This window comes from Astatotilapia calliptera, chromosome 4 (assembly GCF_900246225.1).
Source record: "Astatotilapia calliptera chromosome 4, fAstCal1.2, whole genome shotgun sequence".
Lineage (NCBI taxonomy): Eukaryota > Metazoa > Chordata > Actinopteri > Cichliformes > Cichlidae > Astatotilapia > Astatotilapia calliptera.
In genome coordinates, this window is record NC_039305.1 from 3,370,280 (window position 1) to 3,442,368 (window position 72,089).

At 40.7% G+C, this 72,089-nt stretch overlaps 3 protein-coding genes across 3 annotated transcripts; 1 reads left to right on the forward strand and 2 right to left on the reverse strand.

Moving 5' to 3' along the window:
• Positions 1-1,623: 1,623 nt before the first annotated feature.
• Positions 1,624-44,379, reverse strand: nog1 (noggin 1). Its single transcript, XM_026164011.1, has 2 exons — positions 44,324-44,379; positions 1,624-3,219 (listed from the first exon to the last, which is right to left on the reverse strand). Exon 2 carries the CDS (start codon positions 2,676-2,678, stop codon positions 2,004-2,006), a length of 675 nt encoding a protein of 224 aa, XP_026019796.1. The 5' UTR covers positions 2,679-3,219; positions 44,324-44,379; the 3' UTR covers positions 1,624-2,003.
• Positions 44,380-49,905: 5,526 nt separating this feature from the next.
• Positions 49,906-54,564, reverse strand: pctp (phosphatidylcholine transfer protein). The gene is made up of 6 exons (XM_026164012.1): positions 54,191-54,564; positions 53,113-53,230; positions 52,133-52,212; positions 51,858-52,029; positions 51,273-51,340; positions 49,906-50,721 (listed from the first exon to the last, which is right to left on the reverse strand). The coding sequence occupies exons 1-6, from the start codon at positions 54,317-54,319 to the stop codon at positions 50,647-50,649; spliced, it is 642 nt and encodes a 213-aa protein (XP_026019797.1). The 5' UTR covers positions 54,320-54,564; the 3' UTR covers positions 49,906-50,646.
• A 586-nt stretch (positions 54,565-55,150) lies between these two features.
• Positions 55,151-58,658, forward strand: tmem100a (transmembrane protein 100a). The gene is made up of 2 exons (XM_026164013.1): positions 55,151-55,680; positions 57,487-58,658. Exons 1-2 carry the CDS (start codon positions 55,644-55,646, stop codon positions 57,972-57,974), a joined length of 525 nt encoding a protein of 174 aa, XP_026019798.1. The 5' UTR covers positions 55,151-55,643; the 3' UTR covers positions 57,975-58,658.
• Positions 58,659-72,089: the final 13,431 nt, after the last annotated feature.

Sequence of the window (72,089 nt, forward strand, 5' to 3'; positions counted from 1 at the left end):
CCACTGTCTACCCGACTGAGGCTCTGGAACAACTGAGGGGTGGGGGGGGGTTGTCTCAGTCAGTGTGAGACAGAAGACGCTCCACAAAACGATTAGAAACGCTACATTAAAACTATTCATATTATAAACCCTACAGCTGTGATCAAACACACAGAGCATCCCTTGGATTTTAGCGGCGGTGCCAAAGTTAAAAAAAAAAAAAGATATAAAGATGTCAGCTTGAATAACAATGAACAAGACCGCCACAATATTTCTTTTTAATGCAATGCTGTTAAAATCTAACACCGTGTAGCTTTGAAAAGGCCCATTATGCTTTGATAGGCCATTACAGAATATACAGATTATTTAATACAGCTGTAAACTGTATAAGTCTTTTCCCACTAAATTCAAAATAATTCACACAAAGTTCACACACAGATGCCTTTACTGATTCAGAGCGACTGGGATAAAATCACTATGTTTGTAAGAAGATGCATTACTGTGTGTTACACAGCAAAGGGAAGAAAACCCAGCTCTGTCATTTACAGTAAAACTGCAGTACCACAATGTCGAGTAAAGCCTTAGATTGAAATTATGTATTGGAAGTGTTATGAAGTAATGACAAGTATATGCAATCTTTGAATTATACCGTGATTCTTCACATCATTCATCTATTGCCTAAAAAGTATTTTCATTTTTGAGTAAAGCACGTAACCTGTCATCACTACTGCCTTATATACCTATGCAATATAAAGCTAATGAACGCAAGACTGTAATGCAATATTTTATGCCACGTTCTTCCCTGATTTAAATAAATTGAGCATGTTTATAATGACTCACGTTGATATTTGCAACTGAATGTGTGCAAGGCTGCAAAATTATGCTCAAATTGAGCGCTTCCCATCATCTACAGGAAAATATTCCCCATCATTGTGTTTAATCTTAATTTTTAATCAGATTGTTTCTGTGCATATTTACTGACTGTAATCTCTTTCCTAACTGTAAAGAAAGTTGAGCTTTTTTGTATGTTTAGCTCTTTTGCACGCTCAGTATTTACCCAGGAGACATCAGACCTTTAATGAACAAACTGCACTATGAAGAAAATACTTTATCCAGATTTTAATGGTGTCAGCTTATTAACAGTCATGTAGTATCAGCCTCTGATTCTCCAGCAAATCTCCTGCTGGGCTGAAAATGAGGAGGAGGGCTTGTGCAGATGAAAGAAAGTGAGACATGTGAGACTTCTTCTATAATCAGCTTGTAAAGGACCCGATGTGTGACTGACAGCCTTAGCACTGATAAGATAGTTCTGGCTAACTGAAGAGAACCAGTGACCTGTTGTATATAAATCAGAAAGTGATAATTGACTACTGATAAGACCAATATGATACCATGAGAAACGTTTCCCCCCAATAATGAGTAGTTTTATAGCCAAATCTCCGTCTGGTTCTATAATTATGTACTGTTATGAAATAAGCTGTAAGACAGGGAAGGCCAGCCACCATAACTGTAATAAGAACACGATGCGTAAAATGGTTTTAGCGTGGGAACTACAGGCTGTGCGTAATGTGGCAGGTGACTTAATGTGTAATCGCTCAGATTGGGTATAAAAGTGATAAGAAGTAAAGGAAAATCATGTTTAAATCATTTCAGTGTCGTTTTATTGTACGAATATAAAGAATAAATAGCACATTTCCTTAAATTTACAGGATAACAACAAGTCACTGACACAAAACTGTATCAATAATCCACGTTTAACTCTGAGGTCGATTCGCTGCGTCCGCGTTTTGAAAACAGCAAGTCCTTACGTGGCTCTATCGCTCCATAAATACAAAATATATAACCAATATTCTCCACAAATAAAGTAGACTCTGGTTACAAATAATACTGATTTTGTACATGGAGTTATATAACTGCGTGGCACCGCATATACAGAAAATACATTCCTACACTCGGTAGTGCACGTGAAAGAGATTTGGAAAAAAAAATACTGAGCTTATAATTTATCTTCAGAGTCTTGTGTTTTAACTCGAACAGGAGCATTTGCAGTCTGTAATGATCGGGTACTGCACCGGTATCCAGGCGCACTTTAGCCCCCCCTTCCTCTGCACGCATCTCCATCTCAGTATCGTCAGGTGGGTAGAGTTCGCAGGTTTGCACACCATCCCCTCCGGAACAGAACAAGACCGTTTGCTCAGGCAGCTGCCCACTCGCACAAACCGCGGCCAGAATCTGTTCCCCAGGTCGGTCCAGGTGTACACGACCGGGCAGAATGAGTAGGCCCACAGCCACTGCTGCAGGCGCCGCTTCAGTTTCTTGCTGGGCTTGTGCTTCTTGCCGAACTGGATGTCAAAATCCACCGCTCGGATTTCTTTCGGGAGTACTCCCCCCGGCTTTTGGATCTCGAAGTCGTCGAGCTCATCGTTCCCGGTGAATTTGTCCTCCGTGGGCTGTAACACGGACAAAAAACGAGTGTCAAAGTCTCCCAGGATGCTCTTTAATTCAGTCTCGTTAAGATCTCGCTCCTTGGGGTCAAAGACAGGATCCGGGTCCTCTTTTAATTCCACCAGCGGCAGACTGTCACTCGGGATGGGACGGAGAAGGTAGTAGTGCTGACAAATCCCTCTATCCATCACAAGTCCGAGAGACAGCACCAGCAGATACATGGCAATACACTGGTGAGACTGATCCATGTTCATCGATGAGATCCTCACGCACACGGAGCTGCTTATTGTCCACTTGTGCGCAATTACGCGTGAGCCGTATCCAAACGTGGGCCTCTAGAGTCCCTTAATATTCAGATTCCCATGATAAAAATCCGCGATAGAAATAAAAGATTGTTCCACGAAGCATTAGTGGAAACGACTTCTAAAGGCAAAGATCAGATCATGCGTCCTCGAGCTTCGCGCGCCTCTGCTCGGCATGATGCTCCACTTGTGTCCTCTGCAGAAAAGCGCTGAGCGTAACTCGCAACCTCCGTTATATCCTCCGCACGGAGCGTGATGTAATTCGTGTGCCCCTCTTTGAATGTGGGTTTGTTGTCTAGGAGGAGATCCCCAATACCTCCTTCTTCCACCACACTGGAGGAGGGTGCCGGAGGGGGAGGCGGGGGACGGAGGGAGAGGAGACGCCCCCTGTCGGTTTTCCAGACTTTCTTAAACCAGGCTTTCATTCATCAGGGGTGTTGGTCATCTGGTGAATCCTTCTGCTGCGAGCCTCTGCAGCAGGCTCCCAGAACACCTCATGAAAAAATACAAACTAGTAACGACAACTTTACTTAAACACCTCAGAGAAAGTTTTATTACACAAACAGTTTTGTTAATGTTTATTATTTACACCATGAAGTTAAAAGCTATATTTGTATTGCTTATTAACAGCAGTAATACAAAGAAAGAAAAAATATAATACAAAGCATTTTGACATGTCATTTATTAGATCAACTTTAATTTGTAACAGCAAGTAATACAGACATACATACATGTTAATGCATCAAAAATCAGTCAAATGTAACAAACTACATCAACATTTATTTAGCTGGAGGATGTGAACACTATTTTTTTTACACTGCTGGCTGGATTAGAAATATAAAATATTTCACACTGTAAAGTTTCAGGACACACAAAGAAAATTTAGATTCCACCATTAGAAATGCATATTATAGGATCCCAAAACTGATCTGTTTTCACCTAGTGCGAGTTTTAGCCAATCAATATTAATGACAATAACAATTAAAAAAAAGCCGGTTATGTGCCGTCAGAATGATTTGTTTTATTTAGGGCGTGTAATACACTTACTGGCACAGCTTAAATGAACCGAACCTCAAACCAAATGTTAGACTTCTCAGTTCCTAATAAATTTACAATAAGCAACACTGTGGCTATTCATTAAAGACTTGTTGCTGTGCAAACATATTGGAACACACAAATTCAACAATAAAATGATGATTTTATGAAAATGTCTTGAATATTTCCATCTGATGGACTCGTGCGAATAAGAAAGACCACCTTAAGTTTAATAGTGATGTGTGCACATATCTGATGAAGGACTGGCAAAATGCTGTCAAGATTATTTTAACAATCTTAAATCGCAGGAAAAAAATATACACACACATTCAGTTGAATGACAGATTGTATGAAACACACTGCACAGGAAACAAACAAAATCACATCAAATCCAGCTCAACCTTTTGCTTGCTTGAAGAAAAGCGTGATTTACAGCCTGAATATCAGATGAAATGGCCTGTTAACTACACTTTTTGCAGTGTATTTACTGCATGTGTCCAGCTCAAGTGGGACAATATTTCTGCCTGTACCAGCGCCACAGCGAGCCTCTCAATAAAGCCAGCCAAATTAGCTCCCAAATAAACAACGCTCGCTAAGCGGCAGCCATGGAAAGTATCACAATTTGTGAACCTGTCTAAACTCATGCTCAGAGAATCATTCTTTGAAAAATAATTTAATGGAAGAACTTAGCCAGCTGCTACATCAGCCATAAACCATCCGCTTAAGATAAATGCATCTCTGTTTCAATTTGAATGAGCTAATTCACACAAGCACTTGAGCACACGACTCATTTAGTTTATGGTCAAATGATGGTGAAAAGTCTGGAAAATGTCACCCCTTATATTTTTCATCTGACCAGCACGTATCATAAACCATCGCTCCTAAACACACTTGACAGATCTGCTCAATCCAGCGCATTCACATGCGGGACAGTGCAGACTAAACTCTGCACGCATGCAAACAGCACCAAGCATCAGATATCAAGAAATCGCAGAATTTAACGTGCAGTCTAATAAAAAATAGAAAATAGAAATGCTCAATTGCACATTTTCTTTTGGAGAATTAAAGCAATGCGTTCAAACTCACTCGCAATACTTTTTTACACACTTAGGGAAATGTTAAATTGGAATTGACATGTTCATTCTTTTAAGGAATAATATTTGACACACACTGGAATATTCTGTTTGTAATGGGGCCGCTCGAGTGAAGTGCAAATATGGTTCTCATTAAGTGTCATGTGGATTGCCAGGCTCATTTAACGCAGAGTTGTTTTGGTTTCTTCTAATCCCTTCCTACTGTTTTACCACAGGGACATTTTGATAGTGAATTATTCCTCCTTATAAAGTCAGCCTACATGAGACAGACGCCTGCTTAACTGACTTTTTTTCTATCCCTAAGTTAACCAAACACTTTTTACTCCCCGGCTAATAAACTGGCCCATCTAATTACCTGTATTTTTATTTTTTAAATGCAGGGTCTGGTCCTTGACTTTTAAACCTGCGCTTAAGGATTTACATTAAAAATGAATCTCCACGTTTGAGCTGATCACAGGTCACTGTACCATTCCCTGCTGATTTCTCATTTAGTGAGGAAAAGCAGACTTCTGTGTTCTGGCAGCCACATTCAGCAGTGCTACCAAGAAAAGTCATGCTCGGGTAGAAACACAACAGAAGGGACTTGAAGATTAAGATTCAGCTTTCATCCCTGCAAAAGCAGAGCAGAAAAAAAATCTGACATATTTGGAAAAGTCTACTTTGGAAAAATATCAGCCAGGCAAGCGGGCGTTCGAGGCTCCTCGTCCTGTCTTCAGGTAAAGCTTACAGTGTCACACAGACAACACAAAGCACCTTTCACACACTTTATCTCCCTCAGCACGTTGTTTCACACCTTGTGCTGATTGAGGCTGCATTGCCAAGCTGAATACACACAGACACGGAGTGGGTGCTATTCTGTTTGCTCTGGCACTTGGGAGGTGTGCAAATTGCTTGTTTGTTTAGCACTTTTTCCATTCCTCTGCAATCCAACAGCACCTAGTTGCCATAATCACTCCTGCTGTGAGCTTAATTTAAATTAATTGCTCCTTCAGACCACTGATCATCAGTCTGATGGCACACTGCATTTTTTCATGCCACACTATTAATGTTCCATTAAAGAATTTTACAGCTCGAGTTACCCGGCTATTCACAGCAGTGTTAAAACCCACATTCAGACCAGTTCAGCCCTGTGCCTGATGGAAGAGATAGTGGCTGATAGCTGCCGTTCAGCAGCCTGATAACATTTTTGTCGCGACGTTCAGCTTAACAGAGTGTCTTTAAAAAAAATCCACGGTGAAAATTTCATTTTAGTCTGTTAATAAAATAAGAGGATATTCGTTAACAATCACAGTTTGACACGAGGTGGAATTATTGACTCTACAACCGAGAATATCATTATCCAAATCAAACAACACGTTATTCAAATGAATCATCTTCAGGCTGTGGAGAATGCGCTCACGCTGTGAAACATCTGTGGATTTAAACAAGCGGTATAATTACCCAATTAGCATTTAGCTAATTTTTCCCACAGGTTGAAGGCTGGTGAGAGTGTGTTCACTCCAGTCCTCAATAAAGTTTTCACAGACAGAAAACTCTGCGTGCGAACAAAGTCGTTAAAACAAAACTCTGAACAAAGTGCTGAGTAATTACTCAGACGACTGATTGTGTATTCAGGCGTATGGAGGACCGAGAGTCGAGTTAATCGGTGCCATTAAGATGAAAAACAACATCTCAGCTCAGCAGCAAAGGGACAGCTGACAGGTATTACTCTGACGGGTCGGCCTGTGGCGCTGTAACAAGTATTTTTACGTTTTTGCTCGTAAATCTTGAACTATGGCTTATTTTAACTTTTTTCCCCCAGAATCGTTGGCTTACTTTGCACATCCATTTGTCCTGCAGCTTTTATAATTTTTTACAGTATTCTGAATTGTCATTTGGGAAAAGAAACATTTGTCGAGGTCTGAATTTAAATATTAAATATAGTCTTATCATATCAGAAACCTACATTATGACGCATAAGCACGCAGGACAAACAGGAAATGTTTTCTCAGGCCGAGATTAGCTCGGCTTGTGCCATAAAGCAACAAGCTGTCGTCCAGCGTGGTGCCGCAGTGGTCGGTCCCATGTGAGCGAGCACAAATACCTCTCTAGTGTAAATGTGAATGCCGTATTTGTGCAGTTTATCTGGTGCTTGTAGCAACTAGACAGAAAATAATGGCTCTTGTGACAGTTTTCCAGAGCTGAGTGTTATAAACTTTGGTGCAGCCGTCTGATAACGTTCATCCAAACACGTGCATCTGTTCCTCTGGAATCACCACATCTCAGCAGCACTAGGAGGAAAGCATCTGCTCCACTTTATAACTCTGAGAACAATCTTTCTTGCAGTCAAACCATTTTCCTGCAGATGTAGACATAAATAATGGTTCCTGCTCTTACAATAAAAGCCGGATCTCTTCGGTCTTGGACTGGTCAGAAGACGACGGATGACCATAAAATCAAGTTTATTTAATAATGCGAGAAGAACTGCAGCTTTGCCTCATTAAATGATGCTCAAAGCACCCAAACAACAAGTATCTGAAAAACTGAGCAGCGATGTCGTCATTGAGCAGTCGTGACCAACAAAAAATATATTATAAAAACAAAACAAAAATACTGTGAACAGCTTCACTGGAACTGTTATTATAACCTTCCACTCAATTACATCTGCCACCCAAAGGAAGCGTGCAGCTAGCTGACTTTAAAGTTGAAGAGGATATCACTGATATGTATGGAAGCCCATTTCCGCCACTAAAAAACAAACAAACAAACAAAAAAATGTATCCATAACTCGAAATTTAGAGTTATTTTCTCGAAATTTTGACTTAATTTCTTGAAATTTTGAGTTAGCACTGCCAATCAGTAATCTACGTGAATGATGTCATTTCCTTGTTACCCGGAAGCTGAAGCCCTCAGCTACAAATGCTACAGCTAAACTACAGCTAGCTTCACAAATGATGAAATCCTTGAGCTATTAGCTGAATCACATGGCGTTACTATCAGCAAACGTACTCTCGAAAGCGCCGGTTTGTTGCGATCCGGTTTTGAGTGCGCATTCCTCCGCACTGTATCCTTCCGGGTAACAAGAAAATGACATCAATCACGTAGATTACCGATTGGCAGAGCCAACTCGAAATTTCGAGTTGTTAACTCAAAATTTCAAGAAAATAACTCAAAATTTCAAGTTATGGATACTTTTTGTTTTTAGTGGCGAAATGGGCTTCCATAGATGTGCCGTGAGCTTGTAGACTTCCTTCTGCACATACATTTGGCATTTTTGAATGCTTTTTCTTTCAGTCACTTTAAACATCACCAGAAGGGAGACACATTTCCAGCACAGTGTCGCCAAAACTGGGGAAGTCACACCAAAGCGAATCAAGATGGATAAAAAGCATGCAGACCATGCAGATTTTAGAGTGAACTGTCCCTTTAAGGAAGCACCAGTGCCAGCAGTTTTAGATCAGCCTTTATTTTTCTGGAATCAAAGTAAATACTCGCGCTCTTGATGGATGATACAGTACTCCATCAACCTGCCGAGTGATATAAATGAAGCCTGACGACAGGCGCAGAGACACAGCAGGCGTCCTCTGCAGCCAGAAGGACATTTAGTTTATTTCAGCACCCAGGCGGAGTCGGTGCGCCGATCTCCACGTGGCGATCTGGACACATTTCTGCAGATCATTTTAAGCCAAGGCTGAGGCCATTTCTTCTTTGAAAGAGCAAACAGGCCAAGAGTCAGACTGTAGTAGTAGTAGTAGTAGTAGTAGTAATAGTAGTGGTAGTGGTGGTGGGGAGAAGAGGGGTTGTGGTGTCTCCAGCCTCTACAACACAGACGGCTGTTTGTACCATGCAGCCCCCTTGCGCCCCCCAACAACCCCACCTCGGTCTCAAACTCTCAGCTCCTAATTCACACTTCATAAATCAAGATGACCTGTCCTCCAGTGAATTCATCCCTCTCTGTGCTGGATAATAGTGGCGCTATTGTTCCCACCGCGAGGATTCATTTCAGAGACGTAAACTATCCTGGAGGCCGACGCACAGGCCCGATAGCTAAAGCAGCTCCTGGACGTCCGCGTGGAGACGGAGGACGAGCGGCACTGCAGTCGTCCGTGTCAGGCCACGTCTGGTTGGTTATATTTTCAACTCCTCTGGCAGCTAATACAGGTCCAAAAATAAGAACACTAATTGGCCAGTGTTTATTTCTGTATGGGAGAAATAAGTGTTTTTAGCAGGTTGTTTGTGGCACGATGGTTTAACAGTCGGGACTCTCTGGGAGGTACGGCTCAGTCCACTGCATGGAAAAAGAGCCGACTCTCCCCTTTTTTTAATAAATAAGGCCTTTTATACGAAAATTGGTAATACAGTATAGTTGTGTGTGAGACTGGCACGGCAGCGTGTGACATCATGAGTGTTGACTCATGAGCAGATGAGTGATGCACACTGAGCTTTTGCCTCCTCTCAAACTCGTATTTAGTGCCACAGAAACAGCAGTAAAGCCTCACTCTGCCCTCGTCCGTCTCCCAGTCGCGCTCCCTCTACACTTAGGAGAGGGGGGAGGGTCTGGTAATGAAGCAAGTGTTTCTATGCGTTGTGAGGGGGCTGTCAGCTCTACACACAGCAGACCTCTGTCACCTGTTGCCACCAGCAGGAGGCTCAGGCGACGGGCGCGGAGCCAAGCCTGGCGGCCAGTCGCAGGACCCTGGCTCCACCTATAGACAGCTCAGCATGGTGATTTACTCGGCCTCCGTGCAGAGGTGTCTATACACACTTGTGCATACAGAGTTATAGCAGGAGCAGTACTCGGGCAACGGCTAACGGCTTGGGCAACCATTAAATAAATTATCTCATGTGCAAATGAAACAAACTACAGTGCTTTTTTTAATGACTGGACATTGCTACAATCAAACTGATCCTTAACAAAAATCCTATATTGGGGTTTACTGGGGATTCACGCTTCAGTGGGGCATCTATGTCGTGGATTCCCCGGGAAATGTGTTGATACAGCTCGCAACTTTGCTGACCGACCTGGTCAGTACCCATTATCCCTCCTGTGCATTTTTCCACAGCAGTTTTTGGGGATTTATCAGTGAGAAAATATAACAATTGTCCTCTCAACACAGTATCACATACAATCCTCACAAACATCAGCAAATTCCAGGAGGGACATTGCTGAACCGGAATAGATGTGAAGGGAAAAGCTTGTGGGACAAATATGCTCGTCCCTGAAAATGAAACTGATCACAGCAAAAAGCTGTGGAAAAAAAGCCAGGAAAGAAAACACTCCTGGCATTTTTTGTTGCTCCTTTTTGTTGTAATCACATATTTTTAAATGGTTATTAACACATAATCACCAGCACAAGCAAAAATGCCAGCAACGACACGGGCCGCTTATGTAGGCGACATCGTTCACTCTACAAAACTCTAAGTTGGGTCTTAATCTCAGTTCAGTGCATTGAACAAGTAACAATGACTGAAATGTTCGACGGCCATCGCAACCTTTGTTTCTCTTTGGCCAGAAATGAGCAAATTCTGACAAAAGGGCTGGAATACCAAGACATCAGCTACTGTAACATTAGCAAGCGGCATCCAGAGACCGTATAGGTCACAACACAGATGCTTAGTGCTAAGTAACATACAAAACATAAAACTAATCACAATTTAAATTTTCTTCATGGGTAATCGGTTCTAATAATTAACTGTGCAGCAGGATTAAAAATGCTCCAAACACCACAAACATGATCCACAGATCTACACCTGCCAGACAAACCAGCCATGCCACACACCTTAAAATCTTTCAGCCACAGTGCAGTTAAAAATGGTGTGTAACATGAAGCTCTTTACACCCTTGCAGTTTTTATGAAACCATAAATGCTTTTGCACCAGGCCCTAAACATATTTATTTTGGCTCTAGTGTTAGACATTGTAACCAGTGAGGCTGGAATGGAGTCGTTTCTGAAACCAGCCCCTAGAGGCCATCGGAGAAACTGCAGCTATGGGAACTTCAGGTTCCAACCACAGTTGGTCACTTAAGTAACACACGATGCAAAATGGGTAGGATGGTAACTGTGTAAACAAATGCTTTGACTTGTGAGGGTTTCTTTGACAGTAAAGTCTTGCAGAGTCCAGTTTTAATGGAAATAGGCTGCAGCAGAGTTCATTGTTAGTACTGCAGAGCATCATCACAGCTATAGTGGTTTTTTTGTGCAGTATAAAATGCATATCTATACATTTACATCTAAAAGCATGTACCTAAAATTTTGTAAAAATCGAATGCAAATTCTTCTGAAAAACTGGAGGGAAAACTGGTGCTAGCACACAGCGTTTCAGGTGAGGGAGACGGCTTTGTGTGAAGCTGAAAAAGGAAACTGCAGCTGTAGATGAGACAGAGAAACGAAGACTGACAGCAAGAGCAATGGGTCTTTAGTTGGAGTGGGGGGTTTGGGGCTGAGCCCAGAAGCAGCGCTGTAGAAAGGGTTAACATGAGACAGTAAAGTGAATCCAGATGTGCTGTTATTATTAATATCTCTGGCTGATGAATGGGAAGGTAAAATTACAGGCGCCAGCCAGGGAGGCCCCGCGCGTTGCCCTGCCACCCAGGAGCTTCCCAACTCACCTCCACAGCTCGCACAGCAGCGGCAGCAGATCCGGGCCAGAGGGTCAGCGTTCCTCCATGTGGCTTCAACGTGTCAAACAACCGAGAGGCAAAGCAGGCGAGTAGACAGGCAGTCACTTTCGCTGGCCGGCGGTCCAGCGCCGCAGAGCGATGGGCGTCAAACACATGACTTCATAGCTCAATTTCATCTCAGTAGCTGCTCTGTGTCACTTTGTGTCAGTCATGAAGGCTGTAATGATTTCATTCTAGCATTAAAAAACTAAACCTAGGCATTAAAATTATTGTTATTAACTGAATTTCAAGAGTTTTCCCAGTACTGTGCAAGGACTACTCTAGGTTTCCTGAAGGTCTTTCAGTTTTCCACGGACATCAGCTGCTTTTTCACTCATTCTCAGTCCGGTCCTTGTACCTGATCATTTTCAGAGGAATTTTTGTCATTTAACACGGAGCTGTAAAAAGCAGCCAACGCAAAGACTGAGCTAGTGTTGTATTCACACATAACAGAAGGCTTGAAGAACATATTTTAAACTGTATTTTTAAGCACGGTGTTAGCAGCCTGTTGCAAAAACACATAATTGAATCCCCTTCATTAGTTAAATATACAAAAACTGCCAAATATATCACAGTTTGACAGCATGAAACACTATTTCTGCACAAACAGCGTGATGCTGAAAGAGCAAAGAAATCTTGTCAACAAACCAAAAAACTCTCAGTTATCTCACATATCTAAAGTATCTCAGAGCCATAGTCCAGCAAAGATCTAATGCAGAACCTGAAAGACGCACTTGGAGCTTCATTTACTCCCATCTGTTCACTGAAGCATCATCAAAACTGGTCTCAGTGGATGGATGGGTGTAAAGAAGCCAAAGTTATGCAAAATTACACAAGAACACGCCTGAAAATCAGTGACTGGGTCTGATGCAGTGATGGGTTTGACCTGTAAAACACGGTGGAGGCTCGGTCACGGTTTGGTGCTGGATTTCAGTGTTGGAGATGTTCTCAAAATCGATGAAATATGAACGGACAACATCTTTGTTTTTAACGAAACATTACTCAAAGAAGCTTAGGAGCGTTCAGGCTGTGTTGCAGAATAAAGGCGCTCATTTGAGCTGTGCACATACTGTACATATTGTATACCGTTTCATATACATTTCATTTTTGTTTGCACATTTTAATAAATCGTTGCACCCGTTTTCAAAGTAAAGTCGAATAATAATAACCTAGAAATAGCCCAGGTATTATTTGGGGGCTCAGTTATTTTAGAATCTTTGAATTAGAATATCAAACTAAATAAAGAAACAAGTATTTAATGGAAAGTACTTCATGGTCTGTTTATGCTGCTGCTGAACTGAACCGTCAGGCAGATCTGTGGGCTTTATAGGAAGAGACCTGTAATCACTTTACTGCCTGCGGCAGCTCCTCACACCACCTCCTATTCACACCCCCAGACGTCCACTCAGTTCCACAAAAGTGACAGTATTGTTGCCTTCATCTGAGACGTGGACATCAAGGAGTGAGAGTCACTTTTTGTCCTCCTTTTCAGGGCTGACTTTCATTATTGAGCAGGGTTGGAATGAGCTTGGTCTTACCCAGAAGGCTATTTTCAGACTAGTTCACGATCCTCTTTCAGGCTTTGTTAACAGTTTAAATCATCCCAAGTAGTCAAACTACACAGAGCAAGGCAAAAAAAGAACGAAAGATGTTTTACAGCCTGTGCTGAATGTGTTTTATGATGATTGGTTTATGGTTTTACGACAGAGGTTGTTTGCTTTGTCACTTCAGTCGTTCACGACACAAGCAGCTTTCTCCTGCAGGTGAAAGTTTGTATCAAACTCTGGAGTTACAACACCATCGACTTCAAACTGGCCTACCTTGAAAACTTTAATGGAATACATTTAGAGGTGACCTATTCTGACATCAATGAAAGCCAAGAGAAGAAAAAAACCTCTCTGAAACTCAGTGTTTGGCTCAAACACAGTTATAAGTGACAGTTGAATGAAATTTTAGGATACGCTTAATTTCTTTTTATTCGGAGATTACATCCATCTCCCATCCATCCATACATGTATTTATGGGAATCACTGTAGAGGTTCACTGCAGTAGGCGCTTAACATTTTCTGACCCACCAACGATTTAAGACCACTCCTACCAAAAAATGTTGGTGCATCTATGAAAACACTTCCTGCACTCTCTTATCCCGTTCAGGCCCACAGCAGGATGGAGCCCATCTCTGCACGCAGTAGGCGAGAGGCCAGGAAAGCGCCGTCACACGATAGTTACATGTCAACGGAAGCGAGGAAGGAGAGAGACGTTTGTGTTAGCCTCACAGCTGTTTCCAAATGCATCTACCTTTTCAGAAATGCAAATTCATTTCAGTCCAAACGGTTCTGCTCCAGAAAGTCCAACTGTTGGCATTTGAGCTTTACTTTATGCTGTGGTCTTTTGTCTTTCATCCTGTTTGTACCTGTGATTTTCTCTCTGCCTTTCTTCTCTGTTTATCGATTTTTATGTTACACTATCACAGGTAAATCCCGAAGCTTACTGCAGTTTAATGTCCTCCATTTTTAGGCCAATTTAAGAGCTGCTGATTACGTGGCTACATGCTGTTATAAGTTTCATTTCACTGGGAGTTACTGGTGCTTCATGCACGTTTGATAAATCCAAAGTAGACTTACATTTAGACCAATCACAGCACACAAAAATGCTTTTGTTAAGAAGCAGTGGGGCTAAAAATGAAGATTGAATAAGTCTTCTCACAATGATTACTGCTATTCAGAAATGGGAAAAAAGGGATACTAACTCTGAATGTTAGAACTATGAAGCACCTGTAGTTCCTGCAGTGATCTTCAACCATACTGTCCTTTCATGTTGCACAGGAACATTGGAGAATATTTCTGGCATTTCAATTCAAATAGCAAAGAAGTGCTTCTGACAACAGTTTTTCTTGTCAGCAGAAGCCCTTTTTTCTAGAACAGCAGAAGAGCCCTGACTACAGAAGGAAGTGCAGAAGGAATATAATTCCTGGGTACAAGGGGATGGAGCCGAAGCATTAGACGGGTAAGAAAAGGGAGGTGGGAAATATGCGTAAATCCAGTAGGAGATATGGAGCTTGGCTGACCACAGGGGCTGTTGTTTTAACCGTCAGATGCACGGCTGCAGGGAGGGGGTGGTGGTGCAGTGACTGTAGGTGGGATTTGGAGGGAAAGGTGGGGGGCATCCCTCTCGGGTTGCCTCTGTCCCCAAGCGGTCCTGTGGGAGCTCGGCCAGCCTCTCTGTCGCTGTCTGCCCTGCATGGGGCCCTCACCACCTTCCACATGACAGCTCAGAAGACAACCTCATGCTGGCTTTACTCACCCTCTTTTGTGCATTTTGAACACAGGGATACCAGACAAATTATGCTTAATGACCGGCGGAGGTTGCCACAGCAATGGCTGCTTTGTTGCCAAAGCCAAGTGTGTAAATGTTAGGGTGCAACCCTACACAGCTTCCCAGTCGTACTAAGCAGATGCTCTTTCTGTAGCTGGAATAAACAGGCTGGACCGGGCTTGTGTTTGTGGGCTACACACCGAAGCCACTTCGAAAACCTGAAGTCTCTCTCTCAAAACTTTTAATTAAAAGTCAATTAACTGTTTTTTTGAGAAGGATTTTCTAAAGATCAGGTTATGAGATCAGCCTCAATGTTGTTACTTAAGTAAATCTGGTCCACAAATGATGAACTGATGCTGTATCCTATTCCTACATGTCCCAGTCGTCAGTACGGGAGTATAAAAGTGTAAAACACAAATCAATTCCATGGCATAATCACCGCACCAGTGATTCTCCAAGTGGGCTTTAGGTGGGGTTAGGAGAAGCACAGCTAATAGCAAAGTAAATCTCTATAAACAGCAGACCTGTTCTTCATCAATAAAAAGCGGGGGGCTATTTATACCAAGAAATCAAGAAAAGTGGGTCTAGCATTCCCTCCGATGTTATCTTTGGGCCGGTAGAAAATCGGATGCAGACGTGAGCATTAATATCAGGTCTGAGGCTTTAGCAGCACAACAATCCAACTTTCTCCTGATGGAGTTTGGTGTTTTGGCTCTCTGGCAGGCCACCAGGACAGCCTAGCTACTTACTGATACTGCAGGGCCGTGCTTGGTTTCCACGGTTTCCGCTGTAGTGGATGAAGTTCTTACATTATTACATCTTCCAAGAAATAATGGGATTTTGTTACAAACTACCTGGAAAGGTGAGAAAGAAATTAAAAATAGAATCTCAGCAGGCTCGCTGTTTTGCGGATTTTTTTGTGCAATTTTGAGTGCTTTTTTTTTTTAATACAGCGCATTTTCTCCTGCGTCCTGATTGGTTGCAGACCATTGTCAAAATCTCGCGCCGTGTCTCCTGTACAGTACAGAATGAGTTCAGCTCATCAAATTTACATAAATCTTCGATCGCTAACAGCGTGACTCTGAAGTGCTGCACTGTATGTTTGTTTTCTCCCCAACAAACAACACTGTCGACGAAACGTTTGCACCGTCAAAAGCAGCTGCGGTAGCTCCCAGAAGGCAGAGGAAGATGCTAACCATCGCACAAAAAGTTGGACTTCCTGACATGCTAATGGAAGGTAGAAGTTACCGTGTTTTCCGGATTATAAGGCGCATTAAGCGAAACAAAACAGTCAGATAAGTCAAACTTTACTCAGCTCCTTCTTCTTGCTTCCTCTACTTCCGTACCAGTGATTCATTAATGTTGCATTCTCTGGCAGCTGCTCGGTTCACATGTTCTGGACCTGAAAACAGGGTTTGATCTTTGGTTTCTTTCTATAATACTGGACTTATTTTTCTACCAAGGTTTGAACTTTTTAGAGTGTTTAAACAAGAGAGAAAAGTGTGAAAATGTTCATCAACTGTAACATCTGTACATCTGTAATAACTGTAAAAAATAAACCTGGTTACTTCGCGGATTTCACCTATAGCGGGTTACTTTTAGAACGTAACTCCTGCAGTGAACGAGGGACCGCTGTATATTGCATTTACAGAGTTTACAAACAATTAATTTTTGTTTTGCCGATCAACATATTTCATTCGGCCAGTGGTTTCATTTCTCCATTTACTGTTTTTAACCATTAAAGAAAGCCCGAAAGGCATAGCCGAGCCCGTGTGAGGCGCAAACAGCGGTCCACAGTCTGATTTATCTTCAGTGGAGTCGAATTACAAAGGGACTTACAAACAGGAAAATGTTAATTGATTTCTAATCAATGTAACCGAGCTGTGCGGGTGAGGCAAATACTACTAAAGCTAGAATTTCAACCAATTCCCCGAGTCTGAAAAATGAGGAGTGGCAGAGAGAGAGGAGACTTTTTAAAAAACTGGAGTCAGTCTGATTGCTCCCTTGGGAGACATTTCCACCCCAGTGTCCCACAAATGACATGTTTGTATGTAACACAATATGCTTTCTTTAAGAGGTGACGCTTTAGTGGGAGACACATTCTTCCCAAGGGCCCTGCAGTCAAAGTCTAAGACAAAAAAGAAAGAAGGGTTGGTTATTTTACTTGTGTGAGAGCTCATACCTGCTCAGGTGGTTAAAAAAAAAAGCTTAATTTGCTGCTATAAAGAGTTGACGAACAGCTTTCGTTAGGTTTGACATGTAACAGCAAACCCACCCCACAAACAAACTTTATTAGGCTTCTTTTCTCTCTGTTTTTTGATGGATTCCTGTGGGCAGATTATAGGACCATGAAATCAAACATCTGTGCTGCACACAAGCAAAATTAACAGGCAATTTGTACCAATGAGTTCTGTTTTAGTTTAAATTAGACCATCATATAAACACAGAAACAAAGACATTTTCCACCGCTGCAGGCTGTGCGCCGTTTGTTTTTCTCAAGCATTTTTCTCACGCATAACGAAACGTGAAGACATCCAACACGGCACCTACGGAGCTCCGCTGCAGACACCGGCTGCGTTCACGTATTCCATAAAGACCTTTCTATGCCGGTCACACCCGCGTACTTTTAATGTGGACTGGGTTTTAATGGAGTGGGCTGTGATGCAGAAGAGAACACAACTCGTTGTTTCTCACAGCCATGTACGAGATGTGAAAAGAAAAAAGAAATACACGGCATACAGCAGAGACGAGCAGCCTTTACGTTGTTTTCTCTGGCCATTCAATTTCATGGATGCCACAAATTTAAGCGAGAATACAGATTTGATAAGATCGAGCTTGTACTGTTTGTTGTTAGTTTAGTCATGAACTGTATAGCTGTCTGCGCGTGTAGACAGGAAGGAACAAATATTTGGAATGGTAAATTAAACTGAACCTCATTTTGAATTCTCCATTAGGAACCAGTACTCCACACAAAGATAAGCCAGTATACTTTGTTATATGAGGTGCTTTGGGACCAAAGGAACACTTTAATGGTTTCTATTATTGTCCATGTGTGTGTTTGTCTCCACACTAAATAACATTATTGGAACCCAACTGTCTTTTTTAGCTCCTGCTCTGCACACAGGAAACCTTTGAGAGATGCACGTGCACAGTGACTGGTCTAGACATGAGTATGCATTGTTACCAAGACTGTTAACAACAGTGAGCAATATTTAGTCATGTGAAAAAGACAACAATCACATGGCTTTATGCAACGCTGTGAAAACTCCTGTTCATCTACACACAAAGAAAAAGAGCTACATCTCAGATCCTACAAGTAGGGCTGTGCGATATGACCAAAATCTCATATCCCGATATCAGACATCTATCGTCCGATAACGATATAAATCACAAAAATGTAACATTTTTCTGTAAATTCTGTGAATCTCGTGCAGCTCGACTTGCGTGAAGTGTTTCCAGCTGCGCGTCATGTACCTGAGTCGAGTGTTTTAACCGATGCATGAAACGATACATTTTTAGACATAAGTTGTAACGGCTGCCGTTTTCTTTGTGAGTATTTATTACACGGCGTGCTGCGGGGAAAAGCCTGTTCTAACGTTTGAGTCTAAGGTTTATTTGTTAGCACCTGGCGGCTCTTTTTTCAATTCTCATCTGTAAATGATCTGCTCTTTCACGTGATTCAGTTTATTTTGAAAAGTCTGAACAGGATCTTGAGCTTTATTGTGAAAGGTTTATGTGGAACATAAACAAGCGGACACGCGATGGTGTTACCGTCGTTGTTGCTAATGACAACACATAAAAACAGGCGCTTGTCCGTCTGTAGTGTGGTTATATTAAATATAAGAGAAAGAGAGAACTTTAAGAAATTAATATAGCCACTACAGTGACCATCAGAACGATGAAAATATATTACCGTAAACAGTTTATTTTGCGACACCACGAAACAAAGGATAGCATAAAATGAAACGATAGACGTTTTTATATCGTCATCCGATATATCGTTATATTGAACAGCCCTACCTACAAGCATAAGTTAGCATGCTAAAGGTTAAAGTTCGTGACAGTACAATCCGGTTGTTCAGTGATGACGCGACGAATCCTACTTCCGGGCCTAAAGTAGTCTGCGTTTAATATGGCTTTTGTGTTGTTAACATGTTTAATGTTTTGTATTTTCTTCTATTTGATCTCAAAAAGCTCCTAAAACAGTCAGTGATCACTGTTGACCTCCCTCGGCTTTTATTACCGCTAATCATTTATTTAAGCTCAGTTTTTAAAACCTTAGGATGTAACTACAGCCCAGCCCATGCAGCAGTATATGAATGACTAACCTCATATTGTGGATGGATTATCTCAGTTGTTCTCCTGGCTGAAGTTTGGTCCTTTTACAGCATCCTGCAGGAACCTGACCACCGAGAACACTCACGTTAACTTTTATCGAGTGGAAAAAAAGTTAGCTTGTTTATATTATGCTAACATAGCTGTGTCGCTAGCGGTCACGTAGCACATCATTATATACCAGCTAGCCCAACTTCAGTAACCCTACAAACGTCACTGCTGTTTAGTTTTCTGTCTTCATTTATGCTGGAAGTGATAGCAGAGCTGTACGTTTTAATTTGTTTCCAAAACCCCGCAGTCAGGACAGGCTATATTGTATTTAGATAGAAGCTAGCGAGCTAACTTCCTGCTAACTTCTAACTCCGTTAAATGTCATAAATTCCGTTTTCATGGATGCCTGGATGTTAAACTCAATTGTTACACCTGGTAGAGCAGAACGCTGATCATTTTATTAAAGATGAAAGACTTTAGACAGTTTTTCAACTCTCAGTAATGCCATAGTGATCGTTTGATATATGGACCTACAGCGGAGTTTAGGCCCAGACACGGCTAGTGACGTCAGACTGAACAATCGGATGAGAAAAAGACGGGACACTTATGGCTTGTTTGCCAGGAGAAGGCCTCTTCTCTGTAAGGCTACGTCTACACTAATCTGGATAAATTAGAAAACAACAAAAGTTGTTTTCATCCACACTGAAAACGCTACGTTCCTGTACTGTGAAACGTAAGATTCGACCTGTGTCATTTCCGTCTGCCGTTTGTTTACTTTCCGGCTCTTTGAAACTTCACGCCAAGTTTTATCTGGAGTATGTACAAACTGACATTAATCTTTAACAGGGCTGCCAAAATTGAGAGCAACAAAACAATTGTTGTACAATGCCGTCCGCCACCTTAGCTGCATCATATGACTAAAATGCATCATTGTTTCCGAAAGCTTCGTTTTCAAATGTATCCACTTTGGAGAGTGTTTTCAAAAAGCTCAGTTTTCCTTGACCAAAAACGCCGTCTCAGTGTGGTCGGAAGGCCAAAACGGAGAGAAAAAGATGCATTTTCTAACAAAAACGTATTAGTGTGGACATGGCCCAAACATGGCATGCACCGCCAAGTTCACAAAGCTTCATCTGAACAAACCACAAGACTTCTAGAACAACGTCCTCTGGATGGACGAGAACAAGTTGGAGGTGTTCACCAAGATGTGAAGAGATGATGATTTGGGCTCTTTTTGTGACAACGGGACCTCGTGATCTCCTCTGTGTTCCGAAGAATTCTCCAGTGAAATGTGAGTCAAATGTCAGACAGATAAAGCTTGACTCAAACTGGGTCACGCAACAGGACAATGACCCCAAGCATTGAAAAAGCCCAGAGACGGAGACGTCAGTCGGATTGTGGCAGAACCTTCAGAGAGCTGTGCCTAAGAAACGCTGTTAAGAAGAGTTGATCAAAATTCCTGCAACACAACACGAGACTGTTCAATCAAATGATCTAGTTGTTCACAGAACTGCACAGAGTCTCTTTCACCACTTATAATGCTACAGAGAGAAGTTCAGCAGTTCCATCTGCCAAAATGTTAATGTCACTGTAAATTAGGGCTGCTCAATTAATCGAATTTTAATCACGATTACGATCTGGGCTTTCAACGATCATTAAAAATGACTGAGCCGATTATTAGCCCCTCCCTCGTTTATCCGCGACACCTTAAAGGCCGGTCCGTGAAAATATTGTCGGGCATAAACCGGTCCGTGGCGCAAAAAAGGTTGGAGACCGCTGATTAAGAGGACCCGAGGGAAGCTCGGAAAGCTAAGCAGAAGTTATTTGGAGAGGAGAGTGACTGCCGTTGGTTGAAAAGAGTTTAAAAAAAAAAAAAAAAAAACTTCAGTGGTGTTGCACACTATTTTATATTATTTTTCTAAAGTCATTGTTAACCCTTTAAAGCCATCAGAGCAGCACGCTCCGTTTTGCGTAACTATTTTTAAATCCCTGTAGAACCTGAACCGTGTAAGCTAGCGCAATAATTTGTTTTGCATATGAAACCGGAGGAGTTGTACTTACATCTTATGACATCAGCTTGTCCTCGGTCACGGTTTCGTTCCACATATAGCTTTGCAAAAATTGCATAAAAAGCGCTTGCAGGAACAAAAACATAATATTCCAGAAACACGCTTTGCCGTTCCTATCAGCTGTTCGTAACACTTCCCACAGTGAAATGATGCACCTGCTGTTTTCTTTGCAAATTTGCATCATAGGATTGTTTTTTGTTTTTCCTGCAGTGTATAAAAATTGCTGTATCTCCAAAATAAAACTATGAAGACACTCAAAATAAATTTCCTGTGGTGGGAAACTATTTTTTGCAACTTTATTGTATTTAAAGTTTTGAGGGATAAGCCTCTTAAACTTCTCCAAGTAGAAATATATGTAAACAAAACAAAAGCGATTTTCAATTTTTTTTGTAGTTTATTGCACTTTTTTGCAATTTATGTAATTACTATGCACTTAATGCATACATATTATTAAAATATGGGCTATAACAGTTGTAGTGATGTATAGCAACTTGAAATGCTCCTACAAATGGCACTACAGCATGTAAAAAAAATAAATAAAAATAATATAAGCTCTGGTGGACTTGGTTCTATAGTACGTCTTAAAGGGTTAAATAAATATCGTCAAATAATCGTGATCTCAATTTCAGTGAAAATAATCGTGATTATCATTTTTGCCATAATCGAGCAGCCCTACTGTAAATCAAATGGACTGTTTTCAAAACTGCTTTGATCAATGATCAACTAATAGTTTCAGTTTGAGATTAAATCACATAAAACGCACTCGCGTGGCTCAGAGTGGTCCCTGGAGCTCGCCTCCCCGCAGCATTTCAAATCAGCTGCTGATAAATGTTGTTTCTTTGAGGGAAATCTAGATTGATAGATGGTCTGCTATGTTGTGACATGGCAATTTGGCATGGAATGGTGCGCCGTCACCAAGGTCCAGTGATCAAAGGAGTCACAGAGGTCAGTAGGACAGTTCACAGTCTTCACGCCCATACCGGCCCTCTTTCTGAACCACTGCATACTTTCCCGTCTTATCCCCGGCCTCGTGAACTGTGGAGGTCTGACAGTTGGCTGCACACAAATTTTGGTTACATTTTGCTTCCGACTTGGCATTAAATGAGCATTTCTGGGTTTTTTTTTGATGCCTTTGGATTCAGTGTTGATAAGGTGGTCCCAGGAAAACCCTGCCTGACACCTGGTACTAACAACTACAATAAAAACATTAAGTGGATACTTATCAGATGACCATGTGTGCCACTGTAGAAACGAAACAGGTATTTGCCCATTTTATTATTTGTTTAATTTTAAGTGCGTGTAATTAGCCTGGTGACGAGGGGGCTGCCTAGTATTGCTGTCACGTACAGCCTCTTTGGAGATCAAAGAAATTCTCAGCCAGCATGGGTGCCGTTTCACTGTGAAAGCTCAACGTTGTACCCCTGACTAGAAGGGATACACTGAGATAGAGACGGAGAGGGGATCCTCGGCTGGACCTGCTGAGGGAACGGGGAAGGAAGGGGGGGTTAGAAAGCAAACAGCCCGCTGCCAGTGTGATATATGTTTAAGCCCACTGGGTGCACAGCAGAGACACCCAGCTTAAGATCTTCCGCTCGTCTCGGCAACGGGGACGGTAGATCCCGGACGAGCCCGTGACTCAAACTGGTGTTTTATTAAAGAAAAACAGGAGCGGTGCTTAAATGCCTTTATGAAGACAAAGGCAGCAGCATTGTGTCTGCTTTCAAATCTATCTCCTCCTGTCAGCCCCCTTTCCCAAAAGAATTAAACACAGTGTAAATATAGGCATCCGTGACCTGTAATTGTACCCTTTGCTGTCTAAAAGGATAAAAGAACTTTTACGAGGCAAGTGACAGCACATTCCTCACCGAGTTAGTGATGGTTAAATTATTTAACTCGAGTGTTTTATGACTACAAATCTACGACCACCCCCTCGAAACAAACTATTTTTAGAAGTAGACGAGTAAACTACATTGTTCAAATACCTACGCAGTGCTCGGTGAGCCTACAATTCTTGGACGTGGTACGATGAATCATTTACAACAGAACGTGGGTCATTTTAAAGGAATTAAATCTCTGAAGCATATGGCCATTTTTTTAATAAAGAAAATATCATGTATCCTCTATTATGCCAACACCAGCACATTTACAAATATTTTGTTCAGTTTTAAAATCCATCATTTAAAGACTATACAAGCTGTCAAACATGCAGTTTTACTAATCCTTTTTTAAATGCAGTGGATTAGCTTCATTAGAATAAATAAATGAATGAACGCAAACTTCATGCTGACGTCTCCAGGTGTGGAACTGGGTCTCCAAGTAGTATCAAAGTTACCATTCATAATAAAGAGGTGTTTTTATTAAGTAATGTCACATTTTGTTACACAAATCTGGTCAAATTAAATTTACTTGCTTGGTATTTTAGACCGGTTTACTTACGGATTATTTATGTGAATAACTACACCTTTGTTTTTATTTGTTTTTGTTGCATTTTCTTAAAACTATGACTTCATGTTTATGACGGCCAAGAGTAATTTTTTGAGTGTATATAGGAGAAATTGAACACATGCAGTGAAGGTAATGAGTTGTCTGATTTTAACTGATTAGCAATCAGAAACGCTTAATGATGACTATCGCCTTGGTTTTGCAGATTTTCCGTTAGCGTTGTGAGTGAAGCCAAACTTTTCTCTGTACAGGAAAAATCCTGTATTCGCTTTTCAATCAGTGTCACGAAAACGCTCACACCAGTTTAAAAAGGGCTTATTATTGAAATGCTTGTGGTAAAGTGTGGGTGACTGTGTAATTTGCGGGCTTGAATGACAAATCATTCATGATATTGTGCATAACTTGTGATATTTTATCTGATTACGTGTATTTTTACGGTGTCAGCTAACAAACTGCTCCAAATAGAAAGCGACAGAATAAAGTAAACAGGCTGAATAATGCAATAAATGTCAGGGAAAGTTTGTCAGTTATGGGCTTCCATAAAAAGCTGTTTTGAATGATTTGTTGGCAGTGATATTTAAAACGGCTCTAGAAGTGGTTCTTTTTATGGTGTTATGAGAAATCAAAACGCTATAATGACGAAACAATAAATGACACATTTGCTCTCTAAATTCATCCAGATATTTCACCAAAACGGGTTGATGAAAGTTTAATATCAATAAAAACTGGTGGAGAGACTGTGCCGTTTAAATGACCGATGATGCGCCTTTATGAAGAATATATCATCCCTCCTCCACCATCAGCTCCATCTGTTTTTACCTTTATTCCAACATTGCTCTGCCTGTCCAGCTGCTCTGACCGATTCTTAACTCTGTCATGAAAATCCATCATACAGTCTATGAACATTTATTGCTCCAAATCAGCTTCCCAGACACTGAAGTATGAAAATAGAGGCTCAGAGACAGAGGCCCAGTATCCGACCCTGAAACCCCCCTCCTTTAAATTTCAGTCTGACGCCAACTGAGGTCTGCAAGTAAAGACGGGTGACTGCTTTTTGCCATGCTGTAACAATTAATTAGGAGACACTCGGATTACCTGAGCAGTCTTGAAAGTCAACCGAGAAGCTCCTACAAAGAAAGATCAACTCAGACCACCCACATCCACATTTTCAAAATAGGATTAAAGAAATAAAAATGATACCGTAGACAGAGGCGAAGCACAGCTACCGACCCCTAAGACAGAAAAAGAAGCCAGACGCCGACCGACTGGCGCATCAAATCTAGGGGGGGCTCTTTTAGATTATCTTAGCAATCATATCAGTGTTTTTAGGAGCACGACTGTGGTCTGATGGGACAAAGTGTTGGGAAAGCGTGAAATGCAAAGTCCAAAACCTTTACTGGATTTGTGCAAACTCCCATTATTTCCTCCACTGACTTAAAAGAAGCCCTACAGTACACAGGACTGTGCAACGGCAGAAAAGCAGTAATGCAGACAAAATGTAGACAAAGTTATGACAGTCACAGCTTGATAGACAGCGGATTAACATCCGGTACCCCGACACAGCTGATTTATTCAATATCGTAACCCGTTTCACAGAATCCTCTGCAGCAACAAACAGCCAGGGCCGGGACAGACGGGAGAGGCTGACTGTGAAAGCTGAGAAGTCCGATTGTTTTTATTGTCCTTCCCATTCTGCTTGGCAGCGAGTCTGCTCTGCACTGTAGATACAACTTCCACTGTGCATCCTTTAACACGGCAAATTAATCATGTGTACTACATAATGCACTACTTTAGATTTTTTTTAAAAAAGAAATACTGATTTTTACCCCTTTAATCCCAGTTCACCAGCTTCTTTTTGGTTTCAGCCACCCGTGAGGTTAAGGCATCACAAAGATTGTGGCTCCACAGCATTAACCCTGTATGCTGAAAAACTGCCCATGTTCCCTGCTTTCACAATATTCAGTGTTTTTACTCTAACGCTTGTCCCGATTCTCTCAAATCTTCCCTCTGACAAAGCCCTCCATACAATAATAATTAATAAAGATTACAACTGAAACTTAAAACTGTCAAAAAATAAAATACAATGTTCAGTTAAACTCAAAGCAAAGAGTCAAAAACAAAATAAAAATAAAAAAAACAATTATAAACTACAAAGCTATCATAAGTCTTCTGTACGCCGCTTTAAAAAGGCAAAAAACCGTCCACATCAGGTTGGAGGAGTTTGTGTTGGAGCAAATCATTACCTGCTCACGCCGGAGACCCAAGTTTGAGTCAGAGATGTCAGAGATGTTCACACATCATTTGTATCATTTTTTATTTTTCATTAATTACAAACATGTCGCTCATTAATAAAAAAATAAAACTACTGGAATAGGTTTGGAAAAACATGGTTTGGGTTCAAATACAACATCTTTCAATAATTTTGGCTCCTTAGTTGTCGTGGTGACGCCTCCTCACTTCCTCTGGACAAAATAAGAAGCCAAATGGTGAAAAAGTGACAATTTTCGTTCTTTAACATGAACAAGTAGGCTGGGACTGGGCTGCATGTGAACAGCCTGTAAGAGTTAATCAAATTCAAACTTGTCAGTCTTTAGAAAAGGACCCAAAAACTTCTGCACCCTTGAGTTTAACATGCAGGTGCAATGTGGCAGCTGCAAAGGAAACTGGGGAAAGGCCATCTTTCGTCTAGGAATCACACCAGCTCTTATGTAATAACCTGGTAATTACTACAGACGTGCACACTATTCATGGGACAGATGACACCCATCATCAAGCAAAACAAAATAGAAACTATCTAAAGTGCTCAAAAATACTTTTGGAAATTGCTTTTGCTGCTTTTGTCCTCAGAGCTACGTTCCAGCTACTTTTTTTAGCTGATAAAAACGTCTGTCTGCTTAAATCTTAAGACCTGATACTGCAAACGCCCCTGGCCAATGAAAGTCTAAACTCCACTTTACCTAACTTAAAAATAACTCAACAATATAGGATGTCTATCCATGTTGGACAATGACCTGAAGTACAGCTTAACCTCAGGAGAACTGACAGTGACTGATGTGCTGCTGGTCATTCAGACGCTCTGAGATTGGCATCTCTAAAGGCTTTAGGAGCAGAGGATGAAGACGGAGGTCAGACTAAACAAAGACCAGTCCACCCTGGACGCTTTGGGGAGTACAAAGGGCAAACCTGCTCTTCTCAGTCCACTTTGAATGCAGACCAGGGCTCATAGCAGGCAGCAGGTAAACTACTTAAGGAGTTCAAATGATACGCTAACATGTGTAAACAGTGTCATATATTCTTTAGGCAATTATGTCACTTCAAAGATGTACTTATCTGTTAGATCACTTCTCATTTGAAAGAAGGTCATCAGCAATTTGGGATTAAAAAAAACAAACAAAAAACAAACAACAAAACGCAGGGAAAAAACACTGAATTTGATATTTCACCCCAAAAGATCAGCGCGCGAGATGATTCGCTCTCCGTTTCTGACTGCCTGACTGACACTTTTATACCCGCTTCTTGGAAAACAGACATTACATAATTCATCCAGACGAACGGCAGGTCATTAAGGGATCCTGAGAAGACTCATTTATGTTTTGAATGATTTACTGCCGACGCAATTTGCTGATTAATTTGCCAACTTAAAAGTTGGACCGTTGGTCGGACAAGCAAGCAAGGTGGAAATTCACTGATTAACTGACTTGTCAAGTAAAACAAACAAATGATTTAAAAAAGAAAATAACTATTCGTTTCTAGAAGTTTCATTTCTGGACCTTCATACAACACAATGGCATAAAAATGACAAGCCCAACTCACTTTTACTGTCATTTGAAGTTTACTTGTATTTGACAAGAGTTTTTGCATGAAGGTGCGAACTTGGCAGGAATACTGCAACATTTTTTAAAAATAAATTTACAGTAGTGGCAATCTGTGGACCCAGGGCCTAGCTTGCACAGATATCTGGTTTAAATCTTCTTGTTCCGTGTGCCAGGAGTTGTGCAAGAATGCAGACTTTTATGCAAGAAAGATAAAAAAAACCAAAAAACTAAATTGTAAGAAAATAGCAGTTTTCTTCAGGATTGTGTTTCAGTAAATCAAATCCATATTGTGCTTACCTGCATGCATCCAGAGTTTGCTCAGAGCTAAAACACTAAAACAGAGACTGGATGCAGAGCAGAAAGTTTCTGGTATGAACAATCGTGTCCCTTGCCAGCAGATTCCAGATATATTTCAATGCAGATATCCATGCATTTGAAAAAGAGAGTTTGCATAAGACTCAGAGTCTTGCATGAGAGCTTGTAGAACCAACTTTAGCAGCAGCAACTTGAAGAAACAGTTTTCTGTCTTTTTGTGTGACTTTGTTAGTTCTTTACGCCAATGTGGACAAATTCAGGACAGTTTTTCTTTACAACATCACTTCAGTTCCCTGAGGTTTGCAGACATTCATTTATGCACTGCTCGAGTTCCTGCCATTCCACTTAAACTTAGTTGGACTTTGACTGGGCTGTTGCAGAACCTGGATCCTTTTATTTTTGAACCAATCAGTTCTAGATTTGCTGCTGTGTTTGGGATCATTGTCCTGATGCATGCCCTGGTTTGGACCTGGCTTTAGCCTCATATTTGATGTTATGACTCAATGACTGCACGGTGTCCAGGTTCTGTGGCTGCAAACAAGCCAAATCCTCACAGGTCCACCACCGTGCTGACAGTTGCTTTGAGACGCTGCCGTGTTTGGTTTTCTCAAATGAGGCATTGAAACGTCTCCACTTTGGTGTCATTTCTCCAAAGGACATTGTTCCAAAACCTCTGTCACTTGTTCAGATGCTGCTTTGCAAACCTAAGCTGTGCCATCTTCTCTTTATTTAAAAAAAGAGAAGAGGCTTTTCTCCCTTCCAAACAAGCCATTCTTGATCCGTCTGAAGCCTGCAGAGTCTCAGATGAATCTGCTGGGACGATTGTGGCTGTTAAACCTGTCACAACCTAGCTCATAGGCTGCAATAAAACTGAGGGGCACTACATGAGGTACTAATCATTTATTCTACAGGACATAATTAAAGAGAACGTGTTTGTCAGCGAGTTACTCATGCAAAGTGTTGATGGACATGTGGCAGTGCGTGGAAAGTAAAACTTCAGGAAGCTGTTATCCGAAGCAGGACACTGAGCAACGTGAGGTCAGCTGCAGAAAGGAGGCACCTTTGTGACTGAGCTCACTAGACCCAGGTGTAGCTCACGCTACAGTTACTCCTCCAATCAGCTCCTGCAGAACAAAACACAGAAAGTGCAACACAAGAACCAAAACAGAGACACCTAGTGTGTAGGAGACGCCATAACCCACACCTGAATGTTCCAGACCAGCACACAGCCAAAACACAGCTTTTATAGATGTGGTTTACAGTCTCCATTATCAGTTCACAAATTAGCAGCACCTGGCAGCTACTCACCTTCTTAATCCCTGTGGAAGAAGTAAAATTGTACTTTGTTTTTCACAAGACTGCATAGAGTGCTGTGAAAACTCTTTATCACATGTCTGTGTGTTCTGGAAAATAATGCTGCAGCATGAAGTGAAACAAAGCCGGTCACTTCACCTCGCTCTTTTTAACTCCAATCAGCAAAACTCGGATTTAAATCTAAGTTTTCCTAGAGATTCAACAATTGTTGAAAGACTGTGTAACATTACTTTAACCTTGGGTCAGTGGAAACTCTTATGCAAAAGGGCACTTCTGCATACGAGTCCAGCATAAGAGGGAGAATCTGAGAGCCGGAAAAGTAACACCATCTAAAAATGTTCTCCAGTGTCGAGCATTTTCCTCACAATATTTGCACAGTTCAGCACGACAGTAACCGTGCACACTGCACATCTTTATTTTAACTGCGAGCGCCGCTAACAGTTTGGTGCTGCAGAGCTCAAACAAACGACAACACGTGGAGTCATCCCCACCTAAGAACCCTGGCACCAGACTCATCCAGACAAGGCTGCATGTCGAGCTCTGTGAGAATCAGTCTGCAGCTTGAATTCCTTCCAGTGTTTGTGAGACGGCTTAATAACTGTAGAATTAAACTAATTACAAACACAAAGTTAACGGCGGCAGAACAAATACGTGCCAAGCTCGGGAAACCCTGAGAGTCTGGACCTCTGCCTATCTCCGGATTCCAAAAACACGCTAACAAAATAACCGGATTAAATTGAGGTAGATTGAATAATTTATGTACACAAGCCTCATTTTGTTAACTCTGTTTTGTTTGTGGATGGAGAAGGTTACGGTACATTGCAGAGCCAACATGAAATCTTGTTTTTTTGTTTTTTTTTTAACTGACATGAATACCAAACTCGAGTGTGCAGTTGATTAAGATGCATTTTTCCAGGAAAAGGAGAAAGAAGCAGGATTTCTGTAACCATGGCTGCAGCCGTTAAACACTTTCGAACCATCTCTGTATGTGTGGATTCAAGGGCAGAGTCGTAATGAGCAGTGGCATTAACGATACTGCAAGATGTGCTCCCGCCACGGCCTGCATTACTGCAGTTAACTGGGTTTGTAATGGGGTAGTTTTTCAGGCACGTGTCTGCAAAGAGCAGGCTTCAATCATATCTAAGTGCATTACTGGAATGCAGGGAGGGGATGTGCAGTCGCAATAGCTCATATATATAAGAGATCAGGTCAGGAAAGGTGGAAGGAATTGTAGTCTCATTTTCATGCATTCCAACAGATTTTTCAAAACAAATCTGAAAACCAGCTAAATCTTTTGCCGTTCCTTCTTGGCTTTGTGCATAAAACACGGTTATTTACACACAGAGACAGATTAAAAGGGGGGTTTCAACAACACCCTTGCAGCAGCACATGAATTATATCTATTACCAGCGACTTGATAGCGTGGAGTGAACAACAGCGGAATGATAATAACAGTAATACTGTCGCAGCCATTGTGCGACTCCCACTGAGTTTGTAAAACAGGACCGTACGAGGGTGACTGGCCTTTGATTTTGGAAATGAGTAAATCAGTCTGCAGGCTACAATGAGCCATCTCATTTGAGGCATTTGTGTATTTTGGATTTATTGGTCCCAGAATGCACCCCCTGCCCCCAAATCTATCTCTGACTAACGCAGCATTTTCTTTACTAGAAAATGCGCTGTCGAGAAGTTTATAGAGGAGCACTTAAGTTCACAGACGGGTTTACTGCTGGCTCCGTGCGCTTGGTGTGAAATAACAAACATTTCTCTTAAACCCGTTTCACTGCTCAAAGGAAAGTGAGGGCTTAGTGAAACCCAAATAGCAATGGAGACAGAAAGATTCATATCATCGGGCTTCTTCTTTGGTGTCTGTACGTACCGAAGCGCGGTGCCATTCTTGGTTAATTTGACAATTACGGCGTAAAATGCAGCAGAAAAAAAACAAACCCCACAGTCAAAGACTGAAGTGACACCTGAGGCTGAAAGAGCGATTTAAAGAAAGGTTACGATGGGTGACGACCAACTAAAAAGCTGTTTGCAGTTTTCCTGCCTCGGTATTTGTAATCATCGAAATCTCTGATTACTAGCTAACATTTCATGCCAAGTCATGGACAAAGTCACACTCGTGTCCCTCTGGAAGGTGTACAATATTTAGTTATTATAGTTATTACAGACAATTGAATTTCTTATTGTGATTTATTAGTTAATTTCCTTTAAATTGCCCATTTCCAGGCATCTGAATAACTTTCCAAATGTTCAAAACAGTTCAAATGATTCTAATGTGATTGCTGATGGCCATTTCCTCAGACGCGAACAAAAGAGCTGAGCCCATCGGTGCTTTCCAGGCGGGATTGAAAAAGAAAACAAAAGGAGAGCCAGAAAAGTTGCTTTTGTGTGCTGGAAACCTGTGAGAGGCTGCACGAGCTGCTCCAAGTCAACTGACTGACTGGGCCATGTATGACAGTATCTTTCTAATATTCACAACTCTGGAGAAAAAGCCTCCAATACTGTGAATACTGACTAACCCTTAACCTCTAAATATTTTATTGAAAGCGATAAAAACTCAGCTTGAAAGCCAAAAATACACAAAACGAATGTACCGTATTTTCCGCACTATAAGGCGCAATTAAATCCTTTAATTTTCTCAAAACTCGTCAGTGCGCCTTATGTATGAATTCTGGTTGTGCTTACTGACCTCGAATCGATTTTATGTGTCGATTTTATATATGAGTCTTATAATCCGGTGCGCTTTATGGTCCGAAAAATACAGTAGAGTAAACTTGCAAGCCCTGTGACGGAGCGTGAATGACCTTTCTTGGTGGGAGATGAGAAACATGTAGTATGCAGGTTTTGTTTTTTTTAAATAGAAACTGAGAAAGCGAGCAAACATTAAAATACTTGCATAACAATAACATATTGTATCAGCTATTATATCAGCCAAATTAACCAGAATTATATGAAATTATTTAAAATGACGCAATGATCTTTATTAAAGTACATCTAGGGTTCAAACCTGTCACAGCTACTACTTTTTCCACAGGCCTGAACCAAATTAAAGCTTTCATAAACCGATCAGAAGACAAACTGTACTTGTAAACCATCCCATCCTGACTCTTCTGAGCTGAACTGCTCCTCTGTGGAAACTTTGTCTTTAATATAAATGCTTAAGGAATTAAGAGCAACATGATAGCAGCGACTACCGGGCTGGACAGACAAAAGTCAAGTCTGATCCAGGACATATTCTTCCTTTTCGCCCCTGTCACACATGCACGTACTGAATCACGTCCCGTGTAAACACTTGAGCTAAAATCCTCAATCAGGATGATAAAATGTGTGCGCGTAACCGCAGCCACCGTGTTACTGCAGGTCTCCCATTTCTCTGTCGTTTCTGGAGTGGTATTAGTAAGATTTAGTGTAAACCAAATAATCACTGAAGGTGATGCACTATTCCAAGAAAAGCACTTAGATGGTACCAACAGAAATTATCCCATTTATCATTCTGCAGTAAAAGTGTCTCTGCGTTACATGCATTTTTAACCAACACCCTCATTTTCTGGATGCTTTACATCTTCTGCTATTTAAATAACACGCTTAGCATATCGGCGCGTACACAGTTTGGGGTAATGACATAATTTGAGGCGTACGTTTCTGCAAGAATGAGAACGATAAGTCTGTCTGCAGGTCAGGGAGAAGTGGTGTTAAAACACATTTAAGCTCTCTTCTGAGGAGGAAGCGGTGCATGACGCACTATCGCAAAACAGAATAGTCCTCTGATGAAGAGTGGAAAACTGACACAGCTGAGAGAAAACAGATTCTTCCTCGCAGTATCCAGAAAGAAACGCTTCGCCTACTTCATGTTCAGCCGTTCTTGCTGCTTTGTTTCAAGCTGCTTGGCTGACTGCAGGTCTGGCCTGCTGATTGCAGTGATAGACATGAAGGAATCTGGTGTTGGCTGCCAGAAACCACAGAAGAAAAGAGAGAGCACCTCCGTCTACCGTTGGTCTGTGCTGTAAGGAGAGGTAAACATTGGTAGTCTCTCCTTAGTACGCATGGCTTGTGTTGGCTGAGAGAGCAGCTGCAGCTCTGAGGAGGTGCCAGTCTGTGGTCTGCTGAGCAGAAGACAATTATTTTTAATGAATACGCACAAAAAAATGCAGTGCGGCCATTAATGTTACGCAATCAAATCCATACTGGTACAGACAAGTCTCTCAAATTTAGAAATGCATTCACTCTGAGTGTACAGTAAATTTGAATTGGGGGGGTCTGAACCGCAGGGTGTATCTCCCCGTCACTCAAACGCAAACAGTGACTGCTGCTCGGCCTCTTTCGTGACAACAAACAGACTTTTATCAAGAAGCACATGACGTGCAGGTAAACTAAATAGTTAGCACTTGTTACCAACATTTTTAAAAACCTTTATTTAACCAGGAAATTAAACTCTCGCGAGATTGTCCCGGGTTCTCATACGCAGCATTAACATGGGCGACGATGGCAGGAGCTCCCAGAGGAAACCCACACAAGGGCAAACAGAAGCAGCCAGCTCCACACAGAAAGGCCCTGACACCGCCTGAAACCAGCACAGTTTTTCCCCACCGCTCCATTTTTGTGCATCTCAATTTTCCTTTTAAACAACATTTCAAGAGTGAAAAATCACAAATCCAGAGCTACACTCAAACCTCTGCATTCCTGTTGGATTTTGAGCCCAACAGGTCCAACGTATTCATTACTGGCAAATAAAAATCATCACCCTCATCCGGCTGTCTGATAGCACAAGCAGGAAAAAATGACAACAATGCAAATGCAGAAGTGCTTAAAACTGCAGTTCCTCTAACGGCCACTAGAAGCCACAGAAGAGTCGATCCCCATAGACTCCATGTTAACCTTTAAAGCAGAGATAGACATGATCACAGAAAATATCCACAGTCCAGATATACAATCAAACACCCCTAATTTTGTATACTTGTCCATAAAAATTGAGTTTTTACCCACAGTAAGATAAACATTATTAGGGCCGTGGCTGCAGACTTGAGCATTAGCTGTCTGCTAGCCACCCATCTCCGCTAACTGGCCTCAGTGAGTGAGTTAGACCAGCGGTCCCAAACCTTTTTTGCGCCACAGACCGGTTTATGTCTAGATATTTTCACGGACCGGCCTTTAAGGTGTTGTGGATAAATACAACTAAATAAAATGAGTACTGCTACCAAAAAGATTTATTCATAACACACAGGAAAAGACTCAGGGTAACAGAGTTAATGCAAAAAAAAAAAAATAACGATAAAAACCCTGAAATCCATCAATTTCACACCCGAGCCTCAACTCTCGCGGCCCGGTACCGGTCCGTGGCCCAGGGGTTCGGGACCGCCGAGTTAGACCATTATACCACCATCTATAACAGCGTCTCTGTGATGCACCTACACAGCCCGTGTATTCCTCAATAGGCTTGGTAACAGTAGCAGTAATGTTACCTACCACGCACTCTGACCTCTCGCTCAAATGTGGATACAAAAACCGTAAAAAACAGAAAATAAGATTCCAACAGATTCTAAAGGCTCAGAGGCTTCAACTGGGATTCAAAAACCAGTGGGTCATGGTGTCACGACCACCTTTCATATACAGTTTGTGATTAAAACAATGAAAGCCTCAGAATAAACCCAAACCCCCTCAAACACACACGACAGAATGAGGTCAAAGAAAGAAAACATTTGTTTTGGAGTTTGTAGTAATGACCCAGAAACTATATGCAGATGAGGACAAACTGTAAACATGTTACATTATATTCATAGCGTACAAATACCCGAGACTTGTATCCAAATGGCCGAAGCTTCGCTGCAGGCATGCGGCTGTTATCTGGTGTTTTTAAAGAGTTAAAATTGTTGAGGCAAATATCAAATCTTTGGGAAAACAAGCTAAGCTTAAAGTGCTTCAATCAACCAAAATTAATTGAAATGTTTCACGAGTGTAAACAGCTGGGTATCGCTACAGTAATGCAGCTCTTTGCTCATTTACTCCGTGACCTTCAAGTGGTTTTCCTAAACGCACACATAGATCATGTCTAAATTACACCCCCTCAGGACAACTCCGTCTTTTATAGCAACGCAGTCATCTGAATATGCACTTAAGCTCAGGACAGTTTGATGAATTATCATTCGCTGAGGTAGAATTACCTCGAAATGCTCAGGGTTTGATTTACTCAACTGAAAAAGTGGCAGGAGAAATACAGCTGTGCTAAAATTACAAATATCCACTGCAGTGGAGCTGTTATGCAAGTTGCGTGGCCTCGGGCACAATGTACGACAAGAGAACCTTATCAACCGATACCCGTCCGAGGTTTTCCTTCTTGTAAAAGCAGCCATTCATTACAGCATGTATCTACACCGTCTCTACAGTTTGTTACTTTTTCTTTGCTTTAGAGGCAGAAATGGTAGACAGGTTTAAATACCTGTAACAATGCAGAACCGGTCTTCAATAAAACCACAAGAACTACGCAGATTTATATTCTCCACGTCTATACAAACACATACCTCCCCAGTATAAGGCCATGTTTGAACGTTTTAATCCCAGTACACAAACATTCTACAGCAAGTGGCCAAACGGGTTAAACTCGGGTTTAGTAAACCTCTTGTAATCTCCGTCCTTATAGGGATTACTTTTGTCTACAAGGAACGGTCGTGAATTTTAGAATTTTCAAAGATTCATAGAGTTACTTTTTTTGCCTTTTCAAGCTCAATTGTATGTAATGCACTCCGACCACCAAAAAGTGGCAGCATGACCTCAACTGTCATTAAAAACCAGAGATAGAAGAACACATGACTCACTACCTTCAGCCAGAATGTAAATGTTGGTACTTTGAGATGTTGCACTACAAAATAGTCAAACTGCACTAGAGCCATCAACAAACAAACAGCTGTCAAACAGGTTTTTGCTTCTAATGGCGTTCCCCGCCTTCTAATAAACTACACCGACTAAGCAAAAGATGCTTACTTGCTTCCTTCTGCCAAGTAAGATAGTTGGCAAACATAGAAATAAAGGAAATAAGGCTTATGAACTCTGAGTAACCAGATCACGATGGATGAGGACATGAAACAAACATCTGAAAAATCTTCTTCGTCTTGCGGCCTTCTGAATCTGCTCTCTGTGATTCTTCGCTTGCTTATTTTTTGTTTTTACTTGCTACGTGTTCACGTTTACTTAACGAAAGACAAAAATTCTTTCACAAAAAAGCGATACATGCATACCAGACATTACCAGCCTAAAAACAGGACGTTTTGGGAAATTTAGACACTGAAACTGGTGTAAATGTGCTCAAGCTGTGGTTTCATGAATCTGCACGCATAATAGAGCAGAAAGCCTTCAACACAAATATAGTTGATCTGCACAGGAGAGCATAGAAAAAGAAAAGAAACAACAGCAAAAAGCATCAAGGTATCCCTTGGGTAATATCTCTAATAGTAAGCTATTAAAAATCACTAAGAAAAAAAAAACACATTGAAAAACAGGCTTCCAAGCGCAGCCATTATTTTGTTACCTCTGGCAGACAGCGAGGCACCTGGGAAATCTGAGCCGACGTTAACGGGCAGCAGCAGTCCAGCAGAAAAACTATATCACTTTCTTAAGCTAATTAGCCCTGAATATTACGAATCAAAAGAGCCTCACTCTGAAACACAATGGCCAGCCAAGAAATATATTTGTCTTCCATTTGTGAGAGACTGGCAGTGGAAAGACTCCAGGACCGAATATTATTCAACAAAGACATTCCAGGGGATAAAATGTTGCATTAAGCGTCTGATTTTTGTCACTGCTCCACCGTTCTCCCCAAACGAACGAACGAAGAGATGAAACTGGATCTCACCGTCAACGTGAAAAACTGAAAGGAAGGTCAACGTTCGCCCCGATGATGCTGCTCTGACAGACCTTAGACTGACGGACGCGACAGAATGTACTTCGGAGGCGCTTTAAAGTGACAGTTATGCAACGATAAACTTGTATTAGCTGCATCAGAGATAAACATTTGGATTTGACAAACCTGAGCAATTAAATGTTCTGTGTTTCACCGTTTAGACATTTTCTGAGTGCCAGTTGTGTGGTAGTCATCATCGTGTCATAAAACAGGACTTTATTCTTTTTCTTTTTTTTTTAAAAAGATTGTTTCTAACTGAAGTTACTTGGATATTTAAACATTTTGAAATGTTTCCTTATTTCTATTCCAATATTTAAAAGACAGCATTTACCTTTGTAATAGTAGCTAGTGTATTTAACCTGAATCACACCAGTTAACAGCATGAACATCTACCTTACATTATATATTAGTAGTTATATGTATACTGGAAAGCCCCCAAAACTAGTAGGAAAAAATGACATGCTGGTATTTGCATCTGTGATTCTTGGGCGTAAAACACTGCATTCATTTTGCTAACATTCCCAGATATTCCAGGTAACTCGTGCACAATGAAGCCTGGGTAGTACCTTCAGTTTGCTCCTATGCCTGATAAAAACCAGGAATAACAGCTTGAATCAGGCCACAGAGGCAAGACTTCAGTCAGTGTGTACATTTCACCAGCAGATGGAGGAAAAACATCAAAGATGGCACAGACCTGCACACAGTGACCATTTGATGCAAATCTACTCAGTACTGATAAAAACAAGCAGTTCTCTAAGTGCCAAACCTAAAACCACAATATTCAGGTTTAGTATGTAACATAGAAATTCATCAATATGAACAAATCATTTAAAAACGTGTATGAAACAAACCTGAAATAGACCTTCCTGCACTATACGTGTAGCGACTTCCACACTTGCTAGAGGCCGGGGATGGAGCCTGCCTCTTTGCCTGACGCGCTGTCAACTTTACGCAATAATGCGAGAGGTGGAATTGTTTGCTTGTTTATTAAAGTGCTTTGAGAGTTTACAGAGGTCAACAAAAACTACGGCTACCACCCCTCCTCTCTGTCAAAATCAAAACCAGTGAATGACAGACTGACAACGCCCTCTTAATGTCACCGCTAGCACCCACGTGACTCCCGTTACACATCACCATAGCAACCAAACAAATGAAAACCCAGTGATCATCAAAATTCAATACATTTAGTTATGGCTCCTGCAATATGGAACAATTTCCAAAGAAGCTACTTTGATGTAAAAACCATATAAAGACTACTTAGTTTTGGTGATGTGTGGATTTCTCGACCTCCTTAATGTTTCCAGTTTCAAACGTCTATTTTCAGGTGACATCTTGACAACTTTTAAACTTTCACGTCACATCAAACGAGATCAGAGCTAGGGGTAACATCACTTTACTGTAACGCCTCTACCTCTGGTAGTAATGTGGAACTGGACTCACCTCTTGTTGCTTTTGATTTGTGTGAAACCACCAGGCAGAGCAGAGAGTGACTCTTGACAGAGACGAGGAAGACGGCAGTTCTTCTCAGCATTTTTCTATTTTCAGAACTTGTAAATCTACACTTCAATAAATCCATCACAAGGATCGTCATCAATCCAGCAACCAGCCTCAATCAGATTTGCTCATCTAACATGAAGGAAAAAGCAATAAGCGCAGAAAATGCATGACATTTATTTAGAAGAAATGCTTCATCAATGTGCTACAAAGTACAACTGCAGGCTATACAAGGCAAAAAAATAAAAATCCAGGAGACCTTCGTAATATAAGATTCCATATTTAGTAAACTAAACAAGGCAGTTTTGTTGTGCACCTGAGATATTTCTAGTGTAAAGTGTTGATTCTTGGCAGAGTCTCTGTTATTTTGATCTTTAATCTTTACTTTGCAACAACTTTTTAAGATTTTGACATTTTTTAAAGAATCAGCTGATCACCTTCATCGACTCACAGTAGCTTTCAGAATTTAATTTAGGCTCTTCAAACCTTTGAGGATCTTCACATAGCACAGTTGTGGTTATCCTGTCGATACAGTCGGACCTTTAAAAATAAATTCCTGGTGGTGTTTGACACTCCCAAGGCTGCCCTTTGCCTCCAGTTATGTTCATCATTTTTAATGGAGAGAATTTCTACTTATAAACCAGCGGCCTTGCCTCTGCTTTTTGTAAATGATTTAGTCCTTTTGGCTTAATCAGGTGGTAACCTCCAGCTCGCACTGGGCCAGTTTGCAGTCAGGTGTGAAGGAGTGGGAATGGAAAGTCCACGTTTCTTAACTGGAACTGCCCCAAGTGGAGGAGCTTAAGTAACTCAGGGTTTTGCTCAGGAGTGAGGGGAGAATGAAGTGGGAGGTTGGTGTCATGTCTGCAGTAATGTGGACACTGTGTCAGTCTATTGTGGAGAAGAAAGCTGAGCTCAAGCTGGCGATCTACCAGGCGATCTAGATTCCTACGCTCACCCTATGGCAACGAGCTCAGAATAGGGACTGAAAGAATGAGATCGCAGGTAGAAGAACTGGCAAGGAGCTTCCTTCGAGAGCTGGGTGGGCTCTTCCTTAGCGATAGGATGAGGAGTTTGATCAATCGGGAGTGACTCAGTAGAGCTGATACTCCTCAGAGAGAAAGAAAAGCTTTCAGAGATATCCGTCAGCTGGCTTGGGCCTTGTGTCTCCCTAGATGAGCTGGAGGAGGTGGCCAGGGACAAGGTGTGTCTTATAATAATAATAATAATAATAATGGATTGGATTTATATAGCGCTTTTCAAGGCACCCAAAGCACTTTACAATGCCACTATTCATTCACTCTCACATTCATACACTGGTGGAGGCAGCTACAGTTGTAGCCACAGCTGCCCTGGGGCAGACTGACAGAAGCGAGGCTGCCATATCGCGCCATCGGCCCCCTCTGGCCAAGACCAGTAGGCAAGTAGGGTAAAGTGTCTTGCCCAGGGACACAACGACCAGGACAGAGAGCCCTGGGATCGAACCGGCGACCTTCCGGTTACAGATGCGATTCCCAACCCCCTGAGCCACGGTCGCCTCTATTATTATTATTATTATTATTATTACTGCACCACTGCAGTGGCCAATCAAGCCACTTGACCTGACTAGCATAGAAAGCCGACTGTTAGAGTCAAAGGTTTTTTTTTATTCTTTTAAACAAATCTGATTGGAGCATCTATCAAAACAAGATCCCAGAAACAGAGTAAAAGAAAACGGGAGACTACAACAGAAAAGTCCATTAAAGCCGTCACTGCACCACCAGCAGCACTGTGACCTCATAGGAAACTACGACCATCTTCTTCCATCAGGAAACATCTGGGCAAACACTTCAGTTTCACGCCACATCAGCAGAGAAATAAAAAAAAAAAGAAAGAAAACAGGACAGGGGTGGGAGGGATACAAAGGTCCCTGGTCTGCTTTCACTTTTAACTCTGTGGTGGAGGGCCAATCAGGTGGATTATAGGGTCAACGAGGAAATGACCTTGTAATACATCGTTTCCACTGAGCAGTCCTCTGAGGCAGCTCAAAGAGGGTTTGCAGTGTATATGGCGGCATACGTCAATGACTGATGCTGGAGATGGAAATAAATTCTGTATTGTTATTTGTCCATGGTGACTATGAATCTTAGATCTGGAACTGGAGATGTCTCATAAAGTCAACACTAGATTCTTATCAGTTTTAGTGCATCATGAAGCAAAAAACACGGAATAATAACTGCTCATATTTGCTGCGTTGTCCATTTGCCATCACTGTTTTGAGCTTTTGGACATGTGTTTAATGCCTAAACCGACCACAGTGTTACATCATTGTCAGATTAAGCACGAATTATAAACTACAATTCAATGTAAGAGATTACTGGGGAGATTATTGGGAAACAAGAGTTAGATAATTCAGTTATAAAAATATCTCTTGTTAACTCTTAATAAGGCTGTTTGTGGAGAATGCAGACCAAACCGCATCACAGTGCTTTGAGAAATATGGGAGAAAATTGTTCCTGCTAATGATAGAAACAAGCCTGTTTCACCACTTTACGCAAAAAACGCACCGTCAAGTACGACCAGGCTGAGAAGACATATTAGTAGATGCTACCAGCTGGTGACGTGCACTCTGGAAATGAACAAATGACTACACCGAGGGTCGAAGCACTCACTGGATCAGGGGTGGGCAACTCCAGGCCTCGAGGGCCAGTGTCCTGCAGGTTTTAGATGTATCCTTGATCCAACGCAGTTGATTTGAATGGCTAAATGACCTCCTCAGCATGTCTTGAAGTTCTCCAGAGGCCTGCTAATGAACTCATCATTTCATTCAGGTGTGTTGACCCAGGGTGAGATCTAAAACCTGTAGGACACCGGACCTCGAGGCCTGGAGTTGCTCACCCCTGGATTAGATGCACGCCATGTGGATGGAAGTGACTGATGAGGTTCCGTGGTGGAAAAAGAGGAATTTAAGCAGCTGGTTAAAAATAACCTCAACCCGAAATTTACAATATTTTGTGCAGTTCCTGAAAAGTTCCAAGGTTAAGCTACTTTAGCAATAGTTATAAAGTTAAAATTAAAGTTAATTAGTTATTTTACACTTAAAACTTCCAGGGAAAACATGACCTAGGTTATGTCTGTGTCACTACTGTTGCACTCCAAAATGCTGCTGCTTGAAACCTCCAACTACAGATAACATTTTCCTATATCGACATAAATCCCTGAATCCATCCACTTTCTTTCACTTATCCGGAGCCAGGTTTATGATGCATCAGCCTAAGCAGAGAAGTGTAGACCTCCTTCTTCCCTACCACTTTCCTCAGCTTCTCTGGGGAACGCAGAGGCATTACCCAGACAGCTGAGAGACAATCTCTCCAGTGTGTCGCGAGTCTACCCCAGGGACTCCTCCCAGGAAGACATGCCTGAAACACCTCAACCAGGAGCCATCCTAGGTGTGTGTGTGTATTATAAATTTGCAAGTTTCCTTGAAATGGAGATTAATGCTACTCTTTCTAGTTAACAGACGCCCTTCAAACCCTGCTCTGCACTTACTCGAGTGCCCAAAAAACACATCTAAGCAAGACTAAAGCAGATCAGATGAAGGTTTATGAGCCATGTGAAGCACCGACGGTCAAATGTGTAAAACAACGTCTGTAATTATTTGTTAGTCATAGCAACAACAACACAGCTAATAAGAGGAAGGGTTTGATAAATTGTTCTGATGCAGTTCAAACTGTCAGCACTTTTACTACGAGCCTGTTTTTCTGGTTTAGGCACCGTCCCAAAATCCTGCGCTACAGTAAGCCTCTTAAGAAGAGTGGGTGTTGTTACAGCAGCAGATTAATGCTCAGAGTTTTACGATGAGATGTTTAAACACGCACATATGGCTGCGACAGTAAAAACACTAACAGGTGACGTGAATATCATTATCATCTTGTTACAAGCCGTGTTGTGGGAAACTCCAGGTCTTATCCCCCACCTGCAGATAAGCACATTCCTAATGGCAGCAGTGACCCCTCACAGCCTCTTGTAGCAGGTGAGCACACTGACATTCCACAACAACTGCCCAGCATCAGCAGGTGGGGCACGTCAAAGAGCCCAAAAGGCTCTAATGGACTCGGCTGTGGCCCAGTGCACAGCAGAGGGCAAGCCCACATTTTAAAGCACACGTCTACCCCCAAAAATGAGGCATCATGAAGTGTCAGCTTGCCTCCCCCGGCTTATCAGACACAATGTTGCCTTTGGTTATTCATTTAAAGCAGGCCAAGACTTTCTCAGAAGCGATGTTTGGATTCCAAGTGTCTCTTCAGCTTGCTTGGCACCATGCTAGCAATAGCCAACTTAGGATGACAGATGACGCACTAGAGCTTAGAGCTGTTGACATCCCTGGCCCAACTGAAACCTTTCCAGTTCTGTTTGTTTTTTATTTCTCGTCTCAGTTGTCTTTCACTAGTTGTTCAGCAGCACCGGTGCCGACTTCAGTTCATAGCTCGCAAATAATTGTTTTTGATACATTAAATTAAAATGTTGTTATGCAGATAAATAAATAATGAAGCAATAATGCATGGCTGTCATCAAATTAGCACACCTGGACACAGCACATCATTTGAAGTGTATCTGCCAGTTTCTCAGGATCAAGCGATATCGATTGAGGCCACACGTCAACAAAATTAAAATCCACAAACTCCACTGCCACCCTCAAAGGTCCCATGTAAATGACAGACAGCTGACATGTTGTCTCCACAGGCACACATTTCGACTCCACCGCCTTATCACACACACCATCAGACAAACTCTTGCTTCCTCTGGTTTATTCATTTAAAGCAGGCCAAGACTGTCTCACAAAGCACGTTTGGCTTCCAAGGGTCTCTTCGGCTTGCTTGGCACCATGCTACTATTAATCATCTTCAGATGACAGATGACACACTGGAGCTTAGAGCTGCTGACATGCCTGTTCCAGCTCAAGACATGAGACAGATACCTTTTGTTTGTTTGTTTTTCATTTCCTGTCACTCCGCACACCACTGTGCTATCTGTGCCAAGCAACATCTAGGGAGGCCCGACCCCAAGATTCGCACAACTCCAAGCGTTCCTCAACTAGACAACGCTGGACACCTGCGAAGATCCCAATGGACAGCCTGACAGGTTCAGAGGCTTCTGTGCATGTTTGTAGGACAGTCAGACACAAACCTTCTAAGGACCTGGGCGTCTGCTTCCAGGATCCACTTGTTGTGGAGAAAACTCCGTCACAGGATGAGAAACGAGAAAAGCCATAGCTCTGCTCACATTTCCTATCACAGTACGGTTAGCATAATTCCCAGAACAGAAACAAAATGTTTTGTTAATTTGTTTTTATACGAGAAACATCTGGTTTAAACTTTAAGCACAATCACCAACCTGTTCAGCTCATATCTGCTGTATCTTTACATGCATGTGCATTAGTTTGTAGAAAGGAATAAAACATGTTGCTCTATTTAGACTCGATAGTTGTGTTTATGTAGTGTTGTTGTTATTTTCTTGATTCAAACCAGCGTTAAAGGCTAAATGTTTCCTTTAAACAACATTTGTTTTGTTGTTTTTGTTGTTGAACTTCTGTTTGACACCTACAGTCACATGGCGCTCACTTCAAGCTAAGGCTACATATACACTTTACATATGAAGTCATATTAGAGAGTCAGTCTGTTAGCAGCACGCACCTGTTAGACATCTTCATTTAGAGACAAACTAAAGCTAAAATCCAGCTGTTTTCAACAGCTTTCTGTTAGCTGTATTAGCCGCCCTATTAGGCTTTAACACACAGTGTAGTTTCCTGTTTAAGTTTTACTTCTGTAACTGTTGTTAAATATAGAAAAGGGGGTGAAAAAAACTCACCAGGAGCTGCTGAGATGGCACAATCGGAGGCTTCGCAGTGAAGAGTCGGATCTGCTAACTGGACAATATGTGTATATATATATATATATATATATATATATATATATTTATTTATTTATTTTTTTAAGGAACAGCTAGCACGCTTCCAAGACATAAAATAAATTCACATTCAATCCGGTTATGTGGCATTTAATTACTTTACATCATCAATTAATTGATGAAAGTGCCGCTGGTGAACCGGATATAGCCTACTTTTCCTTTTTTAAATTCACAATCAGCAGCAGGGCCTCCATCTGGTCAGGAAACCTGTGCGCATGCGTGTGATTATAACGGTAGCTGTTATTGTGAAGTTCATTTTTCGGGAAAAATGTATGTTGTTTGTTGATATTTTTAGTTTTAAGAACAACTTTGACCTTCCTAATGCATTCAATCCCAACCACACGATTAAAATAAATAAATAATAATTAATCTAGACTTGGATTAAAGCACACAGCCTTATTCTTAGTGAAATAAAGACCAAGTGCGTATTTGCTGGCTGTGTGCTTTGACCACAACACGGTGAAAGTCTTCAAGCACTCACATTTGACAGAAAAACATCGCAGCTGTAAATCCCACATGCTGCTGTTATACACCACTGCTGTGGTTTAGTCTGCAGACGGTAAACTGTTTTTAAATGCCTCAGGTAAATACTGTGGCACTGTTGATATGAATGATCCGTGAATGCGCCGCCTGTAAAACGTTTAAAGTATCAAGTGCGTCATTAGCTGTGGAGGGTTCTGCGTCCTCACATATTCATGCAGGAACAGACTCTCGCTCTCTCCACGGCAGGGACGTGCAGAGGGGGGGGGCTAGAGGGGCTTGAGCACCCGCCCCTTTCCTGATGAGTGCCCAAAGTGCCCTTTTGTTGAGGCAACTTTTAAAAAATTTTTATTTATTTTTTTATGTGTGTGTGCGTGCGGAGTCCTTTCTGTGCCCCTCAACAATAATATTTAACTATTAATCACAGTTTTGCTAAATAAAAGGATCTGGCTTGCATCAGTCACATGATCACTATTAACCAATGATCGCCCTCGACGGCAGAACGCGCTGGTTACGAGCCGGGAACGAGCTCACAAAGAGCACGCGCATTTTTTGCGGTCCGGAGCTGTAGGAGAAACACAAGTTAACTCAGAGACACAGACTGATGCGACAAAACCAGTAAGTAGGTGTACAGCGCACACTGTAGTGTGTAGCACCCAGGAGTATTAGCTTATTACGTACACGTTGGTAAGCTGTCTTGTTGCAACTGACGAACTGAAACAAACGAGCGTGCTGTGTGTGCAACAGAGCGACAAACATTACCTGTCCTTTTATTAACTGCACAAGTAGTGCTGGTCATAGCTGCTGGCTACCTGTGTAAGGCTGTCATGGGTCTGTAGCTCTGTCACCGTTTCAGGGAACATATTTAGTTTTAAAGTATTTAGAACATATTTAGTTTTAAAGTATTTAGAACATATTTAGTTTTAAAGTATTTAGAACATATTTAGTTTTAAAGTAAGTTACAGAGCATTTCCTGCCTTTCTGGAGGGATTATATTTCACTAAAAAACGATCTAATATGCATGTCCACATAATAATTATTATAATTATAATATATTAAAAAACACAAGCTGTATTTTAAAAAACATACATTAAGAAGCAGATTATATTAGATTTATATTTTAAATAAGACAAAAGTTGGATTTTACAGCAGTAAAATGATTGTATCTCTACAGTTTAAACATGTAATAAGCTTTGCCCTGCACAGAGTGGATAGTGAAACAAATGGAATCATCATAAATACATTATTTCATATTTATTACTTCCCCCTCCTCATTGCTTTATTATTGTAGCTCTAGTAATGAATAATAATGTAAGGATTCTGGATCAGCACCATGATGCCCATAGTATATACAGTATTCTGAAGAAGGTCTAAAATGTCACTGTGTGTGCATGTGTGTGTTTTATTTAGCTGGATTTAAAAAAATATTACTCATGATATAACATTGTGCAGACATGGCTGGTAAGGACATGAGGAGGAAACAGTAGGCGCTGTATGAGGCTACTAAAGGCAGTGCTATAACATTTTTCTGTCATCATTTTATTATAGATTAAGTGCAAGAGTTGTTAGGTGTGGATAATTAGATTATAGTTTATTGCAATAGCAAGTTGTGCCTTGTTCTCAGATAGACAGCAAGTGGAGAGTGATATATGAAATGATGGGAAGGAAGGAAGAAGAGAAGCAAAGAGTGATTCACAGGCAGAGCCGAGTTTATGTCACAGTTTTTTGTTGCCTTATGGTTCCAAGCGCTGTCACCAATCTTTGCATTTTGTTATTATCTCATGACACTTGTTTAATCAGCTACCATCTCTCCTATGGACTTTTTAATGTCTACAGTCTCAGATCAACACAGCCCTGCCCTTCCCATATTAGATTCTTGATGAATGTGTGTTGTTGTTATTCAGCCTGGTTCAATGTGCCCCTTTTTAACTTTGAGCACCCGCCCCTTTAAACCTCTCTGCATGTCCCTGCTCCACGGGGAGGATCACGGCAGATGACCGTCCTTCCTTTGGCCTCCTGTTTCTTCCTGTTAAAAGGGAGTTTTTCCTTTCCACTGTCTGAGCGCTTGTTCATAGGGAATCATCTGATTGTTGGGGTTTCTCGGTATTATTGTAGAGTTTTTATCTTACACAGTTAAATGAGCTGAGGGCCACTGCTAGCACTGTCATCTCATTGGAGGGCCGATTTAGTGTTCAAGTAGTCCAAAAAACTAAAAAAAGAAAACACCCACAAATATTTCTGCAAATGTTGGGTTTTGTTTGGTTTTTTAAATTTCAAATATTTTATAACAACACAAAACTGCAAACGTGAGGGCAATTTTTTTTTCCATTGAACTACCAAATAAATAGAATAGAATAGAATAGAATAGAATTCAACTTTATTGTCATTGCACATGCACAGGTACAGGGCAACGAAATGCAGTTTGCATCCATCCAGAAGTGCTTAGTGATATAGATATATTACAATATATATTAGCAATAGTATAGATATGTGAGTATATTACAGAAATGGGTCTATTATGGTATGTTATAATGTACACGGTATGAAGTATGTTGTGAATATTCTATAACTATAAGTATGTACAGGCTGTAGTGAGTACAAGCTATGTACAGGCTATGAACAGGATATAAATATGAAAAACTATACAGAATATGAAATAAATAACTTTACAGAATCTGAGATATACAGCTATACAGAAATGTGAACTATGCAAGTTGTAAACAGTTGTAGGGTTAAAAATTATACAATGTACAGAATGATTATTTACACAGAGCTATACAGTAGTGCAGTTAAGATAAGTGAGGGTGTAGATAGTTTCTACAGAGGCTATATAAAGTGCTGGTGGTTGTGAGTGGTGGTTCAGTCCATGTTATTATTGTGTGTTTGAGGGTACAGTTGTCCATTGTGTGTGTGTGTATGTTCAGTCCATGTGTTAACGTGGGTCAGATGTCAGGAGGCAGAGTTCAGGAGTCTGACAGCTGTGGGGAAGAAGCTGTTCCGGTACCTGGTGGTCTTAGTCCTGAGGCTCCTGTGGCGCCTCCCAGAGGGCAGGAGGGTGAAGAGTCCATGTGATGGGTGACTGGGGTCTTTGATGATTTTCCCAGCCCTTTTCAGACACCGCTTCCTGTAGATGTCTTTTATGGCAGGAAGTGGTGCTCCGGCGATACAAACACATTGGTCCTCTCTTTCTGGACAGACACGTGGCAGCACTGCTGCTATTATTTTGTTCATATTTAACTAGGGCTGCTCGATTATGGCAAAAATGATAATCACGATTATTTTCACTGAAATTGAGATCTCGATTATTTGACGATATTTATTTAACCCTTTAAGACCTACTATAGAACCAAGTCCACCAGAGATTATATTTTTCTTTTTACATGTTGTAGTGCCATTTGTGGGAGCATTTCAAGTTGCTATACAACTGTTATAGCCCATATTTTAATAATATGTATGCATTAAGTCCATAGTAACTACATTAATTGCAAAAAAGTGCAATAAACTACAAAAAAAAATTGAAAATCGTTTTTGTTTGTTTTTTTATATATATTTCTACTTGGAGAAATTTAAGAGGTTTGTCCCTCAAAACTTTAAATACAAAAAAGTTGCAAAAAATAGTTTACAACAACAGGAAACTTATTTTGAGTGTGTTCATAGTTTTATTTTGGAGATACACCAATTTTTATATACTGCAGGAAAAACAAAAAAACAATCCTATGATGCAAATTTTCAAAGAAAACAGCATGTGCATCAAAATAAACTATTTCCAGCAGTGCAATTCGAGTTCTAAGCATCCCAGAAACTATTCAGAAAAGTCAAACATGAGCAGTATAGGCCTTTAAGGCCTACAAGTAAAAAAAACTACATTTCCGCGAAAATGACACCACTTCCGGTTTCAGCCAGGAAATGGCGGATATGTGATAGTTCGCGCTGACGCCTGTTTCACTGTGGGAAGTGTTACGAACAGCTGATCGGATCAGCGAAGCGTGTTTCTGGAATATTATGTTTTTATTCCTGCAAGCGCTTTTTATGCAATTTTTGCAAAGCTATATGTGGAAGGAAACCGTGACCGAGGACAAGCTGATGGCATCAGATGTAAGTACAACTCCTCTGGTTTCATATGCAAAACAAATTATTGCGCTAGCTTACACGGTCCAGGTTCTACAGGGATTTAAAAATAGTTACACAAAACGGAGCGTGCTGCTCTGACCGGCTTTAAAGGGTTAACAATGACTTTAAAAAATAATATAAAATAGTGTGCAACACCACTGAAGTTTTTTTTACCTCTCTTTTCAACCAACGGCAGTCACTCTCCTCTCCAAATAACTTCTGCTTAGCTTTCCGAGCTTCCCTCGGGTCCTCTTAATCAGCGGTCTCCAACCTTTTTTGCGCCACGGACCGGTTTATGCCCGACAATATTTTCATGGACCGGCCTTTAAGGTGTCGCGGATAAACGAGGGAGGGGCTAATAATCGGCTCAGTCATTTTTAATGATCGTTGAAAGCCCAGATCGTAATCGTGATTAAAATTCGATTAATTGAGCAGCCCTATATTTAACAAAACAAAAATGCAGTGTACACAGTGTTCGACTCTCTCACTGAGCTAACACAGCCAGTCCCTCAGCACGACTGTACTCTCTGCTCATGTTGCCTTCATATTAAATCATTCTTAGAACTTAACACTGCACTCAACAACAAACAAATCCTCCCTAACAAAACAATAACTTCCAGGTCAAATTACATTATATAGTAACGGTCACGTGAGCCGCAAGTGGCCCCCAGGCCACGAGTTTGAGACGCTGTAGAGGACCTTGAGGTGACTGTTATTGTGCTTTGACACAATATAAATAAAACTGAATTGAAACTGAATTAAAATTATGGTACACTGAATTTTACCTTTTAAGAATTTTGAAACTACCCACCATTTTTAACAAAAGCACAGGATTTTTGTTCTCTTAACAAACACAAGTGTCAGTGTGTGTGGAAAAACTCAACAATTTCAGCTTTAGTTTAAAATAAAAGTTTAATTACATCAATAAAAGCAATATTACACAGTAATAGGCTTTTTATGACCAGATAAAACCACATTCACCTGTATCAACAGGAAATATAGCCTGAATTTACACAATATCTGAGATAATATTGCATCTTTGACTAAAACTCCTGAAACCTTTAGAAGGTACTCTCATTTTCACGTCATCGGAAACAGAAAGAGATTAAATAAACTACATGCAGTGGATTGAAAATGAACAGATTCCAGTGTTTTCAAACCTTCAGTAAATCTAAATACATAATCCATCTGTCACATTTACAGTAAATGACTTTATAGAAACAGACAAAGTCGGAGCATTTTATACAAGATTTCACTACACAGGCCCAAAAGGAATAACCTATAACTTCTGTATAAACATTTAATTTAAAAAATACCCCACGGCATCCCATTAATCCTGATTGGAATTTGCATAGATTGCACAAACAAAACAACACAGTATTAATCAATACAGCACAAAGGACTTGAATTGATTCCCTGCAGCTATTTAATCAGAGTGGCCGGCCATGCACGTCATGCCTGAGTCAACAGCATGCTAGAAAAAACAAGTAGCAGCCCACACAAAGCCACATTCATCCCGTAAACGCAATTTCAGTGTAATTATACAATTTTAAAAATGCTTCCCAGAACTAAAGAGACAGAAAGAAAAATCAACCAAAGCTCTTGACCAGAAGCCGCTTTCCCGTCAGCTGCCCTCATTTCTTCTGGCAGTAGTTTTTGTAGTTACTGCAGGCCTTCTGCATGTCCGTTAAGAACCCTGGAACCCCTTTCTGTTTTGAAAAAACACACGCAAAGAGCATCTCTATCAGCGAGCGTCATTCACACATGTGCCAAGAAGACCCACCTAGGAGTGGCAAGCATTGACGTCAGCCTGCAACACATCTGCGAACCATAACGATGGGAAAGCATGAAGGCAGGCAGAGGGACGGAGCTCTCGCGGGCCTGCGAGTGAACTCTTTAACGCCCTCTTTAAAGCTCTCATCACAGATCAGTTTAAGCAGGTCAACTATGAACACGTGTGCATTTCAGGGGTTGTGAGGCCCTGGTGCAAACTGACGCCTTAAACACTGCAAGACTTTGAACGCCCCTTTAAACAAGAACTAATAAATCAGAACGTGTTTCAAATGATGAAGAGTGATGCACAGATGTTTTGGTGTATGTTAACCACACAGAGCACAGAAGAGGAAGACGTATCTGTTGAGGATGTAGTCTTACATGCAGTTGTCTTTGCAGTTGACCCATCTGTTTAATGGGCAATCATCTGATTTAGAGTTTTTCATGCAAAGTTCTAAATGTGTTTGTGTGTTTGTGTTTGACTCACCTTCGCTGCCCAGTTCACCAGCCAGGTGGGAATATTTCCGCCAGGATTGTCAAAGTAATTCATGAAAACTGAAACACAAGCAGGCGGTTCAATATTTATACAGTTTCTGCAACCAAGCCTTCCATTCTGAAAAGTGAAGCTAATGCAGCACGTTTTCAAACCTGCATTCTTTCTAATGGCCAGCAGGGGGCGACTATCCTTGTTCAAAAGAGGAATAATTACATAGAAGTCTATGAGAAAATGAGTCTACTTCTCACTTGATTTGCAACTTCAGTAGACACTTTTCAGAAGCGTTTATAAATTCAATCACTCATTTAAAGATTTATTTAATAACTTATTATGTTCATCTAGTAAATTATGGTCCCATTTACAGTAAAACAGATGATAAACCAGGGCCACCGACGAATCTACGAGCATATATGTTATTCCGTTTCAGTGAACGGCTCAAATGATGGGCCATTTGTATAATTTAAACTGCAAATGTATTCACATGAACCTGGAATCTTTCTGTTAAAAAAAAACACATTTATTTACATGAACATAATTATATAACTGCAATTGTTTAAAGTGATCTTATTGTGTTACGTTTAGTTCCACCAGCTCCGTCACTCTCCAGGGAAACGCTCTGCTTGTAGTCTTTGACCCGAAGCACGCCGCTCTTTTCTGGACACGGTGTCTCCGGGGAGCTTTTGGCAAGGATCACCCAGATCTTCCTGCCGTCCATATCCAGGTCTTTCCGCTCCCTCACATAAACATACTTAGGTTTAAGCTGTTAGGGAACATGACACGCTGAGAAAAGCATTCACAGCCTTTTCCAAATCTATGCGAACTGAACGTATTAGTGCAGATCAGAAGGATACGTCTCTGTTTGACAGCGGGAACGGGTATTTCACTTCCCAGTAGATGGCTGACTGTCCATCAAAGTCCTTCTCATATAGCTCTGAATAAGAAAAATGACACAATCATTCAATGAGCTACAGAAGCACATAAATATCAGCTGAAATACATGATATCAGAATCAGAATACTTTATTAATCCCGAGGGAAATTAGGGAAAAGAGAAGGACAACCACCCCCAACTATACTAACCATTACATTTTAATGTCTTATGAGGAAAAAATGGCCAAGGAAATGAATATTTTCAAGGAATATACTTGAAATACTGCAATAACCACTTCATCTTTACAGAAAACTACTTGCAACACTAGCAGGTTGTATTTGTACAAGTTGTGGTTTGCATACTGCACAAGACAGACTGCATGGAAGAGAAGGAGCGCTTTAGATTCAATGAAAGGATAATAAAGGAAATCTTTGGGTTTTATTCTCTCCTTCACTTTAATATTTTTCACTATACTAGAACAATTTGCATCTGTTTAAGACACTACAGCTAATACACTAGAGATTTACCTTTAAAGTTTTCCTGCTGATTGATCATTATCTTTAGTTTATTCTCCACTTCTTTTGCTCTTATGTAATCTTGCTTTATATTAACACACCCAAAATCAGGAAACTAGTTGCCAGTCGGTTGTAAAGTGGCATTCATGGGTAATGTAGGCCCCTCTGATATCTGGATATTTTTAAGGAGAGACACTGAGAAGCTATCACCACAGAAAACACAGAAAATGCTACTGAAATTAGCAGCTTTCAGCTAAAAGACTACAGCTACACCATGTTACCTGCTGGGTACTGTAGATGTGCATGAAAACAGGGATGAAAGAAAAGTGAAACTGTTATTTTAAAGCATTAATGAAGACTAAAAGATCGGAGAAGACACAGAGATAAAAGAAAGACAGTAAACGTGGTGTGAACCCTGCCTTCCTGGGCTGTTTCTGTTTTTTTACCTTTCACATATCCATCCCAATCTTTTCGATACGTCAAGTCCATGTAGACATCTGCACACAGCTCTGGAGTGCAGGTGGTGAGCACACCATAGACTTTGTACTCATAAAGTCCAGTTTCCTGCAAACAGCACATGAAAGTTCTCTCTTCCAACTGCAGGCCATATGATGCCACACCCACACTATGCAACTAAGCCCTGACCACACCACTCTGATTAGTGCCAGTCTACGTTTCTCACGCCCAGTGAGGAACTGTGTTGGCCTAGATTCAAATGTTTGGGTTTTTTTCCTTTTAACATTGATTTTTCAATGTTTTATGCAAGAAAACTAAAGCAATACTTAGAATGAGAAATATATTAGGTACATTTATGTCTTCTAAGAGTAAAAGTCATACCAAATTCCATTATCTATAACGTGTACAAATTGAAGTGATTTATTTTAGATTTAAGATAGGTTTTTTTTCTCCAAAAGTTTGTTTTTAAAGAAAAATGTTCAAAGAATCATTTCACTTATATCACTCAGCATGTTTTGAAGTAAACAGAGGTGACAATTCACACATAACCTCGAAGAAACATTTTTCATAACTGAGATTTTAAACTTTCATTGTTATTTACATTAGGCTTCCACTGACAATCTTGTTTTAAATCAACCAAAAAGCCAACCTAGATGTGTCAGGGATGTGCCGAATTGAAGGGTGGATCATTGCAGATGCATGAATGTCTTCAACGAGGTTAGTCAGGGTGTCTGTTTACGCCCCAAGGCAAGGCAACTATAAATCGACGTCTATCCGAATGGAGTTTGGTTGGACTGGTGCAGCAAGTTTCTGAGTGGAGAAAAAACATACTCCCGCTCAGCTTCCGGCTTCTTCCCCATGCTAGCCGCTGCTGTTTATCTTTGCTGCTAATAAATTAAACTAAACTTATACTCAGCTTGATAACAGCTCAACGTTTTGACAGAGAAAAGGTGGAAACATAAAACAGCGACAGTTCAGGCTCTGCAGCGCTCACCACATTCATTCAAACTGGCTCGCCGAGTCGCTTTTCCTGCAGCAGAAGCAGCAGTTTGACTGGAGATTTCCTACCTTGTCATAGAGCCGGTAGATTTTCACTCCCATCGTCTCCACGAACAGCTCCCATCCTCCCTCCAGCTGCGGCTCGTCCAGCTCCTTCCACGCATTCTGGAACTCCTCATCCGTAAACCGCAGCGACATGATGGACTCTCACTGTGACACACCGGCAAGCCCGCAGCCAAGCACCATACTTCCGCTCCCGGCCTTCAAAATAAAACACGCAGTGCAAACAGGAGCATTTCTGAGATAGGACGTACAGGATGTTTGGACATCACGCTTCTGTACAGATTTGACCTCTCCACACTTCTATTCAGAATGATATTTAATTAAGCTGCAAAATGAACGTGAATGAGAGCAATTTAAAAAAAATGCTGGTATTATTATGAATTTTCTAGTAATGTTAATAAAGTGCAATTATATAATAAAACTAGCTAATATAGATTTCATATGGATTTTATTTAACTTTTCAGTTTCAGTTTAACTCAAAAAAGTATAGCAACAGTCTCAAGGCGCTTTATGTTCATGCTAGAGACCCTACGATAATACAGAGAACATCTCAAGAATCAAACAATCCCCTATGAATAAGCACTTTGTGACAGTGGGAAGAGAAAACGCCCTTTTAACAGGAAGAAACCTCTGGCAGAACCAGGCTGCCATCTGGGATGGCCAGATTCAGATAGTGGATTCTGATAGTTTGATACTAGTTTCAGGACAAACTCTAATAATTAGCCATACCGGTAATTATGATTTTTTTTCTTAAATTGGTCAATATATATAAAAACTTGTATGAGTCTGTTTAAGAAAAAAAAGGCTAAAGGGCTAGGTTGGAGAAGAAGAAGAAAGACCTGGACCCAGGTAAGAAGCAGAGAGGTAGAAAATGGATGGATGGATGGAAAAGCTCAGTATATAGGTGACTTATATATATATATGCATGTATATATTGTGTCTATTTCTTACTTAGTGTATTGTCTGTCTTTGTTACTGTTTATATTGCAGCACTGTAACCAAAATAATTTCCCCTAGGGATCTATAAAGTATTCTGATTCTGATTCTGATATAAATCTAAAGAAGTGAGGCACTGTTTATTGCAGGGTGTTAGAATGTTTACTCAGGCTACATACAGCCCAACCTGATGTTATCAGTGAACAGTCATAATGATAAAAGATTATGGAGTGATATGCCATTATTTTTCTTTCATTCATTTACATCGCTTACACAGTATGCCCTTTATCAGCTGATAAACTCAAGGCGTAACAAAACAAACAAAGCAAACCTTCGGACTTCAAAATAAAGGCAGGCAATCAACGCGTTTTATTTTGAAACGCACCGCCGGATTCACCAGCTTTCCCCGATGGTTTCCATCTTCGCTCTGCAGTCAGAGGCGCATGAAACAGTCCCGCTAGAATGAGGATGGCAGTGCGGCTGGCAGCTCCTAACCTGACGACTCTACGGTGCGGCAGTTCTCATGAATGGGAGTCAGATTCCAGCCCGGAGAGTCCGCTGTGAGCTTCAACACTGAGCGAGAACAAACAACATTCACTTTTAATTAGATTAGTCTGGTTAAATAATTCATCAGCTCATAGACAAGTCTCACTGCAGCAGAGGGACACTTTGCAAACTTTGCCACATGGAAAACGGCTCTGAGGTAACGAAGCTTTCTTCTTTATTTCCCACCTAAAACAGGCTATCTGCACTAAATTTACTACACATTAAAAACATATATCGTTACCAGCTGAAGCCAGGCTGTGTTGCTGCTTGTTGCTATAGCTGAACTGGATTTGGTTATTTGCTAAGATTTTATAGATTTACTTTTAACTTTATAAATCCTCATTTTTTGTTACCCCAATAAACAAACTTTCATGTTTACCACTAAGAAAGCCTGCAAGAGTTAGTTTGGAGAGTTCCCCACTCTTCACATTTTCTTGTTGTTTAAAAGTCCTGTGGCTTCACAGCTTGCAGCTTTCCCCCCTACAGTATCCTCCCTTCTTTAAATGGTCCAGAGCCACAAACTACACTTAATTTCTTCAGTCTGTCCCGATGCTGGTCATTTTCATTGCAGCTGTGTATGAATAATAGATCAGTCACTTTACAGGAACTTTGTGTACTGCTGAACTAAAGGGTTAGGGTTTGACATTTATATGATTTATGTCCTCTATTTTTTTTTTTACTTTTAAGAGAAGACGACTCAAATCAAGAAAATATTTAATCACAAAAATATTAAACAAGATTCATAAATAAGAGTGGGGGGACATACTGGTTACAGTTACACTGCTTCTACCATGAGTAAATCATTTACAGTTATTCAAATTTATTAATTTTTTATATAAAACAAATTTTAAAAGCTTTTGTTTGAGGGAAAAAAGACATTTCTTGACTTGAAGTAACAGAAATACACAGATCTGTGCTCTCTTTTCTGGTTGTTTTGTTTCATTGTTTGTGGATAGTAAAGATTTTGACATGTGTGCTGATGTACACAGAAGTTTCTTCTTCATTTATGCGGTGACCCCGCTCTAAGGACTTTTAGATACTAAAATCCATACAGTGTGAGACATCAGATACCAGCAGATACCAAACGCAGCGTCTAAATTTAATGCTGGACATTAAATGGCTTTCTTCATCTTGATAAAGTTGTTTTCCTGGAGGAAAATAGGGAAGGTGATGAGATTTTATTATCTTGTGTTTTTCAGTGTCATTACACAGTTAAACCAAACGGGTCTCCACTCTGTTGGGAAGTAGTTTTGGTGGTAAAATGCTGCGGCTTCTGTATTATTTTGAAATAGTGAGCCCCAAAGTATTGGCTGCAGAAGACACAATCCTGTAGGTGTAGCACTGACCATTGGGCGAGGAAATTCTGCTCATGTTTAGAAACTTGATTAAATAATTTCAATTTCAAACATCTGGACTGATAAAGTCCCAGCAAGTCTTTTCTACCCACTTATTGTGACTCAGCTTTCCATGCAGCAGGCGTGTGTGTGGAGGCGGGGTGAGCGCTTGTGAAGATGTTTGTGATTTCGAAGCTCCTTGCATTTCATGGAGCAGTTTGTAATGTCATATCCTGCGCTCTCCAGGGAATGTCTCAGCTCGTGCTGGGACGAGTGGTCCGGCGTCATTCTCCTCTGACTGGGTCAGAAGGAGGCGGCTGGGATTGTGCAAAGAGGTTACATGGGTTTATTAAAGCAGCATGTGGTCAGGAGGGGGGAGTTGTGAAATGTGTTGAATTATAATAAAAAGCTTCTGCCAGAGTTTCTTTTGCTGTTTACAGTGTTGAGCAACACGTTTGAGCACTTTCACTGCTTCTTTCTCCACAGACTGGGAGATCCTGATCACAGGGAAAAGATCAATAACGAGGAACCATCTGTGGTCTGTTAACAGAAGACTGCTGGATCCTGAAATGCCAGAAGACGCTAGCAAGGAGGCCATGAGAACACCAGCGACACCAGAGAAGGCCAACAACGCCGAGCGCCCTGCTGTCGCCATGACAGCCCTAAACATCCCCCTAGTTAATGAAGTGCAGCTGACCGCAGCCACCGGCGGGGCAGAGCTCTCCTGCTATCGCTGCACGATCCCGTTTGGTGTGGTAGTGCTCATTGCGGGCATCGTGGTCACCGCGGTCGCTTACAGCTTTAATTCGCACGGCTCCACCATCTCCTATTTTGGCCTGGTGCTCCTCTCTGCAGGACTCTTGCTTTTAGCGTCCAGTGCCATCTGTTGGAAGGTGCGGCTGGAGAGGAAGAAGGAGAGGCGGCGGGAGAGCCAAACGGCCTTGGTTGCAAACCAGAGGAGCATTTTCACTTGAAGCGGCAGTTTAAACAACGCAGCTCCAGGTTTTCTGAGTCTGAAAAGGCCTGATCTCGACACGGTTTGATGAAGAACCAGCTGAAGGCAGATGTTGTCCAGAATGTTTCTTCAGTTTCCGACCTGTAAAAGCTCCGACTCTCAAGGCTCAGAATTCAAAGCTTTACAGACATTGTGAGGGATTTATTTGTCAAACAGACGTGGAGCATCTGGTAAGCTGGGAACACAGCCAGAAGGAATGTATCACAATTAAGATGAATTACCACTGTGCGGAGTGGCGTAGAGGAAGTCTCCCATTAATCGGCTGTTGGATGTGCTGCCTTTGATTGCAGCGGGAAGGACTGTGGTTTGAAAAAGTCCAGAACAATGACTCTTGCCTCATTTGCTAGGCTTCAACTTGCAAATATCTGTTTAGAAAGTCTCATCTTGCAGGAAATGGGGAGAAATGACCTGCTTTTGAAGTATGGTACGTTATAATGGCTGAGAAGGACTATTAAATTTTGAATATGCATCCTCTTAAAGCACTTTGATCCTACATATTCATCATATTATGTAATACATTTCTTTAAAAAAAATAATGCAAAGATACATCCACATTTTATGTAGCAATACTTAATGTGGACAACTACATTTTTACTGTCTATAGCTCATATTGTGTAAAATTAAACTAGCAGCTTTGTTTTAGCGTAATCATTTGCATGTATTCATTGTTATCACATGATCATGATGTTTAATAAAATCATTTTATCAAGCATGTTGTTAGTGTCGCAACTGGACAGAATTAATTTAGTTTTGTCTTGTTTTGTTGTACGTCTTGAAAGGAAAGACTGTATATAAAAGATGGGTGTAGCCATGTCACCCATTGGTTTGAAATTTGAAGAGCTAACATAAGTGTTTTAGCTACGATGTTGGGTTTGTGGAGCCACGAGTGACGGTATTTAGACCAAAGGGGGGAGTGTAGCGCTAGCAAGAATGGTTAGCTAGCCGCATCCAAAAATTCTGACTGCATCACACATACAGACACACCTGCTAAATAAAAGATTAATAAAATACTAGCATTTCACCAAGTGAAACTGGACCATAGACTTCTTGTACAGTTCAGTGACTCAAATTAGCAGAGGAAATGCTTAGCAGATAGCTAGGCTATTAGCCACAGCACCTACATTTAAGCAAGTTATTTAAAAAATAAATATACCACCCACCATAAAGTTTTTATAAAGAGAGAAATCATCCATAAAGCCCCCAAAATGTCCCCAAAATGCTGCAGTTTTGTTTTTTAGGGTTTTTATTTCCACTCGCTTTGTTTCTTAGCCCCAAACACTGTAGCCACTTTAGCTTAGCAGAAAAATGTGAAACTGCTAGCCTGTGTGTGTCCAGATTATCAGTGTTCTAAAGTGTTCTAAGTGTTCTAAAACCCATTGAGTGACATTTAATTAAATATAATATGTAAAGCTTATTTTTCATTTGCTAAGATCACCAGGTTTTTGGTAACATGTGTATGCATAGATCAAACACTTAGCAAAGTGCTAATACAACATTAGTAATGTTGATTAGGGACACGAGGTTTTGGTCTACCTTTAGACACAGTGAGCTCAGCTTAATCCTCTATTTGCAGTTCTTCTAAAATTTTAACTACACACAAAAGTCACCCACCGTCACCTGGGGCATATTCAGTATACAAACAGTGTGGGTCTTTTTGCTACAGCTTGAATGACGTATATTAAAAATGGAGTAGCAACACTGTCTTATCCATCAAGCCATCGTGTCACCCCTCCACTTAACATTTGAACATCTTTGAACATGACGGACAGAACAGATGTAACTGAATCAGCAGCTAAACAAACTAGGAAACAGGTAAGGTCACAAATAACAGTATGTCAGTTTTCTCAGAGTTCTCTATAATACTACACAAAATATGTTTCCACCACCAAAGGAACTGACCACTGCTGGACAAAAAGATTCATATCACCTCCTAGGTGAATATGTATATCTGTTAGTAGAGGACTATTTTCTTAACCAAAAAGCTGACTACCAAAATGATAACACACATGATGAGAGTGAAATCAGTAAATTATTAAAAATGCATTAGGACAGAGATAATCGTTGAAGCACATAACATTAATAAATATTCAAATTAAGATTATTTTAATATTGGTATTAAAAATGTGACCAATAGGATAATTTTACTGTCAATATTCCCTGGTCACACAGTTATGCTCCAGTTTGCTGTCGCCTTACACTCATAGAGTGGATTAGTAAGTGTGACTGTTTCTTCAGGCTTGTTACATTCATAGGAAATGTGACTCTCAGAGGTTTGACGTCAGTGTTTGTATTTCTTAGAGACAGTTTATGAGTAGGAGAAGCGATGAGTTATTTTATTAACATTCAGTCATTGGCTTTCACTGCTGAGTTGAGGGAAATGTTTTGCCTCTCATGACGTACTTGGGTGTGCCTTTGAGTCTTCGCACAAATTTACTGCACATGTCTTCTGGTGACAAATCCAAAGCCAATGTATTCACTTGAGAATTTAGATTTCATTCAAAACACAGTCATCACGGCCTGCCCCGTTAAAATATCAACAACAAAGCAGAGGCTACGTTTTGGTTTATGTCAAGGAAGTACTCAGAACCTCTATGTAATTTAAATAAGAGGATGTAACTGCAAACAAGCAAATAAAAGTACTTTATGTAAAAAACAGCCACTGATACTGAATAACTACATTACTTTTACTCACATATTTATAGGATTTTACTGTTGTAGTTCATTAAGGTGGAGTCATTCTTTTCCTATTTCACTCTGGGCTACAGCTAATAATCACTACTTTCATTATGGATGATCCTGATGACTACTGAATGCTCTGTAAACAATTGTAATTTGTAAAGATTTGTGGAAAAAAGAAGCTTGAAGACTAATTTTAAATGGTATAAAGCAAATCTTGTTAAATTCTAGTTCCTGTGTGAACTAAACTCTTGGATAGATTAATCTATGGCAAAAATTTGGATTTTATAAACTCCAAAAAAATCTTAATTTGTAGGTAAATAAAAGTACAATTTTGTCCAATGGAGAGGAAATGAAACGTAACTCAAAGCATAAAAATACTTGAGTAAAAGCTGCTTTGTTGTACACTGCCACAAATGTCAAAAACATGCAGACCAACCTCAATACTTTGTTCAGATATCGAGAGTTACAGATGCAAATAAAAACTTAACTTGAATATTTTGACATTTCTGTGACATTTCTTCTTTTTTAAATTAAAAAATAATAATTTTTATATTTCTATTCGTTAAGTAAAATAGCTTTTAAGTTAATCAGCTTTGAAAATATGAGGCAATTTAGTTTTAGCTGAGTTACATTTCGGTGGATTTCCAGTTTACAGATTATTTGACATTACAAACTTGCAAATGTAAAAATAACATCAACTGACAAAGGAAGATGATTCTGATGGAAGTTGCAGAAAGTTAATTATTCTGGCAAATTTAAAAATCACAGTCAGCCTTTGCACCTAAACTCAAAGCAGTCGGAATCACTTTAGTAACAATTTAACACATAGCTTCTCTCTATTTGTTACTTTTTTCCCACCACCATCATCACTTTATGTGTCTAAATATTGGCTGTTTTTCTTCTGCTGGACGACTAATTGAATGTTTCAGGACATAAATTCTCTAAAGTAAAAGGAAGTTGAGCGCTGTCGTCCGACCCCGTCAGGTTTAAAATAGCCTGGACATGGAAGTATATTTATAGGCAGCATTTGCGTTGCTATGTGTCCCCGTGACACCAGACACTACAACTAAATGGTTTCCTTGCGTCAGAGGAGAACCTACAACACACTTTGTCACTTTTGGGAGATCACCACCACACATGCAATCGGCTGAAGACGTGCACTTAATAGACTCCGAGATCAGCTCAGTAACACGTTAATGAGACACATGACACGGTGAGGCGTCTCCTCCTGCTTGTCAGGTTAGAGGAAGCCAGACTGAAGCTGGAAAAATGGGTGACTTGAGATGAAGTTTGACAGGTGCTCTCCCCTGGCGTCTTTAGCCTCGTTACACACTGCTGGCACCTCATGTAGGGACTGTGTGCGTCACTTTTTGTGCCTCACATAGTTGTCATTTCAATCAGTGCCACGCTGCTGCTGGGTTACTTTATCAATAAACTGAAAGAAGCCGGGGGCACGTAGTTTAAAAAAACAGGAAAGAATTTCAAGAGTTCCAAAGGAGAATAGAAGCAAGAAAACGAGTGACGTAAAGAATTCAATTGGAAGGAAGGAATGAGTGAAGGAATGAAGGAAAGAAGGAAGGAAGGAAGGAAGGAAGGAAGGAAGGAAGGAAGGAAGGAAAGAAGGTGATCGGAAGAGGAAGAATTAAGAGGTCAATCAAGTATGGAAGTAAAAAATAAAGAAAAGTGACTAGCACGGAAAAAGTAGAAAGTGTTACAAATGAAAAGGAAGACTTGTGGAATGAATGTGTTCTCCTTCAGCCTCTTTCAACAAAGGAGAACAAGCTGCAGTGTTAAATTCCAGACTTCAAAACAACCGACTGCACATTGTTGAAAAAATTAAACATAACGAGCTCAGCATTACAGACATCCTGCTCCTTCCTGCTGCCTCTAATGAAACAGCTGTGCAGCCGGAGCGTGAAGAGGCTCGGACAGACCCGACCTGACAGCTCTCTGACTAGCTGACCGGACTCAAGTGACATTTGCTCATTTTCGATAACAACCTGAAAATTACAAAAATTTCTTTTGTTTGACTTGGTTCAGGTTGCCTGATGAGGGTGAAACAAGCACAGCACTGTTAATATCCACTCCAAGAAAAGGCCAAAGTCAAGTTCTGTACTTGTCGGAGCAATTTTAACCGGTTTTTCAGGTGTCCGGAGATGGAGATCCACTGGAATCTTTTGTTCTGCATATTTCTTCATCTTCCATCCCTGCAGCTCTCAGAGGTCCTGCACAGTGGTGCTTTGAGAGTAATGCTAACATCAGCATGCTAACACATAATTGCCATCTCAAATTGCATACTCTTCCATACTTACACTAACTATTTTGAGTGTATAAGTGGGTTCACATTGAGTACACAACAAGTGCAGTGATGATGTACCATAGATTATATAAAAGACGGACATAGCTTCCAGGTCGGAAAAAATGAAGCCAATGTGGAAGTGCCTTAAACCGATCCGAAGGCCACCAGAAGGTGATAGCTGTAGTTGCAAAAACACGTCTACGGGAAGGTGGCTGTCTTGCTTGACTCTGTAAACACTTTGCTGTTGAGTTTATGGGCTCAGTCGGTCAACTTCAAGTCTGTTTTGTAAATCTTGGCCATTCTGTGTATCAAATGAAAGATCATGTGTAACATGAAACTGCATGCTCATTGGTCAACCACTCCTCAGCCAATGAGCATGCACTTTCACAGTCAGACCTGCCCCTTCTTCATCACGTCCAAGTTTGTGCAACCAAGATGGAGAACGATGGCGATGCTCATCTCAAAACTTCATACAGGGACTTAAGAAACCAGTGGGTGACATCACAGCAGCTGTGCCCATCTTTAATACTGTTTGACTGTTGTATTCATAACAGTCACAAAGGTGTGCACACTCCTTAAATAGTTGTCATCTTTCCTCTGTGGTGTAAATGTTGGAGTTGCCAAACAACCTGCTTCTTAAAAGCAGTTTCGTGTTTCCAAGTCCGTCCATCTACTTGGTGTTGTGTTAGTTTGAACTGTTTTCTGTCTTCTTCCCGTGTGATCTCCATATGATGGTGATTGAAACCATGCTACATCTTCCCTACAGTAATGTGTTCATGTTAGCCACACCACAGCTCTGTAACAGTAGATCATTTATAGCTATCACACCTTCAATAAATCTCCAAATGTTGCTGTTATCATTTTCTGTTGCTTTTACATCCAAAACTATTGCAACACTAGATATTGTTAAAGAAGTTATTCAGTTAGAACAAGGCACATTGTCTTTATCAACATCAGTTAGCTAGCGAATGCAACCAACTTGCCTGAACCTCATAAATTCTCCTTTTCACGGATGCCTGGATGTTTGAACTTTATTGTTACACCTGGGAGAACAGCCACACTGGTCATTTTATTGGAGCTGAAAGAATTTAGATGGTTTTTACTCTCAGTGGTGCCTCAGTGCGTGTTTGCATTTGGGAGCTGAGGGAACATTTGGACCTGCAAATGGCTAAAGATGCCTTACCGAACATTTCAGCCATTAGTACATGGATGTTGCCAATGACAATTTGTTAGCTAACTTCAGCAGGTCAAAGTACATGTGCTGTGGTAATATTTGGTGTTACGCTAAAATAATAACATGTGGAGAAAACCACTTGTTGGTGAAGCTGATCTGTGACTTCCCAGCTTCAACGCAAAGTTCACGTTGATCAGATCCAATGTAGTTAAACACACTGAGCTCAGCTTTGTAAAACCACTATGATGGTGCAAAGTTAAATAGCCTGAGCATAACCCGGGGCTAAATCCATCATCTTTTCCCTAATTAAACATTATAGCTTTGAGCTTTTGGGCACTTTTTAACTCTAGTTTAGAGAGCGTGTGTCAGAAACTCTGCACGACATGCTTTTTCTTCAGTCCTTTCATGTGCTGCCAGTGATTCTTGGAGTGTCTGAAGAGTTGGCTGCCCACAGTCCCAAAGGTGCTGCCGGATAGGTTTGCTCTCATTCTACCACATTATGAAGAAAAAGCTTTTCCTGACCATTTCCTCCAATTTTTACATTAAATCCCACTTCACCAGGACTGCTAGTGTCATTTCCAATAAAATCCAACCAAACGCAGAACTTTAACCTGTCTGCAACACCAGCCATCCGGAGACACGCTGTTCTGCGGCTCTGGATCTGTTTACATGGTTTTGGCTGATAGTTTTGGTTCTGTGTTAAAGTCATTGTTTTAGTTCCTGTATTCAGCATCACTAACTCCACGATTTATCCTACAACAACAGAAAAGTTTGCAAGGTGAACATAAAATAACATTTAGCAACTAAAGAGTAACGATTATATGCCAAAACATCGGTAATGAGCGTTACCGCGGAAAAAGGAAATAAAGACATTAAATTGATCTTTATCCGGTGAATAGAAACGCACCTCCAGTTGGTTAGTAATGTTTCCTCTTGTCACCTTTTTAATATATTAATAAAATAACATTTTGAAAAACTGTGTGAACCTTGTGTACTCAAGGTCTAAAAATCCTAGAAACTGCAAGAAAAACTAGATAACACACTTGATGACAATACGCAGCTTTAAATAACCAAATGTAAAGTTTGTTAAGAAGTTCAATGCCCTGTGATGAAATCTTCCTGCTCTGCATCAAGAAAATAACAAAACTGACTCTTCTTTGCTCTGCTGAGCAACAGAAAGTACTGAGATGTACCTTGCAGAGTCCTTACGCATCCGCCTGCTATTAAACTGCTGAGCCAGCAAATCAATTGCCAGAACACTTTCTTTAATGCAGCTGCTTTTGTCCTCTGTTAGATTCTGACGTCCTGCTTCTTTATGCACTTTTTATTTGAACCCACAGTTGAAGGTACTTTTTCCTCGTGGGGAGCAGGGTCGCACAATAGATCTGATTCATATGTGAAAGCGTCTCGTAAAGCATTTGATTTATGACTGCGCAGCATCTGAATCCTCTCTTGTGCAATGTTTGCGGTAAACAGCAGACGAGGACAAAAGTGAATGAACAAAAGGAGAGTCAACACCCTGCTCTCAAGATCATCGTGCACCAAGAGTGATTGCATCCATATGGAAGGAGAAATTGTGACTGTTTGTTTGTCTTGAACTGGGTTAATCTGTTTCTTTTCTTTTCTTTTCTTTTCTTTTCTACAGGCAGATTTTTGGCATTTCGTTAGGCTGAGCATACATGGCCATTATGTTTGTCTTTATTGTTCCTGATCAGCCCTGTCCACTTAAGGAAGTTTAGAAATTAGAGTTTGTTATTCAAAGATTTCCTCTAACTTAAATCACTTATCAGCCTGTTAGATATATGTCTGATCCGAGGACATTAATCTTATATTAACTGCATGATTGGACACATACTGTATAATGAGATTTAAAGAAAGCGAGAATAAGAACCGGTTAATTGTCAGAAGATAGCTTTTTTGTAATCCTGATGACCATTAAATGACCACAAAAACATGAGACTCCTCATTAAATCTGAAGTTTGCTGCAGCTGTTAACCTCTCGTTTCACAACAAGCCTCTCTAACCTGCGTCCAGCGTCTCATGTCATTTTCACCTGTCGAACTTTGTAAATATTTACTGGCGAGACTGTGGCAGCACTGCAGAGGTGCTACAGTATCTGTTGTCTGCACTGTCTGGAAGTTCTTCACTAAGAAACATATATACATATATAACATAACAAATTAACAACTTCACTCGTTGTGCAGCTGCTATGAAAAGGGAAATTAGCTCTAGGGAGCAGAGTTTTAGATTTTGCTCGCAAGACATTTTATCACACGCGTGTGAGTGGACTGACTCACTTTTGGACTCAAGTGGCCACTTCAGGAATCACGGTTTTTAGCACTCCTCTCTCTCATTGGCTTGATGCTCCCAGTTTGCTGCTTGGTTGTGTGGAAACAAGATTTTTGATGCTGGCTGAACAGTGTCCCCTTTACGTCAGCAGTTTCTATCAGATCTCTACGCCTTTGATTACAATGTAATGCAATGCTGTGCTTTAAAAACGTTTTAAAAAGTTACAATAAAATGATAGATATAATTTCCTAAATCTTTTTTGTTAAAAACCTTTAAATTAGCGTGCCTGCAGATCATTCTTTGATTCAAATCTTTTTATCTTTTAAGTGTTTTGGCAAACGTAAACTGCCATTTCCCTCTTCTGTCAATGAAGTAAATAATTTGAATGGCTCGGGGAGGATATGAGAAGGTGTGTCTGTCGTGCCCGCAGAGGTCATTTAACAAACACGGTGATGTCATGGGAAGTAGCTTCTTCACAGCACTCAGTTTCCTTTTCATGTGAACAGCTGAGCTGCTTTGTGCAGCTGAAACTTTCCTGCCTGGGCCTCATAAAGCTGATATACCCCCCCCCCCCCCCCCCCTTTCCAGAATCACTTCTACGTCCTCGCCCGCAATCTATGCAACAACATGCAATATGCAACCTACATGTTTTACTTTGACTTTAAGCTTGAAAACATGTTGATTGCAGAGTTCTGTTCATGTTCAGTTTTTTGGATTATATTTACTCTGATGTCTGATAAAAGTATCACACACAGACTCACATCTGTTTCCAGCAAGCCGTAGTTCGAGCATGAAGTTCTATGTGCTTTTCTAACTGAATTTAGACCTCACCCTGCACACTAATCAACTCTGTTACTTTTTAGTTTTGTTAGATTTCACTTTGTGATTTTGAGTTTTGTATGTCAGAGTTTGTATCAAGCTGCCAGCTGGTATCATCATGTGGTTGACAAATGTGTTTCTGTTGTGTTGGTTGGATTAAAATTTGTTGCAGGCCAGGGTAACTCTGATTCGCTGATTTTTTGTTTGACATTGCCATTATAGTAGATGTTTTTATTTTGTTTGTTTTTTTAATGCTGAACCAACCTGTGAAACCATCGAGACATGCATCCCATCAGCCTCAGCTGCAGGGACCAAGCAGTAAGGACACAGGGGTTTAATTCAATTTCATTTATTGACCCCAAAATATGAAAAATAATTAACAAAGCCAAAAACTTAGACAGGCAGAACAATAAAAGAGGTCAACTCAATAAACTAAACTCAAACAAACATAAGGCAAACTAACCTGCTGAGATGACGCATGAGGGAACTTAAATACGGGCTTAGCTAAACCATAAAACACCCCCAGGCAATGAAGCATTTGGTTCAGTTTTTGCCAACCAGGAAGGAGAAGCCAACCCCCCCAAACAAAAGTTTGACTTTGCATTGTTGATCTGTGTGCACTCCATATAAACATTTTAAGGTGTGATGGAAAAAACTAATTTAATAAAGAAACTATATACTGGAAAATTAGTAAAATATATTTAAAGTTGGGACTGCAAAGTGAAGTGAAGCAACTAGCGGTGAGGTGCTGATCTTACCATGTTTGGCTCGCCATCACAATAGTATTTTGTGTTAATAACAAATGTCAGGCTAATGCACTGAAGTATTCAAAGAGTCAAAGACCACAAGGCCATTTCAACTTCTATTACAAACTGAATGGAACGGCACAACACAGCGTTACCTTGGAAAATAATTAAAGCACGATCTGGTCCAGTTGTGCAGGAAAAAGCTACCCAATGTCACAGTATTGATACCAAAGGGTGAAATCTGATGCTTAACAATCAACTAAAGTAACACTATAGGTATCGACTCCTAATAATCTCTTATTGTCTCTTAAGTATAAAACCAGTTCAGAAGTGCAGTGTGTGGAATTCCAGGATGCTCTCATTTCCATCATGCCAACTATTGCAGTTTTGGCTCTGCCACTCCCAAGTCCGATCACGTGGATGTTTAAATGTACTTTTTACAACATGCACAATTATTCCACGTTCCTTTTACCTTGTGAAACAGAGGTTGGAGCTAGGAGTGACATCGGACGTGAATTGACCTCATTCCAGTAACAGTAGAAGTTAAAATGGGCAACGTTTTGCTCTCTAGCAGGTACAGCCATTCAGCCATCACTAGTTGCACGACCAAGTGAATAAAATCTGCAGTCAGCAACCATCTGACAGGTCTGTGATGCTCACTGAAAACGTCCTTGCATTTGCTTTGGTCTCTACTAGATCCCCTCAGTTGTCTGTAATTTGCATGGAAGATGCAACTACTCTCCCATCAGAGCGTAGTTGAGTTGTTAGCTACAGCACTGAGGCACAACTTTTATTTTAAATCCTCGCTATTTCTCCACCTGGCTGGTTAGCAAGTGTTTGCAGTCGATCTGCTAGCAACCAAAGCAATCAGCACACTGTTTGTGACTGATTTCACAGAGCTACTGTCAGAAACCTGCACTGACCAACCAGTCAGGAAATACATGTCTATATTGCAAATGATGGTTGTATCACATCCAATATGGTAGACAACTTCCACACAATGTGCACACAATGTCATGTGAGAAACCTCAAAAGCAGTGTCTGGAGAGCCTGATCAGTGCTGTGTGTGGCTTATTTAGCGAGTGCCAAATACAAAAGGAATGCAGCATTGATTTTAGAAGGAGGTCTGTTAGATAGAAAAGGCTCTAATAATATCATGAAAAAGAATTCTGTTCCATTTCTGCCAACAGATCCCTAAATCCTATGCACCGAGCTTTTAATTCATAGCATTTGGGTCTACTATGGCTTTACATCTCTAAACTTCTGGAACATTTTGAACAATGAACTGATGTCCCACTGTTGGGCCACCCTGAATGCCAATCACCAGGCGAGCCAGACTTGACCATAAGCCCCCCTTTCTCCCCCTAACTGAGTGTAAACACTCAAACAATCACTGGGAATGCCGGGAGGTGTGTTTTGATGAGGTCTGGGTGAGCTTTTTTGGGTTTTATCAGCTGTGGACATTCCTCTGAGTTTCCCCACGGGGAGAACACACAAGCTGCTCTGATGACGTACACGAGACAATGGCGAGAAGTCAGTTTTACAGCTTCCAGCTGATTTAAACTCCAGACCACACATTTAGACCGAGACAAAGATTTGACAGAGTCAATTATAGTCTGTTCACTTTGCCCAGGACCCTCTTGGACAGAATAAGCATCTGAAGATTATTAAAATGTAAAGGTATAAATGTTGAGCTTCGTGAGCTTTTGATGCTTTAGGTTTTTGAGGCAGGCACATGCTTAAACAATATAATCCTCCTCTGAGTTTCTGTGTTATGTCAGTGATGTTTTAGCATGCTAAACATATCTAAGATGAATAAAACTGCTACATTTCATGTAACAAGTTGTCCTGATTACGGTGCCTGACCTGCTAATTTATATCTTCTTTTTTAAAATAATAATTTAAGCTAAATACACAAAGTACTCTGAACTGTCTTTGTGCATCAAGCTGCTGTATGAATACGTTTCGTTAACTCTTAACTTATATGAAGTCAGAAAAGCCAGTTTTAAAGTCTGAAATAATTGTACGCAAAGATTTCTTCTTTCCTTATATCTATTTTCTTTTTTAAAAAGTCAATGTGACTTTTTAAAGGCAAACTTAGGTTTCATATGTATATCAGCAACACCATTATTTTTAAAATTCTTGGCTAATATACCATTGTACATCTGCATTGCAACTGTATGCAGAGGATAAAAAGAAATTAGAGTTGTAGATACATTCTTTATTTTTATATATATATGTGTTGTATACGCTTATATTATTACAAACCCTCTATAACTTTGAGACGGTTTATCGTACATGCAGATAAGCACTTCACTTGAGCAGATTTTTAGCATTTGCAGCTCTCTTCAGTCACATTTAGGGCTGAGTGAAACATAGGATAGCTGGTGGCGGGTCCTTGGTGAGAGGAAACCATGGACTCTGGGAGGGGCAGGTTCCCACACCCAGAAGAAGAGACGCAGAACGTTGTAACACAAACAGTTCTCCACTCAGGAAGGAAAGGGCTCACTTGTTGGGTCTTTATCAGATCTGCGAGATCCTAAGCCAAGCCACGCTTCTCCTGCATGTTTGGGATGAGCGCCTCTCGAGTGTATGTCTCATCAGACTCTGTAATCACGAATAGAAAAGGAAATTGCATTTTATTACAGGGAGAGACTCAGTGCTACCTGCTAAAATGCGACCTGGCATGCTGGATCTTTTGCTCTGTGTATGCCCATCTCCTCAGTTTAATACCTCTGAAACACCTCAACTTAATTTGGAACTTGGAATATGCAGAGAGCAAGAGTACAGTGTGTTATTGGACGTGTTTTATTTATAATTATAATCTGCATTATTTATACGTACTCTAACAGGCCAGAGGTGTGGCCCGAGGCTCATCCAGCCAATACTGCATAATGAATAATGCAGACTTGGTCTTTAAAGTGGAGTGTGATCCTGAATGAAAAGGAGAAGCACCTGCTGTTAAACGGCTGAGACTTTGATGGGATGTATCAGGATATGAGATTAGCTTTAGCAGTATTGTCTATAGCAGGTTACAATGTCAAACCAAACAAGTTTTGAACACAGTGTCGCTCTCACCTGGGCTGACTCGAGCTCAAGTTTCCTTCCTGGTTCATTTAAATTTCTGGTTTGACATACAAACAGTCTTTGTATGCAGGCACAAATTTACACATTCAAAGTAACTTAAGACCAGTGAGATTCAGATTTCCAGCTTTAGTTTACAGGATTGGCCAAATCATTCTCATAACAAATTCCAAAGATAATTTTGTAATACTTAAAGGTACAGTGTGCGAAATCTCACCACTGTTGTTCATCTATAGCAGGGGTGGGCAACTCCAGGCCTCGAGGGTCGGTGTCCCTGCAGGTTTTAGATGTGTCCTTGAACCAACACAGCTGATTTAAATGACTAAATTAGCTCCTCAACATGTCCTGCAGTTCTCCAGAGGCCTGGTAACGAACTAATCGTGTGATTCAGGTGCAGTGTTGGTCAAGTTACTTGAAAAAAGTAATCAGTAACTAATTACTGATTACTTCCCCCAAAAAGTAATCCCATTACTTTACTGATTACTTATTTTCAAAAGTAATTAATTACTTAGTTACTTAGTTACTTTTTAAAAACACAATTTACAACCTGAAGAGGTGATAAAGTGATAGATCTTTCAGCCCAATTCTACTTTTTCTGCATAATCCATCATACAAAATGTAATCAAATGGAAAAGTCTCTTTTTTTTAACTTGTTTTTATCAGTTTTAATCTTTTAACTTTATGCATCAAGCAAAAATGTAATTATATGCAACATTCTCTGACTTGAATAAATTAGTTTAACATTTAAACCTATTTTCTGCACTTTCCAGCACATAAAATAAAATATTTTTTGTGTTTACACTCACTCTTTCAAATAGATGCAAGTAAAACACAGCAGAAAATAAATAAAGTCAAAGACTCAGCGGCCCTGTTGCTCTATTTTCACCTGTAAAGCAGGAGTAGGATAGGCGGAGGTTTACCCTGGTGCAGGTGTGCCGCGGTCAGTTGAAGAATCCGCGAGTTTCTCTGTGAATTTCTCATTAC

Excerpts from the sequence above, each read along its gene's own strand:
- tmem100a (XM_026164013.1), top strand. The coding sequence starts at position 55,644 with ATGAATGGGAGTCAGATTCCAGCCCGGAGAGTCCGCT. Across the intron at positions 55,681-57,486 it reads TCCAGCCCGGAGAGTCCGCT|ACTGGGAGATCCTGATCACA; the intron begins GTGAGCTTCAAC and ends CTTTCTCCACAG.
- nog1 (XM_026164011.1), bottom strand. The coding sequence starts at position 2,678 with ATGAACATGGATCAGTCTCACCAGTGTATTGCCATGTATCTGCTGGTG.
- pctp (XM_026164012.1), bottom strand. The coding sequence starts at position 54,319 with ATGTCGCTGCGGTTTACGGATGAGGAGTTCCAGAATGCGTGGAAGGAG. Across the intron at positions 53,231-54,190 it reads TCTACCGGCTCTATGACAAG|GAAACTGGACTTTATGAGTA; the intron begins GTAGGAAATCTC and ends TGCTGTTTGCAG. Across the intron at positions 50,722-51,272 it reads TGGTGAACTGGGCAGCGAAG|AAAGGGGTTCCAGGGTTCTT; the intron begins GTGAGTCAAACA and ends TTTTCAAAACAG.